Source organism: Phyllobates terribilis, unplaced genomic scaffold, assembly GCF_046119375.1.
Source record: "Phyllobates terribilis strain yellow unplaced genomic scaffold, ASM4611937v1 Scaffold_1__5_contigs__length_1240528914, whole genome shotgun sequence".
Taxonomy (NCBI): Eukaryota; Metazoa; Chordata; class Amphibia; order Anura; family Dendrobatidae; genus Phyllobates; species Phyllobates terribilis.
In genome coordinates, this window is record NW_027362761.1 from 359409116 (window position 1) to 359473583 (window position 64468).

Consider the following 64468-nt stretch of genomic DNA (forward strand, 5'->3'; position numbering starts at 1 on the left):
GGGCCGGGTGTCCTGCGGGGAAAAAAAAATCGCTGAATGTCTACGGCCGCTGGACACCTTCCTGCGGCTGCAGAAATTCAGCGCAGCGACGGCCAGGGCGCAGGCACGGAGGTGAGCGATGTCAGTCACTGACATCGCTCACCCCTCTCTGTCCTGTGCTCCGGTCGTCGCTCCCTCCCTCCCCACACTCACCACCAGATCTCCTGCAAGGAGCTGGCCTGTGCACGCAGGGGACGCTGGATCGCGTGACGTTATTGCGCCATCTAGCATCCACTGCTGCACCTCACAGAAGAGAGGAGACAGCGGACGGGAGCCTGGATCATGTGAGTATGCTTTTTTTTTAATAATTCTCACATTACTATGAGTGGGGCCTGTGCTGATGGAGGGGTTGATACATTGGGGGCCTGTGCTGGTGGGGGGGATACACTGAGGACACCTGTGCTGATGAGGGGTGGGGGATACACTGAGGGCCTGTGCTGATGGGGGGGATACACTGAGGGCCTGTGCTGATGGGGGGTGATACACCAAGGGCCTGTGCTGATGGGGGGGGATAAACTGAGGGCCTGTGCTGATGGGGGTTGAGGATACACTGAGGGCCTGTGCTGATGGGGGTTGGGGGATACACTGAGGGCCTGTGCTGATGGGGGGGATACGCTGATGGGGATGTGCTGATGGGGGAGGGGAATACACTGATGAGGCTGTGTTGTTGAGGGGATACGCTGATGGGGAGGATACGCTGATGGGGCTGTACTGATGGGGGGGATACGCTGATGGGGCTGTACTGATGAGATAAGCTGATGGATGGGGCTGTGCTGATGGGGGGGATACGCTGATGGGGCTGTACTGATGAGATAAGCTGATGGATGGGGCTGTGCTGATGGGGGGGATATGCTGATGGAACTGTACTGATGAGATACGCTGATGGATGGGGCTGTGCTGATGGGGGATACGCTGATGGGGGGGATGTGCTGATGGGGGAAACGCTGATGGGGCTGTACTGATGGGATACGCTGATGGGGCTGTACTGATGGGATACGCTGATGGGGCTGTACTGATGGGGGGAAACGCTGAGGTAGTAAGCTCGGTTCTGCTCCCGTATCTAGATAGTAAGCTCGGTTCTGCACCCATATCTAGGTAGTAAGTTCAGTTCTGCTCCTGTATCTAGGTAGTAAGCTTGGTTCTTCTCCCACATCTAGGTAGTAAGCTCAGTTTCTGCTCTTGCATCTAGGTAGTAAACTCGGTTCTGCTCCCGTATCTAGGTAGTAAACTCGGTTCTGCTCCTGTATCTAGGTAGTAAGCTCGGTTCTGCTCCCGTATCTAAGTAGTAAGCTTGGTTCTGCTCCCATATCTAGGTAGTAAGCTCGGTTCTGCTCCCGTATTTAGGCAGTAAGCTCGGTTCTGCTCTCGCATCTAGATAGTAAGCTCGGTTCTGCTCACACATCTAGATAGTAAGTTTGGTTCTGCTCACACATCTAGATAGTAAGCTCGGTTCTGCTCCCGTATCTAGGTAGTAAGCTCGGTTCTGCTCCCGTATCTAGGTAGTAAGCTCGCTTCTGCTCCCGTATCTAGGTAGTAAGCTCGGTTCTGCTCCCAGATCTAGGTAGTAAGCTCGGTTCAGCTCCCGTATCTAGGTAGTAACCTTGATTCTGTTCCCGCATCTAGGTAGTAAGCTTGGTTCTGCTCCCATATCTAGGTAGTAAGCTCGGTTCTGCTCCCGTATCTAGGCAGTAAGCTCGGTTCTGCTCTCGCATCTAGATAGTAAGCTCGGTTCTGCTCACACATCTAGATAGTAAGCTTGGTTCTGCTCATACATCTAGATAGTAAGCTCGGTTCTGCTCCTGTATCTAGGTAGTAAGCTCGGTTCTGCTCACGTATCAAGGTAGTAAGCTCGGTTCTGCTCCCGTATCTAGGTAGAAAGATCGGTTCTGCTCCCGTATCTAGGTAGTAAGCTCGGTTCTGCTCCCGTATCTAGGTAGTAAGCTTGGTTCTGTTCCCGCATCAAGGTAGTAAGCTCGGTTCTGCTCACAGATCTAGGTAGTAAGCTTGGTTCTGCTCATACATCTAGATAGTAAGCTCGGTTCTGCTCCTGTATCTAGGTAGTAAGCTCGGTTCTGCTCTCGTATCAAGGTAGTAAGCTCGGTTCTGCTCCCGTATCTAGGTAGTAAGATCGCTTCTGCTCCCGTATCTAGGTAGTAAGCTCGGTTCTGCTCCCGTATCTAGGTAGTAAGCTCAGTTCTGCTCCCGTATCTAAGTAGTAAGCTTGGTTCTGCTCCCATATCTAGGTAGTAAGCTCGGTTCTGTTCCCGCATCTAGGTAGTAAGCTCGGTTCTGCTCCCGCATCTAGGTAGTAAGTTCGGTTCTGCTCTCGCATCTAGGTAGTAAACTTGGTTCTGCTCCCGTATATAGGTAGTAAACTCGGTTCTGCTCCCGTATCTAGGTAGTAAGCTCGGTTCTGCTCCCGTATCTAGGTAGTAGGCTCGGTTCTGCTCCTGTATCTAGGTAGTAAGCTCGGTTCTGCTCCCGTATTTAGGTAGTAAGCTCGGTTCTGCTACCGCATCTAGGTAGTAAGCTTAGTTCTGCTCTCGTATCTAGGTAGTAAACTCGGTTCTGCTCCCGTATCTAGGTAGTAAACTCGGTTCTGTTCCTGTATCTAGGTAGTAAGCTCGGTTCTGCTTTCGTATCTAGGTAGTAAGCTTGGTTCTGCTCCTGTATCTAGGCAATAAGCTTGGTTCTGCTCTCGCATTTAGATATTAAGCTCGGTTCTGCTCACACATCTAGATAGTAAGTTCGGTTCTGCTCCTGTATCTAAGTAGTAAGCTCGGTTCTGCTCCCGTATCTAGGTAGTAAGCTTGGTTCTGCTCACACATCTAGGTAGTAAGCTCGGTTCTGTTCCCGCATCTAGGTAGTAAGCTCGGTTCTGCACCCATATCTAGATAGTAAGCTTGGTTCTGCTCCAGTTTCTAGGTAGTAAGCTCGGTTCTGTTCCCGCATCTAGGTAGTAAGCTCAGTTCTGCTCCCGTATCTAGGTAGTAAGCTTGGTTCTGCTCCCATATCTAGGTAGTAAGCTCGGTTCTGTTCCCGCATCTAGGTAGTAAGCTCAGTTCTGCTCCCGTATCTAGGTAGTAAGCTCGGTTCCGCTCCCACATCTAGGTAGTAAGCTCGGTTCTGCTCCCACATCTAGGTAGTAAGCTCGGTTCTGCTCCCGCATCTAGGTAGTAAACTCGGTTCTGCTCTCGCATCTAGGTAGTAAGCTCAGTTCTGCTCTCGCATCTAAATAGTAAGCTCGGTTCTGCTCCCGTATCTAGGTAGTAAGCTCGGTTCTACTCCCGTATCTACAGTGGGTACGGAAAATATTCAGACCCCTTTAAATTTTTCACTATTTGTTTCATTGCGGCCCTCTGATAAATTCTAAAAAGTTAATTTTTTTTTATCATTAAAGTACACTCTGCACCCCATACTGACTGAAAATAAACAGATATGTCGAAATTTTTGCAAATTTATTAAAAAAGAAAAACTGAAATATCACATGGTCATAAGTATTCAGACCCTTTGCTCAGTATTGAGTAGAAACACCCTTTTGAGCTAGTACAGTCATGAGTCTTCTTGGGAATGAAGCAACAAGTTTTTCACACCTGGATTTGGGGATCCTCTGCCATTCTTCCTTGCAGATCCTCTCCAATTCCATCAGGTTGGATGGTGAACTCAATTGGGTTTAGGTCAGGGCTCCCGCATCTAGGTAGTAAACTCAGTTCTGCTCCCGCATCCAGCTAGTAAACTCGATTCTGCTCCCATATCTATGTACCAGTCACTGTTATTTTTAAAACCTGCTATGCTGCTTTATTGCAGCAGCCAGGGATAAGCGGGCTAAAGATAGGCCACCCCAAGTCATGGGCCAGGGCTTTCTAATTGCCCCCCAGGCTAAAATTTGCCAGCCAGCCCCTGGGAAGGTACAATGTTTAGATCACCTCATGATGCTTTCTTTATGTTACTCCGGCAGCCAAAAAAAACACAGTTCTGTTGGTTTTAATTTTTTTTCTTATTATACTGCTACCAATCGGATTAATTAATTTTATATTTTGATCAGACTTTTACAGCAATAACGATACCACATTAAATGTAAATTTTTATTTTTATTGGGGGAAAAGGAGGGTGATTCAAACTTTTAATTTTTTTATTTTTCATTGTAGTTGTTAGTCTGATCTTCTGATCGCTTGTACTTTATACCACAATGCCACTGTATTGCAGGATATAAAAAAAAATCACAGTCTCCTATGAACACCAGCCAGAAGCTGGCATACACAGGAGTACTGTCATTCAGCAGACCTCCAGCTGTCACAGTAACCCATTTGCGTCACACGATTATGTCACGGTGGCGCCAATGGGCAGTTAGAAGAGCGAGCCCCCTGGACTGCGCTGTTAATGCCACTGTCACAGATTGACAGCAGCATTTAACTGGTTAACAGCTATGAGCTTTGGTGGTACATGGACACAGGGCCGTGTGCTTCGATTGTTATGATCTGCTACAAGAACTAAGGAAAGATAGGAAAACTGTCCCTACAATAGGACTAAGCTGATTCCCTACGATGCAGCGGGCAACCTGTTCCTTGTAAACAGACCCGCCTTCGTCCTCAGCTAGTCTGAACGCAGACCTATAGATATAAGGGAGGGGTCCCTAAAAGTACTAAGGATTGGGACAAAATTGGACACCTCCTAGCAGAAGTTGTAGCGGAGCAAAAAGACAAACAGACAAAAATACTTAGAGGTCCAAGGACCAAGCAAACTATAGAGATAGGTACAAAGCACCTGGCTAGATTAAGAGTCAAAGTAACACTGAAGTCCAGCAAAGCCAGAAGGGCGGAGCAGGAATAAATAGGCAGCAGGTCACGTGACCACAAAATAGAAAAAAACTAACAGGAGGGTTCTAACAGTAACCCCTCTTCTATGAGGATCCTCCGGATCCTCCAGGCCCAGGCCTATCAGGAAACCTCCTGTGAAACGCTCTAAGTCTAGGAGCAGAGACATCATCTGCCCTTACCCAGGAGTTATCCTCAGGACCGAAACCTTTCCAAGCGACGAGATACTACAATCTCCCTCTATGCCTTCTGGAATTCAGGATATGAGAAATTTCATATTCACCGTCTTCCACCACCGGAGGAACTGTGACAGTGGCATCCCTATCCAATACATCAGCTTTTTTCAACAAGGAAACATGAAACACCGGATTAATCTTCCAGGAGGTGGGAACCTCCAACCTAACAGCAGACTGGTTAACCACCTGAAGCACCTTAAATGGTCCCACAAACTTAGGACCCAATTTCTTAGAAGGAATCCTCAACCGCAGATTCTTTGAGGACAACCAAACCATGTCACCAACAGCAAACAAAACCTCTTGACGTTTCCTGTTAAAATACTTCTTAGACTTTTTGTTAGCCTCTTGAAGGTTACAACGTACATCAGTCCAAACTCTCTCCAAATCACCGGAAAAATTCTCCTCCTCCGGCACAGCCGACACCAATTTGGAGAACGAACCAAACGACGGATGTCTCCCAGTACAACAAAAAAACGGAGAACACCCAGCAGAAGAGGATGTATGGTTGTTAAGAGCAAATTCAGCAAGTGGCAGAAACTCAGACCACCCCTCTTGATTGTCTGCCACAAAACAACGCAAAAACTGCTCGACATCCTGGTTCTTTCTTTCTGTCTGTCCATTAGACTCAGGATGATACCCAGATGAAAATGACAAATGGACTCCCAACGAGCCACAAACTGAGGTCCCCTATCAGAAACAATGTCGGTGGGAACGCCATGGAGTCTGACAATTTCCTTGACAAAAGCCTTAGCGAGGGTCTTAGCGCAGGGTAGTTTAATGAAAGGAACCAAGTGACACATCTTGCTAAAACGGTCCACGACCACCCAGATGACAGTGAAACCCTCGGACACAGGAAGGTCAGTAATAAAATCCATTGCAAGATGCATCCAAGGTGCACTAGGAACCTCCAGAGGGCAAAGCAACCCCGCAGCAGGAGTATGTGAAGCCTTTGACCTGGCACACACAGTACATGACGCACCTATTTAATGATTTCCTTCTGCCACCCAGGCCACCAAAAACTGCGACCTACCAGTCTGTTAGTCTCAGAAATTCCTGGATGACCTGCCAACCGAGACTCATGATACTCCACAAACAACTCTCTCCTAAAGGTTCTAGGTACAAACAACCTCCCATGGGGAGTGTTAGATGGGGCATCCTCCTGGGCTTTCAGAATCCCATCTTCCAAAACGGAGTCCAATGCTGCTATCACAACTCCTTCCTGTAAAATGCTCTCCTCCTCCTCGGTACCAACCATGGGAGAAAAACTGCGAGATAGAGCATCAGCTTTAACATTCTTAGTACGGGGGATGTAAGTAACAGAAAAATTAAACCGCGAAAAAAACAGTGCCCACCTAGCCTGACGGGCATTCAAGCGCTTGGCAGCATCTAGATAGATCAGATTCTTATGATCAGTGAAAACCTGAATGGGAAATTTAGCACCTTCCAAGAAATTACGCCAGTGTTCGAATGCGAGTTTGATAGCCAGCAATTCCCGATTACCAACATCATAATTAAGTTCGGTTTCAGAATTTTTTTTCGAAAAAAAAGCACAGGGATGAACCCCATCCTTGTTCTCCTGAGACAAAACCGCACCGACCCCCACCGAAGAAGCATCAACCTTGACCAAAAAAGGCTTGGTCTCATCAGGCTGCATAAGGATGGGGGCAGAACTGAACCTCTCCTTGAGATACACAAAAGCTTCAATGGCCTCAGTAGTCCACTGGACCGTATTCGAACCTTTCCTGGTGAGATCGGTCAGCGACTTAACAATTATAGAAAAATTCTTAATGAATTTTCTGTAATAATTGGCGAAACCCAAAAATCTCTGTATCGATTTTAAACCAATAGGCCTAGGCCATTCCTGTACAGCCTGAACCTTCACCGGGTCCATCTCAAAGCCCTCGCTGGAGATAATGTAGCCCAAAAAACGAATTCTCTGCACAGCGAACTCGCATTTCTCCAGCTTAGCAAAAAGTGAATTGTCACTTAATAACTGCAATACCTCACGTACGCTCTGCCAATGAGACTCCAGATCTGGCGAATAAATCAAAATGTCATCCAAATACACCACCACATTCTTACCAATCAAAGGTCTCAGGATGTCATTAATAAGGTTCTGAAAAAACGCTGGTGCATTGGTAAGACCAAAAGGCATAACCAGATTCTCAAAATGACCCACCGGAGTGTTAAAAGCAGTCTTCCATTCATCACCATCCTTCATTCGCAACAAATTGTATGCCCCCCGGAGATCAATTTTAGAGAACCACTTGGCCCCCACTAACTGGTTAAACAAGTCAGGAATTAACGGCAGTAGGAATTGCGTACTGTAATTTTATTAATTTCGCGAAAGTCCAGACATGGACGTAAACCGCCGTCTTTTTTTTTTACAAAAAAAAATCCAACAGCCACAGGTGACTTAGAAGGTCTAATGTGACCAGCAGCCAAGCTCGTCTGTATGTATTCCTCCAAGGCTTTTCTTTCAGGGATAGTAAGATTAAATAAGCGACTCTTGGGAAGAGTAGCTCCAGGAACAAACTCAATGGTGCAATCATAGTCCCTATGAGGAGGTAGAATTTGCGACTCCTCCTCTGAAAAAAACTTCCAAAAATCCTGAATAGGTACAGGTAATTCCCCTCTTTCCACAGCAGCAATGCGACCGTTACAACATTTATCATAACACTTAGGACTCCAAGATTTAATCTCATTAGTAGACCAGTCCAGTAAAGGATTGTGCAGTTTTAACCAAGGCAAACCTAACACTACTGGAGAAGGTAAATTATTTAATACCACTAAATACAACTTCTCTTGGTGAATACCATTAATAGTGAGGGGAAATTCAAAAACCTTGTAACACATTTCAAAGGAGTGTTATCAACAGCAACCACAGAAATAGGAGATGACAAAGGTTTAGGTTCCAATTTAAGTTTTTCCAAAAATCCCTTTTCAATCACATTCAGTGTAGAACCACAATCCACAAAAACCTGAAATTCAATTAACTCCTCCTGCAATGAGGTACTCCCGGAAAGAAATACTCCCTTAGAGTTTAAACAAGCAATACGGGCATAACTGACCTTTTTTTTTCTTTGTTTAACAGAAGCTCACAGTTCTTAACAAAATGGTCAGATTTACCACAGTAAAAACACAATCCCTTGGAAAACCTGCGGTCTTTTTCCTGAGAGCGGAGTGGCATCACCCCAATCTCCATCGGTTCTCCGTCGTCCAAGCAGACCCTCTGATGACTAGGAGCTGCCATAGCAGGAGTTTTCTCCTCATTAACCCTGGCACGCAGACTCCTGTCCACCCGTATAGCTAATTCCATGGCTTCTTGCAAGTTTCCAGGTGCAGGGAAAGCAATCAGCAGATCCTTAACCCTACCACTTAGACCAGCAAGAAACTAACATTTTAACGCCGAATCATTCCATCTCACTTCAGAAGACCACCTTCTGAAGTGTGTACAATAATTTTCAACATCACCTGACCCCTGCTTTAAACGTCTCAGTTGTGTCTCAGCAGAAGAGACTCGATCAGGATCGTCATACAACAACCCCATAGCAGAAAAAAAATCCTCCACTGAACTAAAACACGGATCATTAGGTTGGAGAGAAAAGGCCCATCCCTGTGGTTCCTTGCGCAAAAGTGACATGATAAACCCAATGCGCTGTGATTCATTCCCAGAGGACCTGGGTCTCAAACAAAAATATAATAAACAAGCATTTTTAAAGGAAAAAAAATCTTGTTGTTTACCATAAAAAAAATCAGGCAGTCCTACCTTCGGTTCAACAAAATGCGCTCCAGGACAGCTACTCACGTGTTGCTGGAGCTCGGCCATCTCAAGAGACAATCCCTGCAGGCGTTGAGCCAATTCCTGAACAGACACCATGCTGATCTCCGGATCTCGTTCCTTAGGATTTTTTTTTTTTTTCTTTTGATTTTGGGCTTGACTTACTGTTATGATCTGCTACAAGAACTAAGGAAAGATAGGAAAACTGTCCCTGTCTAACATCGATTACATGGCTGTGTGCTTCAGTGGCATGTGGATGCGGGCCCATGTGCTTCGTTGGCACACTGATGCTGGGCTGTATGCTTTGGTGGTATGTGAACACCAGGCTACGTGCTTTGCTGGCAAGCGGATGTTGAGCCGTGTGCTCCTTGGTAAGTGGACGCCGGGCCGCATGCTTCAGCAGCATGTGAACATCAGACCATGTGCTTCAGTGGCAGCCAGACGCCGGGCCAAGTGCTCCAGTGGCACCCGGATGCGGGGTTGTGTGCTTCAGTGGCACCCAGGTCGTGACCATGTGCTTTGGTGGCACCCGGACGCGGGGCCTTGTGCTTCGGTGGCACCTGGACGCCGGACCATGTGCTTTGGTGGCACTCGGAACCTGGACTGTGTGCTTCGGTGGCACCAGGACGCTGGGCCTTGTGCTTCGTTGGCACCTAGATGCGGGACCATGTGCTTCGGTGAAAAAAACACCCAGAGGCAGACCAATTGCCAATGAGTGTGACCTGGAAGGTAAACTCTCCAGTAATTAATTTTCAGATAACATACTGTATTTTAGTGGTCGTATTATTATCTGCAGTTTGGTTGTAATTTAACATTTTGATAACTTGTCATATTCTTATATACGTAGATAACCCATAGCATAACATTATATTCTCTACCAGTGGATTTAACTGTACAGCAAACACTTAGCCATGTTCTTTGGTGTCAGGCTGATGTTGGTCAATGTGCTTCGATATTGGGCCTTTGCTTCGCACGTGGATGTTGGTCCATGTACTTTGGTGGCACATGGACACGGGGCCATGCGCTTCGGTGACATTCAGTTACGTGGCCGTGTGTTTCAGTGCCACAAGGATGCTGAGCCGTATGCTTCAGGGGCAAACAGACACCGGGCTACGTGCTTTTTTGGCACGCGTAAGTTGCTTTGGAGGCAAGGGGACGCCGGGACGCATGCTTCGGCAGCATGTGGACATCAGACCATGTTCTTCTGTGGCATGTGACACGTGGAACTCGGGCCATTACAAAGTACACAGCAGGGGCACATTTATAAGATTATCTTAGCACAGGAATATTTTATTTATACCCATCCAATTGTGGAAGTTATTATTCCAAGATCTATTGATTAAAATTAACTTTTGTTCATTGAAAAACCCCTTTAAGTACCAGATGTGGAGCTGTAAGCAGAGTCACGGACAACTAGGACACAGCATGGAGCGGCATCCAGGATCATGGCACCAGGGACACAGTCAGGAGCTGAAACTAGGATCAGGTTCATGACCACAAGCTATAGCTAGAAATAGGCCTTGGACATAACCAGTATATAGCCGAGCAGATCATGGACTCAGAACTAGGAGATATAAGGAACAGAATCCAGGACAAATTCAGGTTGGGAACCATGGACAGCGTCCAGGATTAGGCAAGTGGTCACAGCACAGGCCACAGTACAGGGAGTAATTGGCGTGGGCAGGAATTTGTTGCATCCTCAGTGAAATCACATGTGAATGCATACTCGCAAAGTGTCTGTTGTTGCAGAGATCGAAGCAGCGACAAGGTGCAATAAGATGTGGACACTAGACGATAAGAGGTGGCCGGAGCATGGAGGTATGACACAGCAAACAGTGGCCAAACAAGGCCAAGTCACAGCAAAGACACAAACCAAGCAGCACCACAGTAGCCAAGTAAGTCTTATTCTAATTCATCGGATGGGGCTGTATGGTCAGATGAAGACAGATGCAGCAAGGAAGGAAATGCTGTATGTTCAACACGTTAATAAAGTGTTTGAAAGCTGTGAAGTGTTATAAGAAAGAGGTGATCACTACATGGCTGAAAGCTCAGAACAGTGAGTTAGGCTAAGTGCCCACGTTGCGGAAATTAAGCATATTTTTTACGCTTCTCCCTGGCGGGAAAATCGCATGCGGATTTTACATGCGGTTTTCCCGCCAGGTAGAAGCGTTTGTGAGGCGTCTTTGCAGCGTCTTTGCATGCATTTCCGCATGCGGGTTATCAAGCACTTCTCCAAGTGATTCAAGCATCACTTGGAAAAGTGCTTGACAACTTGTTCACACTATATAAATCCATGCAACCGGCATGGATTTATATAGTGTGACCAAGTAATAGTTAAAAAAAAGAATCAGAATGGTAAAAATTAAAAAAACAAAGTTTATACTCACCTACCGATGCATTCTGTGCCCCGTCCGGAGTCTTGAGTGGCTCACGCTGTTGTGTGCAGGACCTTCGGTGACGTCATTGAGTCATGTGATGGGTCACATGACTCAATGACGTGGCAGGTCCTTCACACACCTCGCGACGGCGGGAAAACACCGGGAAGACATCAGAAGATAAGTATAAACTTTATTTTATTCTTTTTTTTACAGGTTCTTTGGTACCCAGGTCTGGATGAGAGTCTCCTCTCCTCCAGACTTGGGTACCATCCGCATGCGGAAACGCAAAATTAATGTACATGCTGCGGATTTTTGACCGCAGCATATACGCTGCGGAAAAATCCGCAGCATGGGCATTGACATTGCGGAATGCCATTGGGGACCATGGGGTGCGGATATACATGCGTTTTACAAGCGTTTACGCTGCGGAAATTCCGCAGCATATACGCTTGTAATACGCAACGTGGGCACGCAGTCTTACTAGTCACAGCGCAGAGTATGTTCATTGTTATCCACTTATACATTTGTAGTAAGAGCATCAGGGAAGGAAAGTACGTGGATGATTTTGTTTTTTTATGGAAGTCTTGGTAGCGAAGACAGACTTAGCCAGGTAGTGAGGAAGCAAAGGAAAAATTATTAATGGAATTCAGGAAAAAAATATTTTTCCACTTTCAACACTGTCCTATTTAGGAATAGAAGTGGACTCGCTAAAAGGGCAGTGTAGGCTGCTGGATGTCAAGGTGATTAGCTTATTAGTGGAAGTTTGAGAGGTGAATGCGGTGCCATGTGATGGTGACGGTCAGAAATTTTTAATCATTGTTGGATTCCCTGAAGTTTACATGTAGGGTGATTCTGATGAGGAAGATCTCTTTCAGCCATATGCTATTAAAGCGCACCTGTCAGCAAGATTGTGCTTAGTAACCCACATACACTGTCAGGTAGGCGCCGTTACACTGAGTAAAATGATTCCTTTGTTGATGAAATCCATCCAGTGGTTCTTTTATAATCTTTATTTTCAGTTCTGCCATAATGATATGCATGTCCTCTGTTGTTCTCGTTATGTATTCATATCTGTGCCTTCTGACAGGTCACTGTGCTTTCAGTGACCTGCCTACTATTTTAAATACTGCCTTTGTAATTTATGTGGCAAACATAAAATTTACATACAACAAAATGGCCCCCGACGCCCGCACAGTAGCATCTTTCAGTTGCTGAGATGCTACTGTGCACGCGCCATTTTGCTTTTGGAAAATTAATTTAGGTGCAGCAATATGGCGCCGTGCATGCGCAGTAGCATCTCTCGGCAACCGAGAACTACTTCTGTGCAAGTGCGGGCGGCGGGGGCCATTTTGCTGCAGGCAAATTTATTTTTCCTCTAACAAAATGGCGCCTGTGCGTGCGCAGTAGCATCTAGCACTTGCCGATGCCACTGCTCATGCGCGGGCGCCATTTTACTAGAGGAAAAAGAAATTTGCCTGCAGCAATATAGCCCCCACCCTTGCGCAGTAGCATTTCTCGGTTGCCGAAAGATGCTACTGCGCATGCACGGCGCCGTATTGCTGCACCCAAATGCTTTCTCCAAAAGCAAAATGGCGACCGCACGTGAGCATGCGCAGGAGGCGGGGTCATTTTGTTGTATATAAATTTTATGTTTGCCACACAAATTACAAAGGCATTATTTAAAATAGTAGGCAGGTCACTGAAAGCACAGTGACCTGTCAGAAGGCAGAGATATGAATACATAATAAGAGCACCAGAGCACATGCATATCATTATAGTAGAACTGAAAATAAAGATTATAAAAGAACCACTGGATAGATTTCATCAACAAAGGTATCATTTTACTCAGTGTAATGTCACCCACCTGACAGTGTATATGGTTTACTAAGCACAATCCTATGGAAAGGTGCGCTTTAAGCTCAGTTGGGATGAAGAAAAGGTTTCATAAGATCGGGGTTATGGAGTAATTGAACGAAGATTTGGCAGTATGGGAAAAAAAACAGGGTAGAAGGTGATCAGTAAGCATTGTAATACGATAATACTACATAGCATACATACAGTATCTAGAAAGGTTTATGGGATAAAATGTTTGTCGGGAGTTCTTCTTTACAGAGGATCTGTCACTTGCCATAAATATGGAAATATTTTACCTGGTCTAAATGTTTTTGCTCCCCTGAAGTTGTTTTGGAAAAAAATTACATATTTATGCCAAATGACAGTTTCTCTTTAAATCATGCATTTTGTAAGCTCTTTAATGCTGCTGCACTTTGGTCGTTGTGGCCCAATTTTTGTGCAACTTGCATCGTCACATGTTATTGTGGCACCCCAGGGGTCTGGTTTCCACAGTAATAGCAATATTACGTCTGAGAGCAGGTGGGAGGTCTCTTGGTCAGGAATCCTATGCATGCCACACCTCCTGCCCAGTCCTGGGAGGGGAAGAACTTCCCCTATATAAAAACTGGGGCTGAGGCAGGGTTAGAGAGTTGAGAAAGAGCAGAGAACACAGACAGAGACACAGTCTGGTCTGTAGTGGATCAGCTATAGGAAAGAAAGATCAGGAGCTCAGTGGGAGCAGTGCTACAAGGAATCAGGGGCTGGCAGCTGTAGAGCTCGCCCTGATTGAAGAATTATCACCGGACCCGGAGTCCGAGGCTGCGGGGGCGAATCCTTACCCAGCAGCAGAAACCGACCGGCAGGGGATTTCAGGTCCTCTGGCCAAGAAACCCGAAGGCACGGTCACACGCGTGGGACCAGCACCGCCGTCGTGGAGCGGAAGCTACCAGAAGGCCCCGAGTCACCGGCCATACGGGTGAGCACCACACGGTACACTCAGGGACGTGGGCTACTTTTACCCGCCTCTAGCAAGGTAGCCAGAAGAGTACAATTAGTTGGGGAGGCCTACAACTCCGCCTGGCCAGGGGAAATCCCATCTGCTCAAAGACTGACCAGGCCCCGATCGCTAGCCAGTACTCCGGGAGGGTCTATCTTGATTACCAGTAAAGACCCTGAACTACACCGCATCGTCTCTGAGTGGTTCCTGCTACCCCCATCATCCACGTCGGCTGCCCTGAGGCCATACCCCTCCCGTTGGGGGTTATACCATCTACGCTGCACAATCGTACCACCAGCCTCAGCGGTCTGCCCTGCAGCGGCAGCTCCATAGCTGCATTCAATGGGTGGCGTAGTCGTCCAACATCTACTGCTAATACTCAGCCACACTGTTATGTTCTGCTACCAAAGCTAAGGAAAGAGAGGAGATCTGTCCCTACTATAGGACTCAGCTGAATCCCTACGATGTAACAGGGAACCTGATCCTGCGATCAGACCTGCTAAAGTCCTAATCTAGTCTGTACGGAGACCTATAGATGTGGGGAGGGAATCCCTACAAGTACTAAGGACTGGGAGGAATATGGGACACCTCCTAACAGAAATAGTAGCAGACAGACGAACAAACAAAATAGATAGAACATAGAGGTCCGTAGACCAAGCAAACTAACAGAGCTAGATACAGAGCACAGGCTAGCTAGAAAGTAGATATACAATGAAGTCCAGCAAAGCCAGAAGGGCGGAGCAGGATTAAATAGGCCAACAAGGTCATGTGACCAGCAAAGGAAAAAAAACCTAACAGCAAGGTTCTAACAGTACCCCCCCTTCTAAGAGGATCCTCCGGATCCCCTAGGACCAGGCTTATCAGGAAATCTCCTGTGAAACGCTCTGATAAGTCTGGACACGGAAACATCATCTGACCTCACCCAAGAGTTATCCTCGGGTCCGAAACCTTTCCAGGCCACAAGATACTGCAAACTACCTCTATACCGTCTAGAGTCAAGGATGCGAGAAATTTCATATTCCCCGTCCTCCACCTTCGGAGGAACAGAGGCAGAGGCGTCACCATCCGACACAACAGCTTTTTTTAACAGAGAGACATGAAAGACCGGATTAATTCTCCAGGAGGTAGGAACCTCCAACCTAACAGCAGATTGGTTGACAACCTGAAGCACCTTAAAGGGCCCTACAAACTTGGGACCCAATTTCTTAGAAGGAATCCTCAACCGCAGATTCCTAGAGGACAACCAAACCATGTCACCAACAGCGAACAAAACCTCCTGTCGTTTCCTATCAAAGTAGTCTTTAGATTTTCTGTTGGCCTCCTGAAGATTACCACGCACATCCGTCCAAACTCTTTCCAAATCACCGGAAAAATTCTCCTCCTCAGGCACGGCAGATCCCAACTTGGAGAACGACCCAAACGACGGATGTCTCCCAGAACAACAAAAAAAAGGCGAACAACCAGCAGAAGAAGATGTATGATTGTTCAGAGCAAATTCGGCAAGTGACAGAAACTCAGACCACCCCTCTTGATTGTCTGCCACAAAACAACGCAAGAACTGCTCAACATCCTGGTTTTTCCTTTCTGTCTGGCCATTAGATTCAGGATGATATCCGGACGAAAACGACAAATGAATTCCCAACCTGTCACAAAAGGCACGCCAAAAACGAGCCACGAACTGAGGACCCCTATCAGAAACAATGTCAGTAGGAACGCCATGAAGTCTGACAATTTCCTTGACAAAGGCCTTAGCGAGAGTTTTAGCGCAGGGCAGTTTGACGAAGGGAACCAAGTGACACATCTTGCTAAAACGGTCCACGACCACCCAGATGACAGTAAAACCCTCAGAGGGGGGAAGGTCAGTTATAAAGTCCATAGCCAAATGTGTCCAAGGAGCACTGGGGACCTCCAAAGGACAAAGCAACCCTGCAGCAGGAGTATGTGAGAACTTAGACCTAGCACATATAGTACATTGGCGCACCCACTTAATGACTTCCTTCTGCCATCCAGGCCACCAAAAACTGCGACCCACCAGTCTCTTGGTCTCAGAGATTCCGGGATGACCTGCCAACCGAGATTCGTGACACTCAACAAACAAATCTCTCCTAAAGGTCCCAGGCACAAACAACCTCCCATGAGGAGTGTTAGATGGGGCATTCTCCTGAGCTTTAAGAATCTCATCTTCCAAAACGGAGTCTAAAGCAGCCATCACAACACCTTCTTGTAAAATGTTTTCCTCTTTCTCAGCACCGACTATGGGAGAAAAACTGCGAGACAAGGCATCCGCCTTAACATTCTTAGTACCAGGGATGTAAGTAACAGAGAAATTAAACCGCGAGAAAAACAGTGCCCACCTAGCCTGACGGGCATTCAGGCGCTTGGCAGCATCAAGATATATCAGATTTTTATGATCCGTAAGAACCTGAACGGGAAATTCCGCACCTTCCAAGAAGTGGCGCCAGTGTTCAAATGCGAGTTTAATAGCCAATAATTCCCGATTACCAATATCGTAATTCAATTCAGTCTCCGAAAAATTTTTTGAAAAAAAGGCACAGGGATGTAATCCATCCCCGTTATCCTGAGACAATACTGCGCCAACCCCCACAGAGGAAGCATCAACCTCAACCAAAAACGGCCTAGTAACATCAGGCTGCATAAGGATGGGAGCAGAGGTGAACCTCTCCTTGAGATACACAAAAGCTTCAATGGCCTCAGAAGACCACTGAACCGCATCAGCACCTTTCCTGGTGAGATCAGTCAGAGGTTTGACAATACTAGAAAAATTTTTTATGAATTTTCTATAGTAATTGGCGAAACCCAAAAACCTCTGTATCGATTTCAAACCAATAGGCCTAGGCCATTCCTGCACAGCCTGAACCTTAACCGGATCCATCTCAAAACCTTTGCTGGAGATAATGTAGCCCAAAAAACTAATTCTCTGTACAGCGAACTCACATTTCTCCAGCTTAGCAAAAAGCGAATTGTCCATTAATAACTGTAATACCTCACGCACGCTCCGCCAATGAGACTCCAGATCTGGCGAATAAATCAAAATGTCATCCAAATACACAACCACATTTTTACCGATCAAAGGTCTAAGGATGTCATTAATCAGATTCTGAAAAAATGCAGGAGCATTAGTAAGACCAAAAGGCATAACCAGATTCTCAAAATGACCCACAGGAGTGTTAAAAGCAGTCTTCCATTCATCACCCTCCTTCATGCGCAACAGATTGTATGCCCCCTTAAGGTCAATTTTAGAGAACCACTTGGCCCCCAATAACTGGTTAAACAGATCAGGAATCAATGGCAGTGGGTAAGGATTGCGTACCGTAATTTTGTTAATCTCACGAAAATCCAGACAAGGACGTAAACCGCCGTCCTTTTTTTTTACAAAAAAAAATCCAACCGCCACAGGAGACTTAGAGGGCCTAATGTGACCGGCGGCCAAACTTGTCTGTATGTATTCCTCCAAAGCCTTCCTCTCAGGAATAGTAAGGTTAAATAAACGACTTTTAGGAAGAGTCGCTCCAGGGACAAATTCAATAGAACAATCATAGTCTCTATGGGGAGGCAAAACCTGCGATTCTTTCTCAGAAAAAACTCTCCAAAAATCCTGAATAGGAACAGGCAATTCTCCCCTATCCAAAGCTGCAATACGCCCGTTACAACACTTGTCATAACATTTATGGCTCCAGGATTTAATTTCACTGGTAGACCAATCCAGTACAGGATTGTGAAATTTTAACCAGGGCAAACCCAATATTACTGGAGAAGGCAAGTTATTCAACACTACCAAATCCAATTTCTCATGGTGAACACCATTAATAGTGAGAGGAAATTCACTGACCTTGAGAGTAATATTCTTCAAAGGGGAGCCATCCACAGAAACCACAGCAATGGGGGATGATAAAGGTTCAGGTTTTAAATTGAGTTTTTCCACGAATCCCCCATCAATTACATTCAGTGTAGACCCGCAATCAACAAACACCCGAAATTCCATTAATTTTTCCTGAGCAATCGTGGAAGCAGCTAAAAATATACCCTTGGAATTTAAACAGGCAATACGGGCGTGACTGACCATTTTTTTTTCTTTCTTCATACGAAGCTCACAGCCTTTAATCAAATGACCAGATTTTCCGCAATAGAAACACAAGCCTTCCGAAAAACGACGGTCTTTTTCTTGAGAGCGAGGTGCCACCGATCCAATCTCCATCGGTTCACCACTGTTAGTACACACATTATCATAACCAGAAACTGACATAGCAGAGGATTTGCTCTCATTAACCCTAGCACGCAGTCTTCTATCCACCCGTATAGCTAATTGCATAGCCTGTTGCAAATCCTCAGGTGTAGGATAAGCAATTAGCAGGTCTTTAACCCTTTCACTGAGCCCAGCAAGAAATAGACTTTTCAGAGCAGAATCGTTCCACCCTGTTTGAGTCGACCAACGACGGAAATGAGTACAATATTTTTCAACATTACCTGATCCTTGTTTTAAACGTCTCAACTCAGTCTCAGCTGATGCGACACGGTCAGGATCATCATATAATAGTCCCAAAGCAGAAAAAAAACTATCCACTGATCTGAAGCATGAATCACTAGGTTGCAAAGAAAAGGCCCACTCCTGAGGCTCTTTGCGCAAAAGTGACATTATGAACCCCACGCGCTGGGATTCATCCCCAGAGGACTTAGGTCTCAAACGAAAATACAATAAGCAAGCATTTTTAAATGAAAAAAATTCTCGGTGTTCACCAAAAAATAAATCCGGCAAACATACCTTAGGCTCCAAGAAATGTGCTCCAGGACAGTTACTCACGTGCTGACGGAGCTCGGCCACCTCCAGAGAGAGTCCCTGCAGGCGATGAACCAAATCCTGAACCGACACCATGATGGAACAGAAAAATCTTTCCTTAGAGAATTTGCTGGCTGGACTTACTGTTATGTTCTGCTACCAAAGCTAAGGAAAGAGAGGAGATCTGTCCCTACTATAGGACTCAGCTGAATCCCTACGATGTAACAGGGAACCTGATCCTGCGATCAGACCTGCTAAAGTCCTAATCTAGTCTGTACGGAGACCTATAGATGTGGGGAGGGAATCCCTACAAGTACTAAGGACTGGGAGGAATATGGGACACCTCCTAACAGAAATAGTAGCAGACAGACGAACAAACAAAATAGATAGAACATAGAGGTCCGTAGACCAAGCAAACTAACAGAGCTAGATACAGAGCACAGGCTAGCTAGAAAGTAGATATACAATGAAGTCCAGCAAAGCCAGAAGGGCGGAGCAGGATTAAATAGGCCAACAAGGTCATGTGACCAGCAAAGGAAAAAAAACCTAACAGCAAGGTTCTAACACACACAGTTTGACTCCCTGGGCACGGACCGGGTCACCGCCACGAGACTACTACCCCCAACAGGCCCGGCTCCGGGTAGTCCCCGCGTGCGCAACGCTACACCAAGTAGGCCCAGGGGCGCGTCAACTTTGGCGTAGTCGGCAGGATTTCATGCCCGCAACCACCGGGTACTGCGTGCCTGAAAAAGACTGTTCAAACTTACCAGTGGTGAAGATTCCCGCCATCCGTGGAGGTTTCCCGCCATCCGGCGCCATCTTCTACCTTCTTCCCGCCATCCGCGAAGTTTTCCCGCCATCCGGCGCCATCTTCTGCCTTCTTCCCGCCTTCCGTGGAGTTTTCCCGCCGTTGGACGCCATCTTGAAGACGCCACGCGGGAAGAAGAGGGGCGTGGACTCCGAAAGCGCGCGAGAACTGAAGCCCCGCCTCACGTCCGGACGTTGCGTAAGGTCCTGGAAGGAGCCCAGCAGACGCCGACGTCACAGGAGCGCGACGGAAGGTCCTCGACCCTGACGATCCACTGCGGAGCCGCGGCCTACGGAAGAGGATCATCGCAAGGTAGGCCACGGTCCACTAGGGGGGAGGAAGATGTCGGATACGGAAGAGAGCTTCACTGCCGCAGCCACCGCAAGCGCCACCGCTGCTGCGGTCATGCCTTTCACTATGCCCTATATCCCGGGAGCAGCCTGGCTACCCCAGTACTCAGGGGAGTCACATACCCTGAATGACTTTAAAGAAAAGCTGGATAGCCTCTTCCAGGTGTACCCCCTCACAGAAGAGCAAAAAGTGAGTATCCTGGTGGCCCAACTAACCGGGGCAGCCCAAAGGGAGGTAAAGTCCTGGCCACCTGGGAGGAGGACTGTAGCAGGGATATTAACCCGGCTGAAGGACACCTTTGATACCCGCACCTCAGCCGAGATTAAGCTTAGATTCTACGGGTGCAAACAGCGAGCACATGAGAATATAAGGGACTATGCACTAAACCTACAAGAGGCCCTGAGAGCCATTAAGCAGACAGACCCTGACAGCGTGGGAAACGAGGACAAGCTGTTGACCGAACAATTTATAGAGGGACTATATTGCAATGCCCACCGAACCCAGTTGCGGGCAATGGCCTTACAGGATCCTCATCTGGACTTTGCACAGTTCAAGGACAGAGCCATCCGGGTGCTCCGAGAACCGGCACCGGGTGGCGTGGTGACCCACAGGCGCCCTACTACCGCTTACCACCAGGAGGCGGCGCCCTTGTCGGCAGGGCCTGTGGGAGCTGACGCGCAGGCTTTGAACAATGACCCGGCTCCAGACTTGCACCATCAGGTCCAAGAGCTAGCTAAAAGTGTTGGTGCGCTAACCCGAACTGTGCAGTCTTTACAGGTTGCTGCTCCAGGGAAGATCCAGCTGGCATCCGGACCGGAGGACATCCCGTGGCGTCGACCAAGGAGGACCCCACCGGCCAGAGGAAGACCCAGCGACCGATACAACGAGGACGGACAACCCATCTGCCGCCGCTGCAATCAACCTGGACATATGGCAAGGTACTGTCCTTTAAACTGGCACAACCTGGGGTAGAGGGCCAACCCCCAGGAATAAGATCACCAGGCCCATCGAACTGGCGTGACAAATACGTGGGAGGACGTCCAGTCTTACCTGTAGTACTGGATGGCATTCCTATGAGTGCCCTACTTGACACCGGGTCACAGGTCACCACCATCCCGTACGTGCTCTTCAAGCAGTACTGGAATGACTCGGATATAACCCGCTACCCAGACGACGACTTGAGTATCATCGCCAGCAATGGTCAGCCCGTGCCACAGATCGGATTTAAAGAGGTGACCATTAAAATCGGTAGAGTCGAACTGGCAGCACAGGGACTGATCATTGTAGACATTGACAAGCGCGAGAGTCACCCAAAGATAACTCTAGGAACTAATGTGATTGAAAATTGTCTTGCAGAGGTGATTTTCATTTTACAGCAGGTTGCCAAGAACGCCAGCTCCGGCCAGCAGCGAGTGCTCCAAAAAGAGATCCGGGCACTGATGCGACGGCAACAGGTGGAACTCTCCGGTGGTGAGATTGGAAGCGTGAGAATGTGTGACCCTTTCCCTATTGCCATGCCCCCAAAAAGTGAAATGATGATTTGGTGCCGGGCAGCTATTGGTCTAAGAGGTAGAGACTACCAAGCAATGGTAGAACCCGTCTACTCAGACAGTAGGCCCACCATTTTGACAGCACGGGGGGTGGTTGATGTACGCCATGGGAGGGTGCCCGTTCGCATAATAAACATCGGGAAAAGGGAAGTGTACCTGCCCCGGTATGCTACGCTAGCCAAATTGTATACCATCAATCAGAATTCTGTACAGGCCGTGGAACCCTTGCCTCCATCTCAACCAGAGGAAGGTAACGGCTCTAAGAAACCAATGGAGGACTGGTGTCAGCAACTACATCTGGGTACTGACTCCACTCCCTCACACCAGAAACAAGGAGTCTATCGGGTGGTTCAAGAGTACGAGAGAGTGTTTAGTAAACACCCGTTAGACTTCGGGCGAGTAAAGGGGGTAGAACACCACATCCCCACGGGAGACCATCCTCCCATAAAGGAGAGATACCGACCCGTACCCCCTGCACATTACCAACACGCCAAGGGGATGCTTAGAGACATGAAGGAGGCTGGGGTAATCAGGGATAGCTGTAGCCCCTGGGCAGCTCCACTAGTCTTGGTTAAAAAGAAAGACAACACCATGAGAATGTGTGTAGATTACCGGAAAATCAACCGTATCACACACAAAGATGCGTACCCCTTACCAAGGATAGAGGAGTCTTTGGCCGCTTTAAAATCTGCTAACTTCTTCTCCACTTTGGATCTCACTAGCGGGTACTGGCAGGTTCCTGTAGCAGAGGCGGACCGGGAGAAGACCGCATTCACCACCCCGATGGGACTTAGTGAGTTTACCTGCATGCCGTTCGGACTCTGCAACGCACCAGGAACCTTCCAACGATTGATGGAATGCTGTCTGGGACACCGAAACTTCGAGACGGTCCTGTTATACCTGGACGATGTCATCGTCTACTCCAAGACCTACGAGGACCACCTGAAACACCTGGCAGAAGTGTTCGAAGCCCTGGCAAACTACGGCCTAAAGGTGAAACCCTCCAAGTGTCACCTCCTGAAACCAAAGGTGCAGTACCTGGGACACGTGGTGAGTGCTGACGGAGTGGCTCCCGACCCTGATAAGATCACCGCAATTAAGGAATGGCCAAGCCCCTCCAGCGTAAAGGAAGTGCGGCAGTTCCTCGGGTTGGTAGGCTACTACCGAAGATTCATTCCCGGTTTCACCAAAAAGGCAGCTCCTATGCAGGACCTCCTGATAGGCCAGTCCAGGAAGGCCAAGAACCAGAAGCCACCCTTCAAATGGGAGAAGCTGGAAGAAGAGTCCTTCCGCCAGCTGAAGATGGCCCTCACGGGGGATGAAATCTTGGCGTACCCTGATTACAGCCAGCCCTTTATCCTCTACACCGACGCAAGTAACATCGGGCTAGGAGCCGTACTGTCCCAGATTCAGCAGGGGAAAGAACGGGTAATTGCTTACGCCAGCCGAAAACTGCGACCCACTGAAAGAAACCCTGAGAATTACAGCTCATTTAAGCTGGAGTTCCTGGCAGTGGTGTGGGCAGTCACCGAACGCTTTAAGCACTACCTCGCTGCTTCCCGGTTCACCGTGTACACGGATAACAACCCGTTGACACACCTGGACACTGCAAGACTCGGTGCCCTAGAGCAGAGATGGATGGCCCGCTTGTCCAACTATGAGTTTACAATCAAATACCGGGCAGGACGCTCCAATACCAACGCGGACGCCCTGTCCAGGATGCCGAACCTACCGGACGTAGGGGAAGATTCAGAGGAACTAGAAGAAGTTGAACTCCCTGCGTTCCACCGTCATGGGACTATCCAGTATTCCCACCGTGTAAGGAGTAAGCAATCCGCTACGTTCAACCCATTACCTCATTACAACTGGGCGGAGACGCAAGACAGTGACCCTGCTGTCCGACTGGTAAAGGAGATGCTGACTCGGCCAGATGCACGCCTTGACCCAGACGCTCCGGAGGAAGCCAAGCAACTGTGGGCTGAGAAGAGTCGACTGTTCCTTTACAAGGGGAAGTTGTGCCGCAGAATGGTTAACTCCCGGACGCATGAACTAATCTGGCAAGTAGTGGTGCCAAGAAGAGACGCAGCTATGGTGATGGAGGCATACCACGACGGAGCTGGGCACTTCGGATGGAAGAAGCTGGAGTTCCTGCTGCGCGGGCGGTTCCATTGGGTAGGCATGAGAGGAACCATCGAGAGGTGGTGCAGAGACTGTGGCCCATGCAACCTAAGAAGGAGGGACCGTGCCAGCCAGAAGACTCCCCTGCAGTCTATCATCACCAGACAGCCGTTGGAACTGGTAGCCTTGGATCATGTAAAACTGACCCCAAGCAGAAGTGGCTACGTCTACGCGTTAACCATCGTGGATCACTACTCCCGGTTCTTGGTTGTCATCCCCGTCAAGGACTTAACGGCTCAAACAGCAGCTAGAGCCTTCCAGCAGCACTTCTGCCGTCCGCACGGATACCCGGAGCAGGTGCTGACGGACCAGGGGCCTGCCTTTGAAGCGGAAGTCTTCCAGGAGTTCTGCACCCTGTATGGCTGCCGGAAGATAAGAACAACACCCTATCACCCGCAAACTAATGGACTTTGTGAGAAAATGAACCAGGTGGTGATAGATCTTCTGAAAACATTGCCCCTGGAAGAACGTAGTCTGTGGCCTGAAAAGCTGCCCGACCTGGTGGACCTATACAACCACATCCCTGTAGGTTCCACCAACTGTACCCCGGGTTACCTAATGAGGGCGAGACCTGGTAAGCTTCCTGTTGATCTGGAAATGGGAGTCCTGACACCCGAGGACACTTCACCAGAAGCAGACTGGGACACAGAGAGGCAGCAGCAGTACCGCAAAGTACAGGAGAGCGTGGAGCGAAGTCTCTGTCAAGCTAGGGAAAGACAAGAGAAAACTTACAACCAGTATGCTCCCGCTGTTCCCCTGGTGCCCGGAGAGCAGGTCTTGAAGAGGAAAAGACAGCTCCACAAGTTGGACGACCAGTGGGAGAAGGACCCGTACACCGTACTGCCCTCAAGCCACGACAACCCAAAGATCTGTACAATCAGTAAAGACGGAGGGGAAACCACAGCCATTGTATCTCGGGATCACCTGAAGAAGTGTCCCGAACAGCTACGGAACCCTGAAGAGGAACAAGAAGACCCTCGACCCGTAGAGGAAAGGGAAGATATGGTTAGTACTGTGCTCGGAGACTTCCCTCGGTCTTGGACTCAAGTCAATGGTGCTGTTGTGGTACCCGTCCTCACGTTCCTCCAACCAGCATCCCAAGTGCCTACGGAGACACAGGTAGAGCTGGAAGAACAGCCGGTCCAGGAGGCAGAAGACCCCACACAAGCAGACCAGGAGAATCAACCCTCTGCTTATAGTGAGCCTGCCATACCTCTAGTGAGCCAAAGAGTCCGTAGACGGCTGCCCAGTTTACCCTTGACAGCTCCTATACCCTGTAGCTCAGGACCAGTCAGTCAGCTTCGTAGGTCCACTAGGGTTACTAGAGGCCAGCTGCCCATACGTTGGAGGATCTAAGTGTTTAGACTGTATTATTTGTATTCACTTGTTTTCTGTTACTTGTAAATAATTATGTGTTTCTAGTTATTTCATAGGAGTCTTTGGTGGATTTACCGGGAATCCTTTGTGCATATGGTTGGAGCGTAACCCAGGAATGGACTAAAGACTGTTAAGGACTCGGGGCAGGACAGACCCCTACCTGGTTACGTCTCCCTGTTTTGGTGAAATGGACACCCTTGTTTTCTTCAAAGACTGCACCCGGTTGCGGACACGCCGTGACCATCCTAATGTTTTTCTTTATTGCGTTGTTTCTGTTTGTAATTTGTTATGTTACAAAAATATGTTTAGTCCCGGAGTACTAAAATTCACTAGGGGGGAATGTGGCACCCCAGGGGTCTGGTTTCCACAGTAATAGCAATATTACGTCTGAGAGCAGGTGGGAGGTCTCTTGGTCAGGAATCCTATGCATGCCACACCTCCTGCCCAGTCCTGGGAGGGGAAGAACTTCCCCTATATAAAAACTGGGGCTGAGGCAGGGTTAGAGAGTTGAGAAAGAGCAGAGAACACAGACAGAGACACAGTCTGGTCTGTAGTGGAGCAGCTATAGGAAAGAAAGATCAGGAGCTCAGTGGGAGCAGTGCTACAAGGAATCAGGGGCTGGCAGCTGTAGAGCTCGCCCTAATTGAAGAATTATCACCGGACCCGGAGTCCGAGGCTGCGGGGGCGAATCCTTACCCAGCAGCAGAAACCGACCGGCAGGGGATTTCAGGTCCTCTGGCCAAGAAACCCGAAGGCACGGTCACACACGTGGGACCAGCACCGCCGTCGTGGAGCGGAAGCTACCAGAAGGCCCCGAGTCACCGGCCATACGGGTGAGCACCACACGGTACACTCAGGGACGTGGGCTACTTTTACCCGCCTCTAGCAAGGTAGCCAGAAGAGTACAATTAGTTGGGGAGGCCTACAACTCCGCCTGGCCAGGGGAAATCCCATCTGCTCAAAGACTGACCAGGCCCCGATCGCTAGCCAGTACTCCGGGAGGGTCTATCTTGATTACCAGTAAAGACCCTGAACTACACCGCATCGTCTCTGAGTGGTTCCTGCTACCCCCATCATCCACGTCGGCTGCCCTGAGGCCATACCCCTCCCGTTGGGGGTTATACCATCTACGCTGCACAATCGTACCACCGGCCTCAGCGGTCTGCCCTGCAGCGGCAGCTCCATAGCTGCATTCAACGGGTGGCGTAGTCGTCCAACATCTACTGCTAATACTCAGCCACACAGTTTGACTCCCTGGGCACGGACCGGGTCACCGCCACGAGACTACTACCCCCAACAGGCCCGGCTCCGGGTAGTCCCCGCGTGCGCAACGCTACACCAAGTAGGCCCAGGGGCGCGTCATTATATCATACATATTGTTTTTCAGCTGTCTTGTCAGTATATCACATTCATCTTATTCCCTTCTTGCTTTCCTAAACTGAAGGCTAAATATCTCCATGGCATTCTGACCTCATGACTAGTCAACAAAAGCCTGGCCCCGAGGAGCAATCCTGGTCTTCAGAATTCGCATGATGGGGAAGACCAAGAACAAGCATGGCCTTTGACAGAAGGGCAACTTGACCACAAAGGAGTTTCAGAAGAAAAACTGTTGCCCCTGCAGCTGTTTTTTAATTTAAAATTGAGTTTATATTTTAAGGATTTTAATTTTATAAATCAATGCTAAATAAAGTTTTGGAAAATGAAATTTATCTGGACTTGTGTTTTACTTACATTACTATTTTAAAATATCTGTTACATTACTTCTTTTAAGTGAGGCTTAGCTGAGGCTGTAACAACCTTTATCTATCCTCCGTTTTTATGGTAGGTTGGAGAATGGCTTTCTGGATGCTAAGGTGGCCATAGACATGAGTTACTATTGACAAGACACTTGTCCTGCCAACACATATCTTTTCCAACTTCCCCATATAATAGAATGATCAGTATGAGGCTATGTGCGCACGATTAGGATTTGAAGCAGAAATTTCCTGAGTGTTTCTGCATCTCCTTGGCAGGAAAAACACTTTCGAAATTCCGCACGTTTTTGACAATTTTTTTTTGCGTTTTTTGAAGCGCTTTTGTACATCAATGAATGCTTTTGGAGCTAAATAAAGTTATTTGGTGAGACATTGCTTAAACTCTTGGATTCCCATCAGAACTGGGGTGAGTATATTGGTTAAATTAAATAATGTGTCTGTTGTATTTTAAATAAAGTGTTTGCTCCATGTCTGTGTGTTTATTTAACTCTTTACTTTACTTTAATTAGGCTTGGTCATGAAAAGGTCTGATTGACACCTTGTCATTATCAAACAAAAGAGCTGGGTTTCAGCTAGTCCCATTCACCCAATCTTCATTAACATTTCTATCCTTGTAATTTATGTGGCAGCTTGAGCTGTTATTTTTAGCCTGGGAAGGTGCCATTTGCAAACATGGTCCGTGGCTATAATTAACAGCTCCCAGCTGGTTCGTTAGCTGCTAGGTCCCCCCGATCAGCACATTTTTGTTGCATCCAAAACACAGTGTTCTAATGCCTCACTTTTGTTGTCGGTAAATGTGAATCCACCACATATAATAACACTTCAATCAGTCAAAATCTGCAGTGGAAACTAGCGTGTCCGCTACAGAAATTGACAAGCTGCAGGTGAGTTTGGGTACGTGGCCACGATCAGGAGACACTGCAGGTCTATACAGCGTCAAACCTTCAGCGTCCAGATGTTACAGCATGGTGGATGGGATTTCTAGAAATCTCATGTTCACTATGCATGTATCAGAGACTGTGAATCATCCGTGGAGACTGACATGTGGAATGTCTTTCAGGACCGCAGCATGTCAAATTCTCTTGCGGAGTCGCTAGTCTCCGCAACAGAAATTTGACCACTAGAATGCTGTAAATACGCATGGTTCAGTGAACACATGTGGATTTACCTGCGTTCAATAGAATGCAATGTTTTGGAAGCAGCAAAAATATGCTTCCAAAGCGCTGCTACGTCCGGATCGTTGGCACAGAGCCTAAAATTTTTTTAAAAAATGGGGTGGGCTCCCGAGTCATTTTTATAACCAGCAGAGAGAAAGCCGACCGCTGTGGGTTAATATTAGTAGCCGGGGAAGGGGCCATTAGCCAAAAATGTTCCCTGACTATTAATATCAGCACACAGCTGTTTGTTTAGCCTTCACTGGCTAGATTACAGGGGGGCCCCAGAAAAAAATTGACATGGGGTCCCCGTATAAAATCTAACCAGAAAAGGCTAAACTAGACAGCTGCGGGCTGATATTAATAGCGAGGGAAGGGTCTGTGAATAATGTAAAATCACTCCTATCAGTATACATTGCTGTGCATGAGGTCACTGGGGTTCAGCTGATCAGCCCCAGTGAGCTCTCACCACCATCACCCTGGGAACATTCTTCAGAATGCTCCCACGGTGAGGTCACGTGACCGCAGGTCCTGGAAGCACAGTATACTGCAGGGAGCGAGCGTGCTCCCCGCAGTATACCGCTGGGTAGGGAGCATCGCTGGGGCCCAGGAGGACACCAAGGGGCGCTGGACAGGTGAGCATACGTTTTTTTTTTTATTTTTACTTTTTTTTTTTTTTCAGCGGGCACGCCGGCTTGGCTGGGAAGACTATTGCTCCCCCCAGCCGACCTGCTCTCGCTGTTATCAGCGGGAGCGGCGGTCGGATGAGAGGAGTAGTAGTCCTCCTCTCCCGATCCAGTTACCACTCGCACCGCGTTTCCGCCGCGAATTCGCGGCCATTGGCTTTAATTGAAACACAGCAAATCTGCAGGTATAAACATTATAACTGCGGTTTTGCTGCGGTTCAATTCAAGTCAATGGGCGCAAATTTGTGGCGGAAACGCCCGCACAATGGTTATGCTGCGGTTTTTAACGCAATGGTAATCCTGAGCGGAAATTTCCGCATCATGTGCACAGCACATCAGTATTACCATTGCAATACCTGGCAGACCTATTAACAAACGTTTTCACAGCGTTTCCGCGGCAGGAAAACAGCCGCAAAAATGCATCGTGTGCACATAGCCTGACAGTGGGTTTATGTGTAGTCAATAGGCAAAGCCACTACTAGATACTAGAGATGAGCAGATCGATGTGCGAGACTTCGGTTCAGTGTCCAGGTCAGTGGTAACTAGCAGTTACACAGAAGGCCAAAAATCAATTACCTTCCGGCATGCCCAGTACAGAATTTGATTAGTCAGGGCTGGCACAACATAATTTGTGCAAGCACTGGCTAAACAAAAGCTAAGCCGGAAGGTAAGAGATTCGCAGGACTTCCGTCTTGCTGCCAGGTATCGCTGACCTGGACACTGGAACAGAGTCCCGTGAAAGTATCCACTCATGTGTACTAGACACCTCTGGTCTCATCTCCCAATATGCAATGGAACGGGCATTTAAATATGTTACGGAAGAATCTAATGTCTCAATAGACATCTAATGGTCAGTTGGTCCTTTGTAAGTTGGCGGCAGTGGCCGACTTCACAACATATTGATGATCTATCTATAGGATGGACCATCAATATTGGCTCTGTGGAAGTCGGACACCCAGCACCCCCACTGTGCAGCCATTATCAGCTCTGGCGGCAGCCAGATTTACACAGGAGAAAAGAAGCTATTCTGCAGTAGCCATCAGTGGCAGCTACACACTGAATGGAGGATCACGGTTGCAGAGGGGGCAACCACAACTGGGCCCATACAGGAGGGGTGCCTGCCGACCCCAGTGCCTACTTCAGTTGGATGTGTTTCCGAGGACACACATTCAGCTAAGTGTATTGCAGTGCAGAGACACACCTGCTTCCTGCGCTGCAATACACGTCGTTGGCCAATCAGAGGCCAGCAGCTGACGTCGGCGTGCCAGGCATTGGTGTCACTTGGCAGTGACGTCATTCCTTACTATGGCAGGCACGCCAATGTCACCTACAGGCCTACAGACGAGGATACCGCACGTCATGGGATTGGAAGAAGGTGAGAAGAATGTTTTTTTTTTTTTTATGTAGAGGCAGAATGGAGGACATGTATACCAGGATGGGGGGGCATGTATACCAGGATGAAAGACATGTATACCAGGAAGGGGGACAAATATACCAGGAAGAGGGATATGTATACCAGGAAGAGGGATATGTATACCAGGAAGGTGGACATGTATATCTGGATGGGTAACATGTATATCAAGATGAGGGACAAGTACACCTGGATGAGAGGCACATATACCAGGATGGGGGGCATGTATACCAGGTAGGGGGACAGATATATCAGGATGGGGGACACGTATAGCAGGATGGGGGACACGTATACCAGGATGGGGGACACGTATACCAGGATGGGGGACATATATACGAGGATGGGGGGCACAAATACCAGGATGGGGGGGCACGTATACCAGGTTGGGGGACATTCAGTGTGGAAAATAAGTATTTGATACACTGCCGATTTTGCAAGTTTCCCCACCTACAAAGAATAGAGAGGTCTGTCATTTTTATCATCGGTACACTTCAACTGTGAGAGACAGAATCTAAAAATAAAAACCAGAAAATTACATTGTATGATTTTTAAATAATTAAATTGCATTTTATTGCATGAAATAAGTATTTGATCGCCTACCAACCAGCAAGAATTCTGGCTCTCACAGACCTGTTAGTTTTTTTTAAGAAGCCCTCCTACTCTGCACTCATTACCTGTATTAATTGCACCTGTTTGAACTCGTTACCTGTATAAAAGACTCCTGTCCACACACTCAATCAGACTCCAACCTCTGCGCCATGGCCAAGACCAAAGAGCTGTCTAAGGACACCGGGGACAAAGTTTTTCAGAATTCGCACGATGGGGAAGACTAAGATCAAGCAGGGACTTTGACAGAAGGGCAACTTGACCACAAAGGAGTTTCAGAAGAAAACATGTTGCCCATGCAGCTTTTTTTTTTATTTAAAATTGAGTTTATATTTTAATGATTTTAATTTTCTAAGTCAATGCTAAATAAAGTTTTGGAAAATGAGATTTATCTGGACTTGTGTCTTATTTACATTACTATTTTAAAATATCTGTTACATGACTTCTTTTAAGTGAGGCTTAGCTGAGGGTGTAACAGCCTTTACCTATCCTCCGTTTTTATGGTAGGTGGGAGAATGGCTTTCTGGATGCTAAGGTGGCCATAGACACGAGTTACTATTGACAAGACACTTGTCCTGCCAACACATATCTTTTCCGACTTCCCCATATAATAGAATGATCAGTATGACAGACGGTTTATGTGTAGTCAATAGGGAAAGCCACTGCTAGACACTAGAGATGAGCAGATCGATGTGCGAGACTTCAGTCCAGGTCAGTGGTACCTGGCAGTTACACAGAAGGCCCAAAAATCAATCACCTTCCGGCGTCCCCAGTGCAAAATTTGATTATTGCACAAATTATGTCGTGCCAGCCCTGGCTAAACAAAAGCTAAGCCGAAAGGTAAGAGATTCGCAGGACTTCAGTCTTGCTGCTAGGTATCGCTGACCTGGACACTAGAAAAGAATCCCTCGAAAGTATCCGCTCATCTCTACTAGACACCTCCGGTCTCATCTCCCAATATGGAACGGGCATTTAAATATGTTAAGGAAGAGTCTAATGTCTCAATAGACACCTAATGGTCAGTTGGTCCTTTGTAAATTGGCAGGAGTGGTCGACTTCACAACATATTGATGATCTATCTACAGGATAGATCATCAATATTGGCTCTGTGGAAGACGGACACCCAGTACCCCCACCTTGCAGCCATTATCAGCTCGATTGACACAGGAGAAAAGAAGCTATTCTTTAGTAGCCATCAGTGGCAGCTTCACATTGAATGGAGGTACACAGAGGCGTAACGATCGCGGTTGCAGAGGGGGCAACCACAACTGGGCCCCTGCAGGAGGGGTGCCCGCCGACCCCAGCGCCTACTTCAGTTGCATGAGTTTCCGAGGATGCACATTCAGCTAAGTGTATTGCAGCGCAGAAACACTCCAGCTTCCTGTGCTGCAATCAGGGTGGATTTGATTTAAATCTAACTGATTTAAATCACGATTTAAATCACTAGTCAGTAAGGCTTGATTTAAATCAGTGATTTAAATCAAAGTTTCTACCTAAACTAGTTCTTGCTACTTTAACATGCAAGTAGATGAAGATTTTTAGAATCACTTTTTATATTACTTTTTTCTCCCCAGTTTAATGGGTTAATCATTCATATTTGGACACCACTGTTCTGTTGTACTTAGGAAGGAGAAAAATAATCCTGACCTTAATAACAATTTAAATAGATTTATTCAACTGAAACAATAACAACATTACAGCATAAGTTATTTGCTTAAACAAACATCCATGTTTGTTAACTAATTTGGCTAAACAAAATATATATATATATTTTAAGAAACTTAGACTGTCAGCCCAGCCGACACATGAAAAACTTAAATACTACTGTCCCTGCTGTCCTCTGTAGCTCACTCGTCGTCATCTTCATCATCATCATCATCTTCTTCTTTGTTCCTATTCATAATCTGGAAAAGAAAAACAAGCTTTCCTGCTTTATTGGGTCCCAACCGATTTCTCAATTTAGAATGAATGAGTCCAAAGGAAGAGAATATTCTTTCAATGCCTGCAGAAGAAGCTACTGCTGTTAAAAGTGAAATCATTACTTGAACAGTCTCTAAATCCAAGCGCTTAAGTGACTTGCACCAGTTTACTGGTGTGACCTTCCTTAAAATATCTTCAGCAAACATATATTTCTAGAATGGTTCCCCCTTAGCTCTGAAGTTTATGGCATTAAAGATGGATGATTGCTGGATACCCATGTCATAGCTAACTCCTCTTCCTCAGCACTTAGGTTTTGACCCTGATATTGGATATTGACAATATTTGCCAAAAAATGAGCTGGAGTCAGTGCTTGTCCCATTCGTTTGTTTACTGCTTGTAATTTAATTCTGTCCATGTGTAGTTCTGTTTTTAAGTGTTCACTCAGTTCCTTCCAAATTTCAACAGGATCCGCAATAAAACATCTATTTTTCTGTATTTTGTTTAAAGCTTGAGAGATGGGTTTCAGGAAGCTCAGCATATGTTCAACATTTCTCTTAAGCCCAATGTTGAGGATTTTGGCCGTGACAGTGCCATTTATTTTATCTCGATTTTCTTCACAAAGTGTCATCAGAATAGGCCAGTTTTTGATATACTGCTCAAAACAGTCCACCAGTTCCATCTGTGGGAGCGTTAGCTTGGTTCCACCCATCCTTTTCAGAGCTGCTGCAGCAAAATGATTATTACGGAAGTATTTAGCAATTTCAACAACATTAGCCTTTATTTCTGGAACACTTAAGTCTTTGGCTAAGAGGTGCAGCAAATGAGCACTGCAACCATATGTTATTAGCAGCTTTGTATTCCCTCCCTGCTCTTCTAAATTTCTTCTCATCTTGGATACGTTTGCAGCATTGTCAGTGACCAAACTGCGTACTAGACATTTGAATTTTTGTTCACATGTTGTTATAGCTTTTACTGCCACTTCTTGTAAGTATTCTGCTGTGTGTGCATTTCCTGACGTATCAGTTGTTTTTGCAAGGAAGACTTTACCTTCTTCTGTTGTTATACAAGCACATACAATAGGATCATTGTGGACATTACTCCACCCATCAATACTTAGGTTAACAATTTTACCCTCCAGAGCTGTTGCACATTGCTCCATTTCTCTGTCATACACTTGATCCAGCAGTTTCCCTGCAACATCAGCTCTGCTGGGTGGACTGTATCCTGGTCTCAGTGACTGAACCATATTAATGAAATGTGGGTTCTCAGTCAGACGGAAAGAAGAGTTCGTTGCATAAATAAACTGGGCAATTTTTTCATCAATCAACTCTTTTTCTAATCTGCTAGTTCTTATCACAAACCTATCTATGGTGGTTCCAGGAGGTAAAGGTTTTTTCTTCCTTTTGGGTGATGGTGATATGTGGCTGTGGGTGTCTGATGATGCTGCTGCTGCTGCTAATGAAGCACTATCCTGGATGGATAACTCTGAAACTGTAGAACAGGATGATGGTGATCTTGGAGGTGGATAGTTTCCAGAATCCATGAATTCCCCTAAACAAAAAAAGTCAATGCTGTTATTTTATTGTTTATACAATTTCTGCTTATTGTACACAACACATCACTGCCCCTGCCCCAAAAAGAATATTTGTTTTTCTTCATAACTGTACCAAATGACCGTAACATGCAGTAATAATAAGAAATATAATTTTTCTCACACATGACAGTTCAGTCTTTAGAAATAGGATTCAATAAAAATGTTTACCAACAGATCCTGCCTGTTCAGAAGTGTTTCTTTGGTCATCTTCATCACCGCACTTCTCATGATGTTGCCTCATTCGCGCCACCAGGCCTTGCATCTCTTTGTTGCATCGTTTGCATTTTGCACGCATGCCTGCCTTACCGATAGGCGAAGGAGCTTCATTAAAATATTCCCAAACTGGGTCTCTTTTACGGCCTGCTGCCATTATAAGGAAAGAATGTAATAAACCTCAGATCGTACACACAAACAGATCCAGACTTGTCTGTCTGTGGCTATGCTGCAGTATTGTGCTCAAAGTTTCACTTTCATTTTCTTGTCTGCTTGCCCTTCCTCCTCCTCACACTTAGATTCACATTCTTCTTGTGTTGTGCAGATCTATTCCACTCCAAACAATCAGAAACATATTGTCTAACTTCTTGGACTTGGCACTGAAGGGGTTGATTCTGTATTCATAGGTTTGTAGAACAATAGGATTAAGGTCTTTTTCTCAACTCTGTTCATGTTGTAAAATTTTTGCCGTGAAGAAGAGGCTGGGACCTCTGCGGAGTCAAATTCAGTTTTGAGAACTGCGTAAGTAAAGCGAGCGTCTGTGATAATATAGGAGAGAAACTGCCCACTAATCCTACAGAAACCTCTGGAAGAGCATGGCATTGTGAATATTACACATATACAGCCTTTATTCTACTGAGTTAAACAACTCAGCTTTATCTCATGATGGAAGAACCTTTGGATGGTAAAATATTTTCCTCAAAAAGCAGTTTATTGAAAAAAATCCGATTTAAATCAAAAAAATCCGATTTAAATCAAAAAAATCCGATTTTTTTTAAAAAAAACATTGATTTTTATCCACCCTGGCTGCAATACACATTGTTGGCCAATCAGAGGCCAGCAGCTGACGTCAGCATGCCAGGCATTGGTGTCGCTTGGCAGTGACATCACGCCTTACTATGGCAGGCACGCCGATGTCAGCTGCTGACCTCGGTGACAGACGACGACACCAAACGTCATGGGATTGGAAGGTGAGAAGAATGTTTTTGTTTTTTATGTAGAGGCAGAATGGAGGACATGAATACCAGGATGGGGGGGGGGGGGGGCATGTATACCAGGATGAGAGACATGTATACCAGGAAGGGGGACATACAGGTGCTTCTCATTAAATTAGAATATCATCAAAAATTTAATTTATTTCAGTTCTTCAATACAAAAAGTGAAACTCATATATTATACAGAGTAAACAGAGTGATCTTTTTCAAGGGTCTATTTCTGTTAATGTTGATGATTATGGTTTACAGCCAATGAAAACGCAAAAGTCATTATCTCAGTAAAATAGTAGAATACTTTATAACAACAGCTTGAAAATGTTTTTAAAATCCGAAATGTTGGCCTACTGAAATGTATGTTCAGTAAATTCACTCAATACTTGGTCGGGGCTCCTTTTGCATCAATTACTGCATCAATGCGGCGTGGAATGGAGGCGATCAGCCTGTGGCACTCCTGAGGTGTTATGGAAGCCCAGGTTGCTTTGATAGCAGCCTTCAGCTCATCTGCATTGTTGGGTCTGGTGTCTCTCATCTTCCTCTTGACAATACCCCATAGATCCTCTATGGGGTTAAGGTCACGCAAGTTTGCTGGCCAATCAAGCACAGTGATACTGTTGTTTTTAAACCAGGTACTGGTACTTTTGGCAGTGTGGACAGGTGCCAAGTCTTGCTGGAGAATGAAATTTCCATCTCCAAAAAGCTTGTCGGCAGAGGGAAGCATCAAGTGCTCTAAAATTTCCTTGTAGACGGCTGCGCTGACTTTGGTCTTGATAAAACACAGTGGACCGACACCAGCAGATGACATGGCTCCCCAAACCATCACTGATTGTAGAAACTTCACACTAGACCTCAAGCAGCTTGGATTGTGTGCCTCTCCACTCTTCCTCCAGACTCTGGGACCTTGATTTCCAAAAGAAATGCAAAATTTACTTTCATCTGAGGACAACACCTTGGTCCACTGAGCAACAGTCCAGGTCTTTTTCTCCTTGGCCCAGGTAAGACGCTTCTGGCGTTGTCTATTGGTCATGAGTGGCTTGACACAAGGAATGTGACACTTGTAGCCCATGTTCTGAATATGTCTGTGTGTGGTGGCTCTTGAAACAATGACTCCAGCAGCAGTCCACTCCTTGTGAATCTCCCCCAAATTTTTGAATGGACTTTTCTTAACAATCCTTTTAAGGCTGCGGTTTTCCCGGTTGCTTGTGCATCTTTTTCTACCACATTTTTTCCTTCCACTAAACGTTCCATTAATATGATTGGATACAGCAATCTGAACAGTCAGCTTCTTTAGCAATGACTTTTTGTGGCTTACCCTCCTTGTGGAGTGTGTCAATGACTGCCTTCTGGACATGTCAAGTCAGCAGTCTTCTCTATGATTATGGAGCCTACTGAAACAGACTAAGGGACCTTTTTAAACGATTAGGAAGCCTTTGCAGATGTTTTTTGTTATTCTAATTTACTGGAGATAATGACTTTTGTGTTTTAATAATAATAATAATAATTTTTATAGCGCCAACATATTCCGCAGCACTTTACAAATTTTAGGGGGGACTTATACAGACAATACAGAATAAGCATATCTCATATCGAAAGGAGTGAGGGCCCTGCTCGCAAGCTTACAGTCTATGAGGAAATGGGGGAGACACAAAAGGTAGAATGTACATATATTGTATAATGAGAAAAACAAAAGACAAGAAAAATACCCAAATAACTGGAAGTAAATGGGTAGATCGCACAGTGCAAAAATAATAAAAAATAATAAAGGGTATTTAGTTAACATAATTTTGATCAAAATAATGTAAAAGCTATCCAGCGGACATAATGTTAGACACAGCAGAAAGACAATCACTGGTCTTTTGTAGTAATGCAGGGGTGATGTCTGGAGCAGAGGTGTATAATTGGGTGTCATCATCATAGAGATGGTACTGAAAACCGAATCTGCTGATTGTTTGTCCAATGGGAGCAGTGTATAAGGAGAAAAGAAGGGGTCCTAGGACTGATCCTTGAGGAACCCCGAAAGTAAGGGGAAGGAGAGAGGAGGAGGAGCCGGTGAAAGACACAGAGAAGGAGCGGTCAGAGAGATAGGAGGAGAACCATGAGAGAACAGTGTCCTTGAGGCCAATAGTGCGGAGCATAGTGAGAAGGAGCTGGTGATCCACAGTGTCGAATGCTGCAGAGAGATCAGGGAGAATCAGCAGGGAGTAGTAACCATTAAATTTAGCTGTTAGTAGATCATTAGAGACTTTAGTGAGGGCAGTTTCAGTAGAATGTAAAGAGCGGAAACCAGATTGTAAAGGGTCAAGAAGAGAGTTGTCTGAGAGATAGCGGATTAGACGGGAATGGACCAGGCGTTCCAGGAGTTTAGAGATAAAGGGAAGATTGGAAACAGGTCTGTAGTTAGCCGTGCAGTTCTGGTCAAGGGATGTTTTTTTAAGTAATGGATGTATGCTGGCGTGTTTAAAAGAAGAGGGAAAGATACCAGATGAGAGGGAGAGGTTGAAAATTTTAGTTAGGTGAGTGGTGACAGCTGGAGAAAGGGACTGAAGGAGATGTGAAGGAATAGGGTCACTGGTGCAAGTGGTAGGGCGAGAAGATGCAAGGAGCCTGATCACTTCATCTTCCGTGACTGGTTCGAAGTCAGAAAGTGAGCAAGATACAATGTGGCGGGGGAGAGCATGCATAACGTTTGGGGATTGAGAGAAAATTTCATGTCGGATATGGTCAATTTTTTCTTTGAAATAATTGGCCAGATCATCAGCGCTGAGGTCGGTGATCGGGGCCTGTGCTGTTTGATTGAGGAGAGAATGAAACGTGTCAAAGAGTCGTTTAGGATTATTGGAAAGTGAGATGATGAGGTTGTTAAAGTAGGTTTGTTTAGAGAGGTGAAGCGCAGAGTTATATGTTTTCAGCATAAATTTATAATGGAGGAAATCTTCGGGCAGATTAGATTTTCTCCACAGCCTTTCAGCGCACCTGGAGCACCGCTGGAGAAGACGTGTTTGAGGCGTGTGCCAGGGTTGTCGCCGTCTATGCCGAATTGTTCTTTGTGTAGGAGGTGCGGCTTCATGCAGGGCGCATAGCATTATTTCGTTATAATGCTTCAATGCAGAGTCGGGATATGAGAGGGAGGAGATTGGGGTCAATGATGATTGCAACTTTTTCAAAAATTTCTGGGTGTTAATGGCGCGTATACTTCTATAAGTGTGGAAAGTGGGGGTGTCTTGAGTAGCCTCACAGTTCTTGACAGAGAATGAAAGAAGACTATGGTCAGAGAGTGGAAGGGGAGAGTTAGTAAAGTCATGTACTGAGCAAAGCTGGGAGAAGATCAGGTCCAATGTGTTCCAGTCTTCATGTGTAGGAGAATTAGCAAGCTGTGAAAGGCCGAAGGAGGAGGTTAGTGATAAAAGATGAGCGGCAGATGGGGAAAGAGAATCGCCAATTGGGATGTTAAAATCTCCCATGATTATCGTGGGGATGTCGCAGGATAGAAACTTTGGAAGCCAGGCAGCAAAGTGATCCAGGAACTGACGGGAGGGACCTGGAGGGCGATAGACAACCGCCACTCGCAGGGAGAAGGGCCGGTAGAGTCTGACTGTGTGGGTCTCAAAAGAAGGGAAGATAAGGGAGGGTACTGGGGGGATAACCTGAAAAGTACATTTTGTTCAAAGAAGCAGACCAACACCTCCACCTGATCTGTTGTCAGGTCTCGGAGTATGAGAAAAGTGTAGGCCACCATAGGAGAGAGCTGCAGCGGCGGTGGTGTCCGACTGCTGGATCCAGGTTTCAGTGAGAGCCAGAAGGTTGAGGGAATTAGAGAGGAAAAAGTCATGGATGGAAGAGAGTTTATTACATGCTGAGCGCGCATTCCAAAGGGCACAGTTGAATGAGACAGAAGATATGCAGGGAATATTAATGAGATTAGCAGGGTTTCTGAATGTAACAGGGAAAGAGTTAGTGTTATTATTACTGGAGGGTCCTGGATTAGGAGAAATATCACCTGCGACTAAGAGAAGAAAGATACAGAGAGTGAGCAGATGGTTGAGTGATTTGTGAGAGCGTTTCCGGTGTTGTATGGTGGGAATGAATGGATCTGTGTGGTATAACATTGTGAAGAGAGCATGACAGCTGTACATAGGAGAAGAGAGGAGAGAGGGGTTAATAAGGATGAAGTGTGCCGAATTTGTGGGAGAACGGTGAATGTGGATGATTGTAGCAGCCAGAACATAAATGGCACAAATACAAGTGGTTAATGCTGTTTGCAAAACAGATGACCTGGAAGCAAGTTTGTTTAATTGTCTTGCATGTCTTACCTGTCTCCTGCCCTGGTCCAACTGCCATATCTAACTGCCGAGACACTTTGATAAACTATGGCACTTCGATAAAGTATGCATAAATGCTATATGCATAAATGCCCCTCCATAAATGCTGCCCCTTGACTATGTCTCAATATATAGGGACGTATCTGCTTAGATCTACACAGATTTAACTCGTTAGCAATCAATCAACTAGCTTAAGACAACAGGAGACAATAAAACTGCACAAAAAAAACAGACTGGCAACTCAACATGGATCATAAACTGTTAAAGTAAGTGTGATGACCTTAAAGTATCATGAATTAAACAACGTAGATGAATGATATATATATATATCATTCATCTATACCAGTGATTGATTAGCTGCAGAGCATTGCAAGTAACATGGAGATACAATGTAGATTTCAGAAGAGATTACACGGAGCAGAGGAGTGAGATATATATACCAGTGATTGATTAGCTGCAGAGCATTGCAAGTAACATGGAGATACAATGTAGATTTCAGAAGAGATTACACGGAGCAGAGGAGTGAGATATATATACCTGTAAGAAGAGAAGAGAGATGAATATTGGAACTGCCATATCTAACTGCCGAGACACTTTGATTAACTATGGCACTTCGATAAAGTATGCATAAATGCTATATGCATAAATGCCCCTGCATGTGTTTTCATTGGCTATAAGCCATAATCATCAACATTAACAGAAATAAACACTTGAGATAGATCACTCTGTTTGTAATGACTCTATATAATATATGAGTTTCACTTTTTGTATTGAAGAACTGAAATAAATTAAATTTTTGATAATATTCTAATTTTGTGAGAAGCACCTGTATATACCAAGAAGAGGGACATTTATACCAGGAAGGTGGACATGTACACCAGGATGGGTAACATGTATATCAGGATGAGGGACAAGTACACCAGGAATAGAGGCACATATACAACCCCTGGTAAAAATTATGGAATCACCGGGCTCGGAGGATGTTCATTCAGCTGTTTAATGTTGTTGAAAAAAAGTAGATCACAGACATGACACAAAACTAAAGTCATTTCAAATGGCAACTTTAGGGCTTTAAGAAACACTAAAAGAAATCAAGATAAAAATGTGGTAAGGGTAGTTTTTTTCAGACCAAGCAGAGGGAAAAAATTATGGAATCACTCAATTCTGAGGAAAAAATTATGGAATCATGAAAAACACACAAAAGAACACTCCAATACATCACTAGTATTTTGTTGCAGCAGCTCTGGCTTTAATAACAGCTTGCAGTCTCTGAGGCATGGACTTAATGAGTGACAAACAGTATTCTTCATCAATCTGGCTCCAACTTTCTCTGATTGCTGTTGCCAGATCAGCTTTGCAGGTTGGAGCCTTGTCATGGACCATTTTCTTCAACTTCCACCAAAGATTTTCAATTGGATTGAGATCTGGACTATTTGCAGGCCATGACATTGACCTTATGTGTCTTCTTACAAGGATTGCTTTCACAGCTTTTGCTCTATGGCAGGATGCATTATCATCTTGAAAAATGATGTCATCATCCCCAAACATCCTTTCAATTTATGAGATAAGAAAACTGTCCAAAATATCAATGTAAACTTGGGCATTTATTGAAGATGTAATGACAGCCATCTCCCCAGTGCCTTTACCTGACATGCAGCCCCATATCATCAATGACTGTGGAAATTTGCATGTTCACTTCATGCAGTCATCTTTATAAATCTCATTGGAACGGCACCAAACAAAAGTTCCAGCATCATCAGCTTTCCCAATGCAGATTTGCGATTCATCACTGAATATGACTTTCATTCAGTCATCCACAGTCCACGATTGCTTTTCCTTAGCCCATTGTAACCTTGTTTTTTTCTGTTTAGGTGTTAATGATGGCTTATGTTTAGCTTTTCTGTATGTAAATCCCATTTTCTTTAGGCGGTTTCTTACAGTTCGGTCACAGACATTGACTCCAGTTTCCTCCCTTTCGTTCCTCATTTGTTTTGCTGTGCATTTCCTGTTTTGGAGACATATTGCTTTAAGTTTCCGGTCTTGACGCTTTGATGTCTTCCTTGGTCTACCAATATGTTTGCCTTTAACAACCTTCCCATGTTGTTTGTATTTGGTCCAGATTTTAGACACAGCTGACTGTGAACAACCAACATCTTTTGCAACATTGCGTGATGATTTACCTTCTTTTAAGAGTTTGATAATCCTCTCCTTTGTTTCAATTGATATCTCTCATGTTGGAGCCATGATTCATGTCAGTCCACTTGGTGCAACAGCTCTCCAAGGTGTGATCACTCCTTTTCAGATGCAGATTAACGAGTAGATCTGATTTGATGCAAGTGTTAGTTTTGGAAATGAAAATTTACAGGGTGATTCCATCATTTTTTCCTCAGAATTGAGTGATTCCATAATTTTTTCCCTCTGCTTTGTCTGAAAAAAATTATAAAAAACAGAAAATTACATTGCATGATTTTTAAATAACTAAATTGCAGGAAATAAGTATTTGATCACCCACCAAAAAGCAAGAATTCAGGCTCTTGCAGACCTGTTAAGTTTTTCTTTGAGAAGCCCTCCTACTCTGCACTTATTACCTGTATTAATTGCACCTGTTTGAACTTGTTACCTATATAAAAGACACCTGTCCTCACACTCAATCACTCACACTCCAACCTCTCCACCATGGCCAAGACCAAAGAGCTGTCTAAGGACACCAGAGACAAAAATTGTAGACCCGCACAAGGCTGGGATGGGCTACAGGACAATAGGCAAGCAGCTTGGTGAGAAGGCAACAACTGATGGCACAATTATTAGAAAATGTAAGAAACACAAGATGACTGTCAATCTTCCTTGGTCTGGGGCTCACCTCGTGGGGTAAGGATGATTCTGAGAAAGGACAGGAATCAGCCCAGATCTACAAGGAAGGACCTGGTCAATGACCTGAAGAGAGCGGAGACCACAGTATCAAACATTACTGTTAGTAAAACACTGCAGATCAGGACAGAGAGTGGAGGGACCACTATAAATTATGCACTCAGCACTTTAGCATCTATTTTTCCTGCAACAAGATAGTTTGGATGCTTGGATGAAACGCGTAGGGACGCTACAAGGGAAAGTGCAGGGCCTCCGTAATAGGACTAGTTGTGGACTACCCTTATCAGGGCGGGAGCTCTGTGGGGATAGTTGTAAGCTTGAGCTTTAAGGGACAAATAGGGCCAGCCTGTACGACTATCTGATCCAGAAGGAAATCCCCTCCCCCCCCCCGATGACTACTCCAGTCCCTGAGAAAAACAAAGAATGGGTGAGAGAATTCCATTATATTGACACAATTATGTCTTGATTATATAGGATCTGCACTTGGACCTGTAATTTATATTAATTGTGCTTTTTTTCGTTAAAAAATCTCTGTCTCCTTTTTAAATTATCCGTTCGAGGGGATGGAGATAAGTGGCTGATCTATGATTTAAGGGGAGGATTACAAATTCTTTTCTCCCCCCATTATCATTTGACGCATATGTGAATCTGCAGGGAGGATCGGTGTCCTGGGGGAGAGTGATTTCATTGCCTCTACCCCTTGTATGCCTTCCGCTCCTTACAGATTCTATCCAAAAGCTTGATCTTCACAATTGAAGACAAAATAGGAGCTTCTGTGTGTAATTTACACTAATTTGGTAGAGAGAGACGGTCCCTTGACTTTATTTATGGAAATTATCATTTCAGTAATGAGACTTATCTCTTTTTATGGGTGGTATACACGTTCTTAAATATTATTATTAAAACTTATGTTTTAGATTCTCACTTTAATGCTGTCTAATAGTCAATACTTGGTGAGAACATATCTCAATATTGGTGGGTGTCACTCTCACTACTTTGCTTATTGATAGTAACACACTAAACCATCATGGATTAAAATCCTGCAAGGCTCCCCTGCTCACACCAGCACATGTCCAGGCACGTTTGAAGTTCACCAATGACCATCTGGATGATCCAGAGGAGGAATGGGAGAAAGTCATGGGGTCAGATGAGACCAAAATAGAACTTTTTGGTATCAACTCCACTCGCTGTGTTTGGAGAAAGAAGGATGATGAGTACAAACCCAAGAACACCATCCCAACAGTGAAGCATGGTGGGGGAAACATCATACTTTGAGGGTGCTTTTCTGCAAAGGGACAGGACGACTGCATCATATTGAAGGGAGGATGAATGGGGTCATGTATTGTATTGTGATTTGTTGGCCAACAACCTCCTTCCCTTAGTAAGAGCAGTGAAGATGGGTCGTGGCTGGCTCTTCCAGCATGACAAAACCTGAAAAACACAGCTAGAGCAACTAAGGAGTGGCTCCGTAAGAAGCATTTCAAGGTACTGGAGTGGCCTAGCCAGTCTTAAGACATGAAGCCAACACAACATCTTTGGGGGGAGCTGAAACGCTATGTTGCCCAGCGACAGCCCCGAAACCTGAAAGATCTGGAGAAGATCTCTATGTTGGAGTGGGCCAAAATCCCTGCTGCAGTGTGTGCAAACTTGGTCAAGAACTACAGGAAAAGTCTGACCTCTAACTGCTAACAAAGATTATTGTACCAAATATTAAGTTCTGTTTTTCTATTGTATCAAATACTTATTTTATGCAATAAAATGCTAAATAATTATAGGGGCTCTTCGCAGGGAGCTTGTATCTGTGAGTAATGCAGAGCTTGGGGGCATGGGTTGTGTGCAGGAGGCATGTACCTTGGGTAATGCAGAACTGGGAGTCAGTGGCTCTGTGCAGTGGGCTTGTACCTGTGAGGAAGGCAGAATCGGGGGGCAGGGGCTGTGTGCAGGGGGCTTGTAACATAGTAACATAGTTGGTAAAGCCGAATAAAGACTTGCGTCCATCAAGTTCGACCGGTTAGTTCTGTAATTGCTAAAGTTGATCCAGAGGAGGGCAAAAACCCCAAATGATTTAGCCAATCTTCACCTGAGGAAAAATTCCCTCCCGACTCTGAAACCAGCAGTCAGAATAAATCCCTGTATCAACCTACTATTTTATTTTATTTTTAAGTATATGCTGAAATCTGCCTGGTATCTAGAAATGCATCCAGTCCCCGCTTGAACTGGTGTAGTGAATCCGACATTACCGTCTCCTCACTCAGTGAATTCCATATTCTCACTGCTCTTACCGTAAAGAACCCCTTCCTATGCTGGTGCTGAAACCTTTTCTCTTCCAGTCTTAGTGAGTGCCCTCTTGTTACCGTAATATCCCTCCTTTTGAACAAATCCCGGACAAGATCTCTATACTGTCCCCTAACATATGTGTACACATTTATTATGTCCCCCCTCAACCTTCTCTTTTCCAGGCTGAATAGTTCTAGTTTTGACAACCTCTCTGGGTATTGCAGTCCCTCCATTCCCTTTATTAATTTTGTTGCCCTCCTTTGTACCTTTTCAAGCTCATTTATATCCTTTCTATATATTGGGGCCCATAACTGAGCACAGTATTCCAAATGTGGTCTGACCAGTGCTTTGTACAGTGGAAGAACAATGTTCTCATCCTTTGCAGCTATACCTCTTCTGATACATCCCATTACCCTGTTTGCCCTTACAGCAGCGGCCTGACTTTGGGCACTCCAATTTAGTTTGCTATCAATCAAGATGCCCAAGTCCTTCTCCATCTCTGAATTCCCCAATGATTTCCCATTCAGTGAGTACTGGTGACTTCCATTTTTCCTTCCCATATGTATGACCTTACATTTCTCCTCGTTAAACCTCATTTGCCATTTAATGCTCCACCTACCCAGCTTATCCAAATCCCTCTGTAGGTCTGCACTGTCCTCTTTTGTATTAATTGTTTTACATAACTTTGTGTTATCTGCAAATATTGATATTTTACTATTTATCCCGTTGACTATGTCGTTAATAAAGATATTAAATAACATTGGGCCTAGTACAGACCCCTGTGGTACCCCACTAGTGACGCTTACCCAATCTGAGTATATTCCATTTATAACCACCCTCTGTCTTCTATCCTTTAGCCAGTTAGCTACCCACTTGCAGACATTTTCCCCCAGCCCCATCATTCTCATTTTGTATACCAACCTATTATGTGGCAAGCTATCGAAAGCTTTTGAGAAGTCGAGATACACGACATCCACTGGTTCCCCCTGATCTACTCGAGAGCTAACCTCCTCGTAGAAGTCAATCAGGTTTGTTTGGCAGGAGCGATTCCTCATGAATCCATGTTGGTTTGGGATTAAAAGATTATTAGCATCAAGATGCTCCGTAATTGCCTCTTTAATTGCCTCCGTAATTGCCTCTTTGTACCTTGGGTAATGCAGAACTGAGAGGCAGGGGCTGTATGCAGAGGGCTTGTACATTATGTAATGCAGAACTGGAGGACAAAGGCTTGTACCTTGGGTAGGGCAGAACGGGGGAGGCAGGAGCTGTGTGCAGGGGGCTTGTACCTGTAGGTAATGCAGAACTGTGGGCATGGGGTTGTACCTTCAGTAATGCAAAACTGAAGGACAGGGGCTGTGTGCAGGGGGCTTACACCTGTGGATAATGCACAACTGGAGGGCAGGGACTGTGTGCAGGGGGCTTACACCCATGGATAATGCACACCTGGGGGCAGAAGCTGTGTACAGGGGGCTTGTACTTTGGGTAATGCAGAACTGGGAGGAAGGGGCTGTGAGTAAGGGACTTACATCAGTGGATAATGCAGACTTGGGGGGCAGGGGTTTGTACCTTGGGTAATGCAGAAATGGAGATTAGGGGCTGTGTGCAGGGGGCTTGTTCCTGTGTGTAATGCAGACCTGGGGGCATGGGCTGTGTGCAGGGGACTTGTTTCTGTGGTTAATGCAGGGGCTGTGTGCACGGGGCTTGTACCTTGGGTAATGCAGACCTGGGGGGCAGGAGCTGTGTGCAGAGGGCTTGTACCTTGGGTAATGTAGATCTGGGGGAAGGAGGTTGTACCTTCGGTAATGCGGAACTGAAGGGCAGGGGCTGTGTGCAGGGAGCTTACATCCGTGGGTTATGCAGAACTGGAGGACAGGGGCTGTGTGCAGGGAGCTTACATCCATGGGTTATGCAAAACTGGAGGGAAGGGGTGTGTGCAAGGGACTTGTACCTTGGGTAATGCAAAACTGAAGGGCAGGGGCTATGTGCAGGGGCTTGTACCTTGGGTAATGAAGAACTGGAGGGAAGGGGTGTGTGCAGGGGGCTTGTTCCTGTGGGTAATGCAGACCTGGGGGCAGGGACTGTGTGCAGGGGGCTTGTACTCTGGATTATGCAGAACTGGAGGAGAGGGGCTGTGTGCAGGGGCCTTGTACCTTTGATAATGCAGACCTGGGGGGCAGGGACTGTGTGAAGGGAGATCACATCCGTGGGTTATGCAGAACTGGAGGACAGGGGCTGTGTGCAGGGGGCTTGTACCTTGGGTAAAGCAAAACTGGAGGGAAGGGGCTGTGTGCAAGGGACTTGTACCTTGGGTTATGCAGAACTGAAGGGCAGGGGCTGTGTGCAGGGGCTTATACCTTGGGTAATGCAGAACTGAGGGGCAAGGGCTGTGTGCAGGGGGCTTGTACATTGGGTAATGCAGAAGTGTGGGGGGGAGGGACTGCGTGCAGGAGGCTTGTACATTAGGTAATGCAGAACTGGGGTGAAGGGGCTGTGTGCAGGGGTTTGTACCTATGGGTAATGTACAACTGGAGGGCAGTGACTGTGTGCAGGAAGCTTGTTCCTGTGGGTAATGCAGACCTGGGGGGCAGGGGCTGTGTGCAGGGGGCTTGTACCTGTGGGTAATGCAGACCTGGGGGGCAGGGGCTGTGTGCAGGGGGGCTTGTACCTGTGGGTAATGCAGACCTGGGGGGCAGTGGCTGTGTGCAGAGGGCTGGTGCCTGTGGGTAATGCAGACCTGGGAGGCAGGAGGCTTATACCTGAGGGTAATGCAGAACTGGGGGCAGGAGCTGGGTGCAGGGGGCTTGTACCTTGGGTATTGCAGACCTGGAGGACAGGGGCTGTGTGCAGGGTGCTTGTACCTTGAGTAATGCATAACTGGAAGGCAGGGACTGTGTGCAGGGGGCTTACACCCATGGATAATGCACACCTGGGGGCAGAAGCTGTGTACAGGGGGCTTGTACCTAGGGTAATGCAGAACTGGGAGGAAGGGGCTGTGAGTAAGGGACTTACATCAGTGGATTATGCAGACCTGTGGGCAGGGGTTTGTACCTAGAGTAATGCAGAAATGGAGATTAGGGGCTGTGTGCAGGGGGCTTGTTCCTGTGCGTAATGCAGACCTTGGGGGCAGGGGCTGTGTGCAGGGGGCTTGTAACTGTAGTTAATGCAGATCTGGAGGGCAGGGACTGTGTGCAGGGGGCTTGTACCTTGGGTAATGCAGACCTGGGGGGCAGGAGCTGTGTGCAGAGGGCTTGTACCTTGGGTAATGCAGAACTGGGGGAAGGAGGTTGTACCTTCAGTAATGCGGAACTGAAGGGCAGGGGTGTGTGCAGGGGGGGTAACACCTATGGATAATGCACAACTGGAGGGGAGGGACTGTGTGAAGGGAGCTTACATCCGTGGATAATGTATAACTGGGGGCTGTGTGCTTGTACCCTGGGTTATGCAGAACTGAAGGGCAGGGGCTGTGTGCAGGGAGGTTGTACCTTGGGTAATGCAGACCTGGGGTCAGGGGCTGTGTGCAGGGGGCTTGTACCTGTCGGTAATGCAGATCTGGAGGGCAGGGGCTGTGTGCAGGGGGCTTGTACCCTGGGTTATGCAGAACTGGAGGAGAGGTGCTGTGTGCAGGGGGCTTGTACCTTTGATAATGCAGACCTGGGGGGCAGGGGCTGAGTGCAGGGGTTTGTAAATAAAGAGAGAGATCCAGCTTCAACGGTATAAAATTAGTATTTCATTAGTGTCCATTAAAAATAGGCAATTGTTTAGACCAAACAAATAGGATGTATGGAGGAAAGGAAGGTGCAGAACAGAGACAACTGAACGCGTTTCAAGCACTCTACATGCTCTTAGACTCAGTTTGATAACAGCGAGACAGGGGCTTAGTAGGGGGCTTGTACATTGGGTAATGCAGAACTGAAAGACAGGGGCTGTGTGCAGGGTGCTTGTACCTTGGGTAATGCAGAACTGAAGGGCAGGGATTGTGTGCCAGGGGGCTTACATCCGTGGATAATGCAGTACTGGGGGCAAGAGCTGTGTGCAGGAGGGTTGTACCTTCGGTAATGCAGAACTGGCGGGGGGAGGAGCTGTGTGCAGGGGGCTTGCACCTTGGGTAATGCAAAAATGGGGGACAGGGGCTGTGTGCAGGGGGCTTGTACATTGGGTAATACAGAACTGGGGGGGGGGAGGAGCTGTGTGCAGGGGGCTTGCACCTTGGGTAATGCAAAAATGGGGGACAGGGGCTGTGTGCAGGGGGCTTGTACATTGGGTAATACAGAACTGGGGGGGGGGAGCTGTGTGCAGGGGGCTTGCACCTTGGGTAATGCAAAAATGGGGGACAGGGGCTGTGTGCAGGGGGCTTGTACATTGGGTAATACAGAACTGGGGGGGGGGGGAGGGGCTGTGTGCAAGGGGCTTACACCAGTAAATAATGCAGACCTGGGGGGCAGGGGCTCTGTGCAGGGGGTTTGTACCTGTGGGTAATGCACAACTGGAGGGCAGTCGCTGTGTGCAGGGAGCTTGTTCCTGTGGGTAATGCAGACCTGGGGACAGGGGCTGTGTGCAGGGGGCTTGTACCTGTGGGTAATGCCGACCTGGGGGGCAGTGGCTGTGTGCAGGGGGCTTGTACCTGTGGGTAATGCAGAACTGAAGTGCAGGGATTGTGTGGGGGCTTACATCCATGGATAATGCAGTACTGGGGGCAAGAGCTGTGTGCAGGGAGCTTGTACATTGGGTAATGCAGAACCTGGGGGAAGGGGCTGTGTGCAGGGGGCTTACACCAGTAAATAATGCAGACCTGGGGGGCAGGGACTGTATGCAGGGGTTTGTACCTTTGGGTAATGCACACTGGAGGGCAGGGGCTGTGTGCAGGGGGCTTGTACCTGTGGGTAATGCAGAACTGGGGGCAGTGGCTGTGTGCAGGGGGCTTGTACCTGTGGGTAATGCAGAACTGGGGGCAGTGGCTGTGTGCAGGGGGCTTGTACCTGTGGGTAATGAAGAACTGGGGGCAGTGGCTGTGTGCAGGGGGCTTGTACCTGTGGGTAATGCAGACCTGGGGGACAGGGGCTGTGTGCAGGGGGCTTGTACCTGTGGGTAATGCAGAACTGGGGGCAGTGGCTGTGTGCAGGGGGCTTGTTCCTGTGGGTAATGCAGTACTTGGGGTAAGAGCTGTGTGCAGGGGGCTTGTACCTTGGTAATGCAGAACTAGTTGTCTGGGTCACAGGTGCCCCCACAGGACGTAATTTGGGGTTCCCCCACATATAAATGACATCATCGCCCTACAACCATGACGAGCGCAGCTGACAAGTCCTGGTGGGAATGACGGAGCAGTCAGGTCAGCACAGCCGGGGTGTCGTGTCCTGCAGTCACACAGGCTGTGCTGTCAGTCATTGATTAGTCAGGTATCTACAGGTAACGATCTCCGCCCATAATGTGCGGAGACTTTCGGTCCTCAGCTCTCTATGTCCTTCCCTCACTTCCGGCCGATGTTACAAGTTACTCAACGGAAGTTGCCTCAGTTCCTGTTGCCTCCCGTAAGATGGCGTCATTCAGTAGAAGAGTCTTGTGGAGTTTCTCCTGTCTCCTCAGGTACGTGCAGCCGGCTCCGCCATGTTCTCTGCCCTATACAGTGTAGCGTGGTCATTACTTGTGACTGTGATAGAGCTGAGCGTTCGTTACTGTGTGTCAGCCCCAGACCCCGGCCATTGTGCGCGCGCCCTGCTTTCTGTCTGTTGTGGAGCAGGTAATGTGTCTCCTCATGACACGGTGACAGTCTACACTGTCTGAGTCACACATCACTCACAGCTTTCATATTCCCAGATCTGCTTAAAGGGGCTGACCACCATTAAAGGGAACCTGTCATTAGACTAATGCTCGCTTCACCCCTGGCAGCATGAGTCGGATCCTGACTGTAGGATTGCTGCCAGATGTGTTACTATGACTTGTGCCGCTGTTGCAGAAAGTTTGCAGATCCATTTGGGTCCTCGCCGGACTAGTGGGGTCTCTCACTGTATTTTCTCTGAAACCACAAGTGTTTTGGAGTTAAACTACTTGGCTGCTCTGATCCTGCTGCTGTGGCAGAGTATGAATCTGACAGGTTCCCTTTAAAGAATAACTCATTTTTGTAATTATCCCCCAGACAGTGCAACGTTATAAACTTGTTATATGCTTCATTCCCTTATTTTGCTCCCCAAGCACCAAATTGCAGCAGTCTGTGTATTGGAATTCTCCTGACTGAGTACAGGCTGCTCTGCTGGTCGGCATCAGCTCTGGCAATAATGACTGTCCCTTCTGGATGTCACCGGACCGCTGCAGACAGTGACTGGCTAGCATCCACTGGCGCACTGTTCCAGTCGCATGACTGCTGCTGCCAATCACAAACTTTAGCGTTTAAGTGACATATAGGGACAGTGTAATCATTACATCCAAGCAGCCGAGCAGCCTGCGCTGGATCCATGGAGGTGAAAGCACCTGAGTCTCTGCTTGTCTTAGGAATAAGTTGTTCTGAAGATACATTTTTTTTTAAATGCCGGACAACCCATTTTAGAAATGAAAGTTAACCTCTGTTTGCTTTCAGGAAGAAGGGCAGTTTTACTTTTAGACAGTTTCTATAAATCACCCCAGTTTATCATGGCTCTAGCGTTGATGGGGAACTACAGCTCCTGCAGCAGTAGATAAAGGATTCTGGGGATTGTAGTATCAGGGTATGTGCACACGGTCAGTATTGGCAGCGCTTTGAATGCAGGATACTTTATGCTGCGTCCAAAGTTCTGCACGCAGGTGAATCTACAGGTGTGTTCAACCATGCGGATTCATTGCATCCTATACATTGTACTGTATGTAATTTCTCTTGCGGAGACTAGCGTCTCCGCAAGAGAAATGGACATGCTGCAGTCTGGAAAGATACGCCACATGTCCATGTCCACTGGTGATCCGCATGCGCACAGAGACTAATAGTGGGCATGGGATTTCTTGAAATCCCATCCACTATGCTGTAACATCTGGCCCTCGTACACGTACCCTCACTATAGTGACTAGCTTGTAAGTGGGGCACACGGCCACTAATAATCAGGCGTTTCTGTTGGCAGGCAGTCTCATCCCATCTTCTACAGAAGACATGTTTGTAACATCTTTAAAGGGTCATGGCGTCAAGTGCTGTCGGTGGGATTGGGGGCAAGTCTCTGTGCTATTCCGGTGGGACAGGTAATGTGACTGATTTTTTTTTTTTTTTGAAGAAGAAGTTTTATTATAGAATTTAATATCTGAATTAAACTACTTGACAATCTGGATAGATTTCTGTATATGCTGACAGTTGAAACGTATATGCACAGTACACGCTGCATGGGTTTTTCCAATATCTTATATATAGCCTTGTGAATCTAATCCAAGCATACTACAGGGCTTAAAGGGATTTTCTAGTCAGAATAAAACCTTGCTCTGTGGACTGGATATGTCAAATAAACTCAGTTATACCCACTACCAACACCCACGTGGATCCCGCACAGGCCAGTTTAGGACAGGAAAAGGAGACCTTACTGTTTAACCAGCTGTTGAACAGCTGCAGCTTGTGATTGGCTGGTCAAAGTAACTTGACTCCTGTAGCCAATCACAGACCACAGCAGTCCGGCGATAGCTGAACGGTGACGTCTTTCTCCTGTCCCTGCTCAGACCCTGGAGCAGCCTGCACACGATCCAGGGTGGCGGAGTATTCTGACGTTTATTATTTTTCACACATTCAGGTCCCTGAATAAGGTTTTATTTCGTCTAGACTACCCCTTTAAATATTGGTCGTGTTACAATCGGATGGTCACCCAAAAAGTGCTTGGTGCTTTCTTGTTGTATGAAGAACTTTAATGTGATAATCCACCATTAATTGTAATTTCTGACTGACAGCTAATGTATGATTTCTAATAAGAGGCTGGCTGTACTTTTCCTTCACATATTCCTGAAGAGATCAGAGCCGGCACTATCAAACGAGTCGCTGATAAAAAGGGCGGCATCTCTGGTAGCAGACAGTACGCTGACCCTCCTGTCCCAAACAACATATGCTCTTCTGGAATCCCTCACAGAATACACTACGGTAAGAAAACAGCAAATGTTGGCACCTCTGCCCGTTTAGTTTGTTTTTAAAATTTTTTTGCAAATGTAAACTTTTACATTTGATACTATTTTACTATGTACATATATGTAATAACAGGGAAAAATAGCAGCACAGTCCTAATGTTGTGGGTGCAATACTTTCACAGCAACCAGCCAAGAAGCCTCCAAATGTAGAAAAAATAGACTGGAATCAGCGCTTCAATGGAAATCAGTGAAAAAAAAGTGCTTGAGAAAGGCTTCAAATGAGGGCTGAAGTGTCGCATGTATCTGTGTGAATTAAGTCCACTTTTTTTCACTGATTTCCATTAGAGTGCTGCTTCCAGTCTATTTTTTTTCTACATAGTATGTAAGAAGTTTTCAAAAATAGTTTTAATCCCTTCCTGATATGGCAATATTCCGTTTTTGCACTTTTGGTTTTTCATCCCCTATTTCCTAGAGCCATTACTTTTCTATTTTTCCTTCCACATAGCCATATGAGGGCTTGATTTTTGTGGGACGAGTTGTCGTTTTGACAACATCTATTTTACTATATACTGAAAATCATGAAAAATATTCCAAGTGCTTTAAAATGCAAACTCTCCCCATCCCTCCTTCCCTCCCCAAAAAAAACAATTCCGCATTGTGCTGAAAAATGATCTGGTATCATGATTCTACAGGTCAGTATGATTGCAGCAATTGCAGAGCAAAATAGCAAATACAAAATTTTAACTGGTAAAAAAAAATAATTAAGATTTGTTTAAAAGAAAAAAAAAAATTGCTTGTCATCATTTTCCAGGACCTCTAACATTTACATTTTTTTTTTTGTCATGAGGGCTTGATTTTTATTTGGCAAGCCAATGTTTTTATCGATACCATTTGGAGGTAAATACGATGATTTAATCACTTATTGCGTTCTTTTGCGGTGTTGTGACGCCCAAAAACACAGTTCTGACGTTTAAATCTTCTTTCTCTTTATAGTGTTTACCAATCTGGTTAATTAATTAAGTTTAGATTTTGATCAGACTTTAACTGACACGGTGATACCAAACATCCTTCTTTTCTACACGTATTTGTGTAACTCATAGAAAGCTTCAGTGTAATGTTGGGAAAAAATGTCAGTGCTCTCCCAAAAGACTTGGACCCTGATTCATTAAGAACAGCTATGGTTCGCCAGTCTTAATTAAGCCATGGCTGGAGTTAATATGCACATAAATTAAGAGTTGTGCGCCTCTTTTTGACTTATGAGCATCTTACAACTTGCTGTGTGCCACTGCCAAAAATGACTAGGCAGGTGTTGGCATACATTTCTTGCATAATTTACGCCATAGTGGCATAAATTATGATCCGTTTCCCATGTGGTCTTTGACATGCCTTGTCCTGCCCCACCCACTATGGCGGAGCTGTCCGTGACTGGCATAAAAAACATCAAAAGCCCAAATCTTTCGAAATGTTAAAATTTTTGCAAAAAAGCCTTGATCAGGACCATTATCCATGAAATAATCAGCTGTAGTTTTGGCAGAATATTGTAATTTGATGTTCATACATTACAGATATTGTAGATTTTTCTTTTGTATTCTCAGATGTAAAATCCACAACATCACAGTATTAGCCATGTGAATGTTATGTTCTTGTTTCCCCCCCCCCCCCCCCCCTCATACGGAATTTGTTCCCTTTCCATTTGCAAATTTTAGGATTGGCAGCATGTTTTTCATATGTGTATATTTTTGCAAATTGCTTGTGGAAATCTTCCATTGGCGTGCATGCATTGTGAGGTCAAAATCCGTAGGTATATCACATTAGTGCTGTGCCTGTACTAGTGGATACACTGCATATCCGCAACAAAAGCCACAGGAAAACTGCAGAAATTGACAGATTTTCTGCAACATATTGATTTCAACATGGTGTGGATTTAATATAGGGAACTTTCCCTAATCTCCTTATTCATATTATAACATAAGGAAATGGAGACAGTACTTTGTGTAATCAGAGAACACTTGTATTTCCTGCAGAAAATGAATTGACCTGTACAACATATGACAATAACCTTTTTCTTTTTGTATGCAGGCCGTGTACACCCTTCTGTCCCTACAGAAGAAATATACATCCCTTCTGGAGAAGATTAGCTCGAGTGAAGACAGTGCAATATGTCAGGTGATCATTGGGGCACGTGTGCAAGTAAGTTGGTGTGAAGGCTGTCAGATTATAGCTACTCTCTTGACAACTTTTCCTTGGAGATCCAGGCAGTCCTGAATAATATGGGCTGAAGTTTCTGAATGCACTTGGTGTAATACACTGATATGGAGGGCTGCTGCTGGTGAGACGGACAGTATGCATGTAGGTGAGATGCAACAGTAGGACAATATTTCTTAAAGCTGTTGTCTGAGACTTTAACATTGATGGCCTGTCCTTAGGATAAGTCCTCAATATCTGGTTGGTAGGGGTGCAACACCTGGCACCCCCCACACTCCCTACTCATCAGCTATTCCCGGTGCTGGCTGCTGCCAGAGCTGCTCAGTTGCGGAGCTGCATAGCACAACTCCATCAACAGAAGTGGATATGCAGCCACTATGCACCGCTGCTGACACCAGGAACAGCTTATCAGCAGTAGTGCCGAGTGTTACACCCCCACCGATCAGACATTGGTCAGTGTTAAAGTCCCAGACAACCCCCTTTAAATTTTGCATCCAGTAATTGGAAGATGATCAAGTTCTAAAAACCATCTTCCATTTATATTTTCCCATAAGCCTCTATTTTGACATTATATTTAAATTAAATTGTTAGAAATAAAGTTTCCGTAATATAATATTCATCTGTTTATCATCAAATTACCCTGCCATTGGGATCATGGTTAAACTGGCTAGACTTGTGACTGAAGTGTTTCCTTACATGTGTAGATGAAAAAGCTGCACGAAGAATACCAGAAGTATGAGGCCAGCTGGGCACGTGCTGTCAGTCTTTCTGAGCTGGCAGCCGAAGCTGCCTATCAGGCTGGTGAGTATTCAGTGCACACTAACAAGAAGCGCTCAATTATAGTTATTGGCTTTTTTATCTTTATTTTTGTAAATGTGTTGTGGAAATGATTTTGTGTGTTACAGGATCCTCTTCCATTCCATGCGTTACTACAGCCTTCCCCACAGATTGCAACGCTCTCCACTCCATATAGTGACTTCCGGTGGGAGAGCAGACCTGTCCATCAGCCTCTTCCAATTGTAAAACCACTTTCCTTTATGGAGAGTTTTTAATTTGGATGAGACAGATGGACAGATCTGGTCACGTTTGTCATCTATCTATCTCAAGAGCCACAACATGAAGCTCATAACAACATATTTGTTAGCAATAATGATTGGAACATGAAGTATATACTTATTTGTAAAAGTGATTAATGGCTTATTTGTTTGGACCGGCCTGGATGTAATAAAGGAATTCCTGTATTATGACCTACTCTGTGCCTGTGCACATTTCTCTGCTCACAGAGTAAAATGTCATGCTTAAGAATCAAAGCACATGCTTGTTGGGGAAAAAAAGAAAGTTAATGAACTAAACGGGACAATAAAGTGAAAAATAAATACAAACTCTAATTTTAACCCCTTAGTGACCAGGTCAAATTTTTCAAATCTGACATGTCACTTTGTGCTGCAGTAACTCTGGAATGTTTCAACATATCACAGTGATTTTGAGACTGCTTTTTCATGACACATTATATTTTATGATAATGGTAAATTTAGGTCGATATGTATTGTTTCCTCGTTTATTTATCATAAATGTGACAAATTTCTAAAAAATTTAGCAAGTTTCAAACTTTTTGAACGATTATCCTTTTAATCCATAAAGTTATACCACACAAAATAGTTATCAACATTTCCCTCATGTCTGCTTTTACATCAGCACCATCTGTAAAATGTTGTTTTATTTTGTTAGGATGTTAGAGGCTTTAAAAAATGTAGCAGTAAATTCTTTTTTTTTTTTCAAGGAAATTTACGAAGCTTATGTTTTTTAAGGGACCTATTCAGCTTTGAAATTACGTTGGGGGTCCTATATTTTGGAATAACCCCATAAGTGATACCATTTTAAAAACAGCACCCCTCAACATATTCCAAACTGCTGTCAGGTAGTTTATTAACCCTTTAGGTGCCTTTCATCAATTAATGTAAAGTGGCATAACAGGAAAAAAAAAGTTATTTTTACCACCTAAATGTTGATAACTTATGAAAAGGCCATTATAGCCGACAGATTCTAAGGCCGTGAATTGGCATGGCATCCATCAGGATCACACGATCATGATCTCAGGGTGCTGATGGGGTTGAAGAGGGAGCCCCCACACTCTGTTAACCATCTAGATGATGTAGTCACTGTTGACAGCAGCATCTGAGGGGTTAAACGGCCATGGTCAGTGCCAGCATCAAACATGACTGATGCAGTAGGGCGTCAGCTAAAGTGTACAGCTGCTGCATTTTCCCCTTTCGGGAGTTGCTATTCTATTGTTTTCTTAGATCAGTTTTAATTTGTATTAGTGGTCATTATGGGGTTAAATTAAAATTGAAAAATGATTAACGAAAATCATGTTCCCATGTGTGTACATTAAGTATATACCCTTCATTTAAGTCACAGATGAGCAAAGTTAAATGTTTTATTTAAGCCTTTAAATTTAAGATAATAAAAATTTGAGGCTAACATATGCCACAAGGCCTCACTTAGCTTGCGTCAGTGTATCATCGTTTCCTAGATTGTTCCTTTACACTTGATTTAGATAAGTTAATAATCCCTCAAATCCACCTAACACATGTCTTGTGTCGGTAACAACCTTTTATGCTCTTCTGTCATCTCTCCATATGCAGTAATACAATTCAGCTAAGTAAGGATCCATTAGCACGGACTGATCGGTGGCATCCATTGGCGGTCGTTTACTAGTCTGTTTTCTCAAGCAGACCAAAGTAAATGATGAGTACTGAATGATCTGTAGTCGATCGCTCGGTGCGAGCAGGTGCCGTGGTTATCGGCAGTGTGAGTCCTGTTCACACAAGGCCATGCACCACCGGAAGCAATGATCATTTGCAGTGCACAAAAGATCACTTCACTTGATGATCGAGCATTTTGCTCATTCATTGGATGATCGGAAGCCTGTTTACACTGAAGGATAATCGTGCATGAGCATTCTTAAAAACGCAGGTTTCACAATATCTTTCAGTGTACCCGAAGCCATTAGTAATGTTGTATGAACGATATTTCTTGCCTAGTGTATTTTCATAGCTTTTTCTTATGTGCAGGTGCAGACCATGTCTCCATAACTGTAAGAAATCACATACAGTTGGTGCAAATACAAGTGCAAGAGACCCGAGAGCTTGCTGTAAAAGCAGAGTCACTGCTAGCTGCTTCTCAATCAGAGGAAATTCTGAAGACCATTACAGAGGACAAACACAATCCGCCTGATGGAGGCAGTCCGTCTGAGGAAGTCCCTGACGCTTACCTGCGTGAAGATTGAACCATGTGTTATTTGTTCTATTGTAAGGGAGAAGCAAACTACTATGTACTACTGATGAGCTATTACTAATCATGAGCGCAGAGCCTCCGCTGGATTCCCTGCCTCAAAACATCAAAAAAATATCTGCCTTGGAGAATCCCTTCCTGCGCTCTGGTATATACATAGAAACAGTCCCTGGAGTAATGTGCTGTGGCCCCTGGTGCTGAAGCTATAAATATGATATTTTCTAATAATCTCTATAGAGTATTAAGAATATTGTGACACTATAACAATTGTCCTTGCCTGTTGTAATCGCCTTGTTCACCCACGGCACAGACCAATACAAAGTGTGGGTGTCCTGAAGACAATGGGCACCTGTGCTATCCATTCTGGTACAGCATTGTGTCCACTCCATACAACAACCTTACCTAACAGACTATGGATTATGTGAAATTAGGATCTGATAAGCACTTAACATTTGTAGTCCTTCAACTTATGGTTTGCATTTATTGTCAAGATTTGCGTTTTCAATACCTGTCAGTTTTGCTTGTTTCATAATAACGTAAATGACCTGAATGCCAATTGCGTGAGATATTTTTGATAACTTTATTAAAATGATATTGTATTTGATTCCATCTTTGAGCTGTGATTTAACATTATACTGCACATATGTGATGTGATGTCATTGAAGAACAGTGCTGTATACTTCATCAACACTAGGTGGCAGAACTGAGCAAACCACTTGATTTTAGCTTGTATTAAGGGTTATAGGAAGCAGCATAACATTAACAACATTTAGAGATTATGGCTGTTTGAGCATTTGATTTTGAGTAAGTTTGCAAGTTTTTAATAGCGTGTACAGCAATTTTGTGACAGGGAGTTGTCCTTTTAATAAAAAAAAATAAAAGTAAAATAGTGAGTGTATATCATTAACATACACTACTCCCAAAAAGTTAGGGCGATTTGGCTTTCGGGTGAAATGTATGGAAAACATAAAATATCACTGTAGCGTGAACGTTTCATGAGTAGGGCATTTAAGTAGAAGCATGCAATGGTGATTTCCTCATCTCAAACTATTTATTGAAACAAAAGCCAACAACACTGGTTGGTATACCCCAACAAAAAATGTCAATGTCTCAATAGCTTGTCTTGTGGCATTGAGCATCAACTACAGTTTGACAACGACGTCTCATGCTATTCACAGGTCGAGCTATTGTCTGCTGAGACATTGCATCCCACTCTTCTTGAAGGGCGGCCCTCAGGTCATTGATGTTCTGGAGTACAGAGTTCCGAGCCTCTACCTAGAAACTCAGCTGATCCTATAGGTTTTCTATGGGATTCAGGTCTGGAGAAAGTGCAGGTCTCTCCATTTGAGGTACTCCAGTCTCCAGCAGCCGTTCTCTAAGAATGCGACCTCGATGAGCTGGAGCATTGTTATCCATGAAGATGAAGTTAGGCCTCTGTTGTTCGTGCAGAGGCACAATGACTGGATTAATGAGGTTATCCAAGTAGTAGGGGCTTGTCACTGTAACATTCATAAAATGTAGGGCAGTTCTGTATTGACTAGACACACCTGCCCACGCTATAACACCACCAAAGGCTCATCTGGTGACACCAGTGTGAAGCACAAAATGAATGACGTCTGTGCCTGGTGGTGTGGTCAGGTACCCTTGCAGGTCGTCTACGACGTAGACCCCGCTGATATAAACTGTTTTGAATGGTCTGACATGACACTTGAGTGCCTCTCGCCTCCCCTAAATGTGTCTGGAATTGTGTGGCATTCATCATTGGTTCCTAAGGGCATTGTTTGCAATGAAGCGGTCATCAGTATGGGATGTGACCAATTCTAATTGAACCCTGCAATTATGTTGGCCAGTTCATGGGGATCAAACACCTGTTGTGAATTTTGCTGTTAAGCTCCTTGTTAGAGAACAGCAAGTTGTGCAAAAAGTACTGAGACATTGAACAGTTGGACATGTGCATTCAAAAGTTTAGAAAAGGTCACATTAAATTCACCTGGAAAGGTTAGAGTGCATTTTAGGATCATCCTGAAAGTTCACCCAAAAGCCAAATATCCCTATCTTGTGAGTAGTGTATAGCACACATTGGAGATTTAGGGTACATTTACACATGATGTATTTGCAGCAGATTTTCTGTGCAAACACCCTTGAGATTTTATGAAACGTCATCCACTTGCTGTGAAGAAAAGCTACTATGTAAATTGAATGTTGCTGTAACTTTGACTTCCACAGCCTAGGCTACAAAGTGTTAGGTCAGCGGTATAGCCACATCATTTGTACAGAAGAGACCAAAGCAATATTTGCACAATTTAGTCTGTGTACGCCTGCTACAAACTTTCCACTGCAGAATTCTACAATAAATAAATACATAGGTCCCGGTGTGAAAATAAAAAATAGATATACGTAGGTACGTACATACATATACTACACGTGGCGAATCAATGGCTGCACAGCTGTGTAAATGGAGTGTCCGTTGGCTTACTTGTGTTACCATATTGCATTATATTTAAAGAATATATTGCACACTGTTAAAGTGGTTTTCTGAGATTTTACAAATATTGCCCAAGGATATGGACTATTAGGACATGAAGAAATAATCATTACTTGTTGAATTCCCAACCAGTGCTGCAATGATGAAGTCTTATAAAAAGAATCACTGACCTTAGCTGTCTTTTACAACATTCTCTACTTTTAGCCAAGTTTCTTATAGGGAACCTGTCATCAGCTTTTTTTCCTATGAAGCTGGTGCAAAGCTGCTGCAGGTTAAATGCTAAATGAATGATTTTTTTTTTTTTTTTTATACATGCGGTCCCTTTTGATGTTTTTCAGCAGTTAGTCTTTAAATTTTGTTACTCAGATACCTTGAGTCATCAAGACATCAGCACCCAGTACACAGTGATTGTGTTCATACTGGGAGGATAGCAATCACTGTGTACTGGGCGCGTTTGCAGCTATGACTGTCATGCTGCTGCAATGCCCCATGACCCAGGGTAAGTGATTAGCTTAAAGTTTAATCTTTTAACATGAAAAGGACAACTTCTATAAAAAAAACAAAAACATGATCGCGTTTAGTATTTAACAACCGGTAGCAGCATGTTACCAGCATCATAAGCAAAAAGCTGATGACCGGTTCCCTTTAAAATCCTTGAAAACATGTGTAATAGATCTGCAAATTGGTTTCCATAACTACACCGAACATATATCCCTACACACAGAAAAATAAAAGTAAAAAGGTGGTTATTGCAAAATATCAACCTAAGGCAGGGATATCAAACTTAACACACAGAGGGCCAAAATTAAAAACTTGGATAAAGATAATGGCCCCCACACAGTCGTCCATAGAGAATAATGGGCCCCACACAGTCCTCCATGCATGATAATGGCCCCACATAGGGGTGGTGCATCTGTTGTTGCCGGCCAAATAAAACCACTCTGCGGGCCAGAGTTTACATATATTATTATTTATTATTATAGTGCCACTTATTCCATGGCGCTTTACATGTGATAGGGATATACATAGCAAAAACAAGTCAGCGACTGGCACAGGAGGAGCGAGGACCCTGCCTGCGAGGGCTCACATTCTACAAGACCTATATGACATATATGACCTAAGGCATCTACAAGATGTCCCTGACTTTTCACATCGGCAAAAAAAGGTCTGAGTTTCATCAGTGTTTGGTCAGTTTTTACCATCATTGTTTTATCAGTGATATTCATGTATAAAATAATAAATATACGGCCAAGCTTCTGTTTTTATTACAGTGTGAGGGCTCAATCAGTCGTCACATTGTCAGGTATTGTAACGGGTCTGGGAGGCGGAACCTCTGAGCTACTATACAAGGGGGCGGTCCTTGTAAGGGAGCGGGTGGCGACCAGGGAAGACGGGCAGGAAGTCACAGCAGGTGACCGGGACAGTCTCTGAGTGAACGGGCTGGAGGTCACGGCAAGTGACCGGGGCAGTCTCTGGATGAACGGGCAGATGGTCACGGCAAGTGACCGGGGCAGTCTCTGAATGAACGGGCAGATGGTCACGGCAAGTGACCGGGGCAGTCTCTGAATGAACGGGCAGATGGTCACGGCAAGTGACCGGGGCAGTCTCTGAATGAACGGGCAGATGGTCACGGCAAGTGACCGGGGCAGTCTCTGGATGAACGGGCAGATGGTCACGGCAAGTGACCGGGGCAGTCTCTGAGTAAAGGGTTGGTACGACCTGTGGCGGCTGATGATAGACGTGAGCTCCCAGGTGAGCAGGCGAGAGTCTCTGGATGAACGGGTGGTCACAGCGTGTGACGGCGGAGCCTCCAGGAAGACCAACAGACAGGTGGCAGATGAGCGCTCCCAGGTGAGCGGGCAGAAGTCTCTGGACAGGCGGGTGGTCACAGCACGTGACGGCAGAGCCTCCAGGTAGGCTAGCAGACAGGCAGCAGATGAGCGCTCCCAGGTGAGCGGGCAGGAGTCACTGGACAGGCAGGTGGTCACAGCACGTGACGGCGGAGCCTCCAGGTAGGCTAGCAGGCAGATAGCAGATGTGTGCTCCCAGGTGAGCAGGCAAGCTGGTCCATAGACAGACTGACAGGAGTTGGAAGGCAGACCGTCGGACCTCAGGCAAGCAGGCAGGTGGCTGAAGTGCGCTCCCAGGTGAGCGGACAGGCTGGTCCTTAGACAGACTGACAGGAGTAGTAAGGCAGACCGTCGGACCTCAGACTAGCAGGCAGGTAGCAGATAATCAGGCAGGAATAAGACAGCAAGCTGGCAGGAATCTGGCAGGTAACTGGCAACGGGACCTGAGGGCTGAAGCAGAGTAGTGAACAGTGCAACAACATTGCTCGGGCACCTCCATTTTGGAGGAGGTGCCTTAAATATGGTGAAGTCCTCCGGCCATTGGCCGGGAACTCCTTAGGACGGCGCGCGCGGCCCCTTTAAGAGGGAGGGAGAGCGCGCGCGTGCGCCCTAAGCACAGTGGCCGGGAAGGAGCGCGCGCTGCCAGCAGAGCGGGAGGAGGACGCCGGGCACGGAGCAGAGAGGTGAGGGGAACAGCGTCCCTGCCTAGCAGAGGGCAGGGATGCCGGCGCTACAGTACCCCCCCCTTTAGGCCCCCCCTTTTTTAGGCCAGACAGAAATTTAGCTAGGATAAGAGGGGCATGGATGTTCTCCCGGGGCTCCCACGTTCTCTCCTCAGGACCAAACCCCTTCCAATCTACTAGAAAAAAGGTCTTTCCTCTTACCCTTTTGGTGGCAAGAATGTTCTCTACCTCAAACTCGTCCTCAGCAGAAACCGGAGCAGGAGGCGTACCTGTAGACTTGGAAAAAGAGTTAAGTACCACAGGTTTGAGGAGAGATACATGGAAGGAGTTAGGGATCCGTAAGTTGGCCGGGAGTTTCAATTTATAGGCCACCGGGTTGATCTGACTGATGACCTCCAGAGGACCGATGAACCGAGGCCCTAACTTGTAAGAAGGTATCTTGAGTCGGACATATTTAGATGAGAGCCAGACTTTATCTCCAGGACGAAATTGTGGAGGATCCAGGCGTTTTTTGTCAGCGTGTCTTTTCATCCGTTCGGACGACTGAAGGAGTGCGGATCGGGTACTCTCCCAAATGGAGGAAAATTTGCTAACGAGAGATTCCGCAGCCGGGTTGTCCACAGAGGTGGAGACAGGAAAAGGAATCCGAGGATGCTGACCGAAGACTACAAAAAACAGGGATTTGGAGGAGGATTCGCTCTCGTGATTGTTATAAGAGAACTCGGCCCATGGTAGGAGATCCACCCAGTCTGAATGATGGGCATTAACGAAGTGCCGGAGGTAACTGGTCAGGTTCTGATTGATCCGCTCCACTTGACCATTGGACTGTGGGTGGTAAGCGGAAGAGAAGTCCAGGGTGACGTCTAGCAGTTTACAAGTGGCTCTCCAGAAACGTGAGGTGAACTGTACCCCACGATCCGACACGATGTGGAGGGGCAGGCCATGAAGACGGAAGATGTGGCGGA

The 64468-nt window shown here is 45.8% G+C and overlaps 2 protein-coding genes across 2 annotated transcripts; one reads left to right on the forward strand and one right to left on the reverse strand.

Annotated features, from left to right (window-relative positions):
* Positions 1-32400: 32400 nt before the first annotated feature.
* LOC141167284 (uncharacterized) lies at positions 32401-35083 on the reverse strand. Its single transcript, XM_073654716.1, has 2 exons — positions 34431-35083; positions 32401-34219 (listed from the first exon to the last, which is right to left on the reverse strand). Exons 1-2 carry the CDS (start codon positions 34630-34632, stop codon positions 32910-32912), a joined length of 1512 nt encoding a protein of 503 aa, XP_073510817.1. The 5' UTR covers positions 34633-35083; the 3' UTR covers positions 32401-32909.
* A 15278-nt stretch (positions 35084-50361) lies between these two features.
* DIABLO (diablo IAP-binding mitochondrial protein) lies at positions 50362-59089 on the forward strand. Its single transcript, XM_073676253.1, has 6 exons — positions 50362-50511; positions 52011-52125; positions 52874-53002; positions 55066-55176; positions 55896-55992; positions 58266-59089. The coding sequence occupies exons 1-6, from the start codon at positions 50462-50464 to the stop codon at positions 58478-58480; spliced, it is 717 nt and encodes a 238-aa protein (XP_073532354.1). The 5' UTR covers positions 50362-50461; the 3' UTR covers positions 58481-59089.
* The last annotated feature ends 5379 nt before the right edge of the window (positions 59090-64468 follow it).

Bases quoted from the DNA above. Each gene is read 5' to 3' on its own strand.
- LOC141167284 (XM_073654716.1), bottom strand. From the start codon at position 34,632: ATGGCAGCAGGCCGTAAAAGAGACCCAGTTTGGGAATATTTTAATGAA. The intron at 34,220-34,430 runs GTAAACATTTTT...TTTTTTGTTTAG, and splicing joins TGAACAGGCAGGATCTGTTG to GGGAATTCATGGATTCTGGA.
- DIABLO (XM_073676253.1), top strand. From the start codon at position 50,462: ATGGCGTCATTCAGTAGAAGAGTCTTGTGGAGTTTCTCCTGTCTCCTC. The intron at 50,512-52,010 runs GTACGTGCAGCC...TTCTGTTGGCAG, and splicing joins AGTTTCTCCTGTCTCCTCAG to GCAGTCTCATCCCATCTTCT. The intron at 52,126-52,873 runs GTAATGTGACTG...ATATTCCTGAAG, and splicing joins GTGCTATTCCGGTGGGACAG to AGATCAGAGCCGGCACTATC.